The 72,089-nt window shown below is 39.1% G+C and overlaps 3 protein-coding genes and 1 pseudogene across 4 annotated transcripts; 2 read left to right on the top strand and 2 right to left on the bottom strand.

The window, feature by feature from the left end:
• Positions 1-4,897: 4,897 nt before the first annotated feature.
• On the bottom strand, positions 4,898-5,830 carry LOC308349996 (olfactory receptor 2D3-like; the record flags this gene model as incomplete). Its single annotated transcript, XM_080814997.1, has 1 exon — positions 4,898-5,830. One exon carries the CDS (start codon positions 5,828-5,830, stop codon positions 4,898-4,900), a length of 933 nt encoding a protein of 310 aa, XP_080671123.1.
• Positions 5,831-15,236: 9,406 nt separating this feature from the next.
• Positions 15,237-16,160, bottom strand: LOC308349998 (olfactory receptor 2D3-like; the record flags this gene model as incomplete). Its single annotated transcript, XM_080814999.1, has 1 exon — positions 15,237-16,160. One exon carries the CDS (start codon positions 16,158-16,160, stop codon positions 15,237-15,239), a length of 924 nt encoding a protein of 307 aa, XP_080671125.1.
• A 5,916-nt stretch (positions 16,161-22,076) lies between these two features.
• LOC308350824 (olfactory receptor 2D3-like) lies at positions 22,077-43,886 on the top strand (annotated as a pseudogene). The gene is made up of 3 exons: positions 22,077-22,090; positions 39,409-39,675; positions 43,148-43,886. The product of its transcript is annotated as an olfactory receptor 2D3-like (transcript).
• A 21,936-nt stretch (positions 43,887-65,822) lies between these two features.
• LOC308350001 (olfactory receptor 2AG1-like) lies at positions 65,823-66,758 on the top strand (the record flags this gene model as incomplete). Its single annotated transcript, XM_080815002.1, has 1 exon — positions 65,823-66,758. The coding sequence occupies exon 1, from the start codon at positions 65,826-65,828 to the stop codon at positions 66,756-66,758; it is 933 nt and encodes a 310-aa protein (XP_080671128.1). The 5' UTR covers positions 65,823-65,825.
• Positions 66,759-72,089: the final 5,331 nt, after the last annotated feature.

The following is a 72,089-nucleotide window of genomic DNA, read 5'->3' as shown; positions in this document are numbered from 1 at the left end:
AAAAAAAGATTTATTTGTTTATTTTAGAGAGTGAGAGAGTGCAAGTTGGGGGGGGGGAGGAGAAGAGGCAGGGGGAGATAACTTCAGGCAGACTCCCTACTGAGCACAGAACCCAACACACAGGGCTCAATCCCAGGACCCTGAGATCACAATCTGAGCTGAAATCAAGAGTGGGGGGCTTAACTGAATGAGCCACCCAGGCAAATCTAAAGTGGTTATTTCTATATCTTCCTCCTTGACCTTTCAGCAACTTAGACACAGTTGACTATTCCTTCTTCTTGAAACTGTTTCTTCTCTTGGCTTTAAGATTCCACACACACTTGGTTTTCCTCCTTCTTCCCTTAGTTCTCTGCACCTATTGAATTCCCTTGTCTTTCTGAATTTAGAACTTCCCCTTGGTAAAAACATGGACCTCTTTTTCTTCTCATTCAATAATCTTTTCCTGAGTAATTAATCTATTTGCATAGGTTTAAATACCATCTACACACTGTTGATGGCCAAAGACTTGACTACTTCCATAAACCACAGGCTCATATATCTAATTGCCCACTTGCCATGTCTAATAGAAATTTCAAACTTAATCTAAAACATAACTCTAGATACATTCTCCTGCCAGCCTGTTCTTCCTTCATTCTTTTTTATCTAAATCAATATGCACCACCCACACAGCTGATCAAACTAAAACTTTATATACATTGTTTTTGTTTTTGTTTTTTGCCTTACTGCCCTGATAGGTAAATGAATCCTCTTGGCTTCACCTATACAGTATATTCCAAATATACACACTTCTTTTAGTGCCCCCTACAAGTATCTTAGTCCAAGTCGACATAATCTGCGGCCTGTTGCTCTACAATAGCTTCCTAATAGGTCTTTCCCTTTTCACTTTTGTCCCACAATAGTCTGATTCTCCCCAATATATGGATTGACCTTCATAAATACAAATCAGTTTATGTCACATTTTTTAAAATTTAAATTCAATTAGCCAACATATAGGACATCATTAGTTTCAGATGTAGAGTTCAGTTATTCATCAGTTGCATATAACACCCAGTACTCATCACATCATGTGCTCTCCTTAATGCCCATCACCAAATTACCACATCCTCTCTCTCACCTCCCCTCTAGCAGCCCTCAGTTTGTTTCCTATAGTTAAGAGTCTCTCTTGGTTTGTCTCCCTCTCTAATGTCTTTCATTTTTTGTCACTTTTTGACGAGGGTGCACATGATCTTGGCCCTGCCTACCTTTCAGTCCGTACTTAAAACTGTGCTCTCTTATAGTCACTTTAATCTAACTCCATTGACCTCTTGCTTTCCATCACATGATTCAAAATTGTTTCTGCTTTAGGACAAATTAATATCTATTCTCCTTCCCTGTGATATTTTATCATCAAATCTTCTTGGCTTATTAAAGTCCCATTTTAAAAATGTTAACTTCTCAAAGAGATTAGCAATCTACATGGCATGTACTCAAATCAAAAGGCACTACCACACCCAGTTTTATTGTCTTCATTGCACTTATCATTATGTGAAACTTTCTTACTTACACTTTAGTTTACTTGTTACTCTCTCTCTCCACTTTTCAAAATGAAAACTTCATGAGAGCATGGACTATGCAGTGTGTGTGTGTCATAACTCTTTCTCCATAAAATCTAGTAATATATAAAATGCAATCTCTACAATGCAATATGAAAAAATATATGCATGTGTATATCTTTACTGAAGAACTGGAGGAATATGTCATGTTCCCAGATGAAAAGGCTTAACATTTTTGTTTAAATATGTTTTTTGCTAAATAATTTATGAATTTAGTGTAATAAGCATTAAACTTCTAATGGCATTTTAAAAAGTGGATTTTGGGCGCCTGGGTGGCTCAGTGGGTTAAGCCGCTGCCTTCGGCTCAGGTCATGATCTCAGAGTCCTGGGATCAAGTCCCGCATTGGGCTCTCTGCTCGGCAGGGAGCCTGCTTCCCTCTCTCTCTCTCTGCCTCTGCCTGCCTCTGTCTACTGGGATCTCTCTCTGTCAAATAAATAATAATAAATAAAATCTTTTTAAAAAAAAAGTGGATTTTGACAAGCTAAGAAGCAGAAAGTTCATGAACTATCACAAAATTGTGAAATAGCAGAAAAATAAGAGTTCTATATTGCAGCTAAATCTGTAGTAATTGAAATACAGCAAAACAAGTGCAGTAATTGACAAATATGCCAATATGCATATTGAAATTTAGTATATAATATGGCAGCATTTGAAATTAATGAGGGAAAGAGTGACTTACCATGGTATTAGAACAAATAGCTAAATATTTAGGAAAAAAGTACCATATTAACTCACATAAGTTCTCATAAAATAAATTCCAGATATTTTAAAGATCTAATGGTTAAAAACAAAATCCTGTGTCAGACTGCCCATTCCAGATTCATGTCCTACTTGTTTCCCAGCATTTATGTGGGGCCATATTAGTGAGTTTCAGTGAATGGAATGTGAGCAGATGTGCCATCCTCCTTCTAAGTTACAAAACTTACCGGTGAACAACTTTTTTATCTACGTCTTTATGGATAGTGACATGCAGGATGACCTAGAATGCCCCAGATTAAAGAGCTCTTTCAGCTTGGGTCCACACACCTGTCACTTCACCTCTCAATTAGAATTTATGCAAGTGACTTAAGTCAATCAGAGGAATACAGTTATCATATGGTTTTACTCATATGTGGAATATAAGAAATAGTGCAGAGGATCATAGGGGAAGGGAGGGAAAACTGAATGGAAGAAATAAGAGAGGGAGACAAACCATGAGAGACTCTTGACCCTGAGAAACAAATTGAGAGTTGCTGGAGGGGAGATGGGTAGGGGGATGGGGTAACTGGGTGATGGGCATTAAGGAGGGCACATGATGTGATAAGCACTGAGTGTTATGCAACTGATGAATTGTTGAAAACTACATCGGAAACTAATTGTATTTAAATTAAAAAAATTATGTAAGTGAGAAGTAAACTTCTACCCATTAAGCCACTGAAATTTGGTATTTATCTGTTAAAGCAGGGTTCAGCAAACATGTCTGTGGGGCAGTATCCAAACAGCCTGGTTTTACAAATAGAGTTTTATTGTAACACATTCATTTTTTGTATTAGCCATGACTGTTTTCCTGCTACAATGGTAGAGTTGAGTAGTTATGATAGGAACAGTATGGGCTATAAAACCTAAAGTACTTATTATCTGACCCTTTATAGAAAAAGTTTGCTGATCCTTATGTCAGAGTAACTAGTGTCACCTTACATAAAGGAGAACTAGAACTAGAGCATAACAAAGGAGACCTATTTTTATTACTTTAGGGATGAAGAAAGGCTCTCTTATAAAAACGGAAATCTATGTGCTCCTCTCCCTTATTCTTATTCGCTACCTTCTTACCTTTTACATCCTACCACAGATTTACCTGATTAACTCTTTCATCCTTCAGTTTTCAACTCAAAAATCACCTCTTCAGGAATTATTCTGTATGCTTTTTAAAAGTCTGTAACTATATGCCAATTCAATAACTTTTTATCAAAATATACAAGTCTGAGACATTTGAGAAATCTTTCCTGGAAGGCCTCTCCTCTTGCCCCCTCTGACAACACATTTATTTAGCTTCTCTTTCTATTTCTCTGATTCTTGATCCTCTGGACCTGATTTGCTACTCTTCATCCACCTTGAAACATTGATAACTCCAAGATTCCATCTTGGATTCTTTCCTGCTGTCTCTGACACCATGTCTCCTCCAGGACTGCACTTCAGAATTATCTTGGGATATTTTTGCAAGATGTAAGTATTGCTAAAACCCTTGGGTGTGTCAAAACTTGCATTTATATGAAGTAAATTTCTAAATCTATTTCTCCAGCCCATATCTCTCTCTCTATCTAAACTCCAACTTTATTAATTCATTTAAAATTATATTTCTTGAGTAATAGCAATGACTGGGCATTTTTCTACAAGTATAACACAGGATCAACAAATCAGTCACAGTCTTTATTGCCATGGAATTTACATGGTAATGGTGGAATCAGACATTAAGCAAAATAATCACGCAATTCTTTTAAATAAAAGCCATTCCATTGCCTAAAAAGCAGCATACAATTTTATTGTGCTGAAGAATCACATGGGGCTTGTTACAGATGGAGATTCCTGAGATTGACTAACCTACCCAATCCTATACTGAGAAATATTTTCAACTATCAACCCAGGGATGGCTTCAAATCATAATACAAAACAGTGGTCTATATTATAAATGCCCTACTAAGGCATAAAACAGGTGTTCCTGCCCTCCATTTCTTAACTTTTCCTCATTTTTCATTGCCGTCCCATAAATTCCCCAATCCTCATCATTCTAAGGATTACATATGGGGCAAATTCTTCAGTATTGAATTCAAAGCATTTCTCACTCTTTGGATTTGTAGCTCACTATTTTCTTAATATTGCACATACTCTTAGAAAAATTCTACTATTTGTTATTCCTTAAATGTACTTTCTTTTACATCTCAGAAATTATTAAATTTAGAATTTAAGGCCATGTTAGAACTAAACATCATAAAGACCTTACTTTTCATGTCTACAACCACAGCTTCCAGAAATGCTCCTGTTCAAAATATATTTGATGAATATGTTTATCAAACACCCGGTGCTTATCACAAATGCACTCCTTAATCCCCTAACCTATTTCACCACTGTCCTCCCCTTCTATACTCCTTGTCTGTGTCTATTAAGGTATCTTACATTGACTAGGCCCTTTACTAAATTTATTTTAGAAGAGACATAAGAAAACAGGAGAAGGAAAAGAAGTGGAGGAATGGGATGAAAATGGGAAGTTTTACAAGAAACTCCCTCCTCTCAACATGCCTAAAATTGTCATGATTAAAGATTCCCACCTTCAAAAAGATGATTTTGCAGTCACTCTTCTGAGAGCCCCTTTGACATCCTTGTTTCTCAGACTATAAATGATTGGATTCAGCATGGGTGTCACTGCTGAGTAGAACACAGAGATCATTTTATCCCTTTCATTCATTATCTTGGAGTTTGGCCTCATGTAGGCAAATATTGCTGAGCCATAGAAGAGTACAACAACAATGAGATGGGAGCCACAGGTAGAGAAAGCCTTGAACCTCCCCTCCCCAGAATGCATCTGGATCACTGTGGAGATAATATTCCAGTAGGAGACAAGGATCAGGCAGACAGGAGCTAAGAGGATGACCACGCCCATTGCAAAGATGGCCATTTCTGTGCTGTAGGTATTTGTTGAAGCCAGCTTCAGGAGGGCAGGAGGTTCGCAAAAAAAATGGTTGATAATATTGTTCCCTGTGTAGGGCAGACGCAGTGTGAATGTAGTGTCCACCAAAGACACAAACGCTCCGCTGACCCAGGACCCTGTGGCCAGCTGGACACATAACCAATGTGTCATGATGATGGAGTAGTGCAGGGGCTTGCAGACAGCCACATACCGGTCATAGGACATCACCGCCAGCAGTGCACACTCTGTACACCCAACCAGAAGTAAAACAAATATCTGTGTTGAGCATCCAGTGAAAGAAATGGTTTTCCTCTTTACCAGAAAGTGGACCAGCACCTGGGGCACTGTGGTGGTAGAAAAACAGAGATCAGCAAAGGACAAGTTTCTAAGGAAAAAGTACATGGGTGTGTGGAGTCTAGAGTCTATGTGAATGAGCAATATGATAAGCAGATTTCCCAGTACTGTCAGTAGGTAGATGATCAGAAAAAGGAAAAAGAGTAGGACTTGTGTCTGTGGATCTTGTGAGAGGCCCAGGAAGACAAATTCAGTCACATAGGTTTGGTTTTCTTCTCCCATGATATTTATTACTGTTTATATGTCAGCACCAAGAAAAGAAACACATATTGTTAAGTTATAAAAAATATATCTGAGTAACTTAGGTATTAATCAGAATCAGAACTGGACTATTGATTTCCATCTCCTAACAGATTTCCTGTCAGAAGAGAGAATTATCTTTTTACTCAATAGTTTTGACAGATGAAAGTCATTTTTGATTTGCTGTCCCTTTGAATCTTTTAGTAGCACCAGAGGGCCAGAAATCATCCTGAATATGCTACATGACCAAACTTCAGCAGGACTACATATAGTCATGATAAGACTATAGTGCTGCTCACAGTGCATCCTTCCTTTTATGTAGGTTTGGAAGCAAACAAATTGATGTTGCTTTAAACTAGTTAGGTTTTTATGCTGCAAACTATCTGATGAAACTATCTGATAACATTATAAAAGCTGATTTTTTTCATTATTTTTGCAAAATAATCCTAAAGAAGCACTCTAAGCAAGAACTAGTAAATTAAAGGATGATGTAGTAGTCTGTGATCCTGGTTCTTAAATAAATTCTTCCTTTATTTGTTTTTAGTGTGAAGAGGGTGTTAAGGAACATCAGTAAAAAAAAAAAAAAAAACAAAAAACAAAAAACAACGCTGCCTCATTGATTGTTGCACTCAGAAGCATCCTTTAAACATGCCTTAATCTGTCCTCCACAATTTATCTCTCTTTGCACAAGGTCCTTTGGCAATAATAATACTAATTTCCATGTGTTGGGCCCTGGTGCCAGTCATTGTTTGTGTTCACTTATTTTTAACTCTTATCTTAATTTGAGGTAGTTATTATCATCCCCAGTACATAGATGATGAAACAAAGGTTCAGAAAAAATTTTTAGTCTTCTCACTCTTTTTATATCCTGCAATTCTTTTTCTTTCTTACTCAAAAACTCATAGTAGAGAAAGTTAAACTTTCACTCAATTATATCTGTCTATTTCCCATATCCACTCTGTGAAGACAAATCCATCAACCTTCATTTTATGGGTTTTAAAACTAATCCACTGTGGCAGAGCTATCTTTAGGCACAAAAACAATCAGGCACATATGAACAGATATTTTAAAATGATTTTGGGTGGTCTTGGCCAACAGACATGTGAAAAAGTGCTCATTGGCATCAGGGAAATACAAGTCAAAACCACATTGAGATACCACTTCACACCAGTCAGAATGGCTAAAATTAACAAGTCAGGAAACAACAAATGTTGGCAAGGATGAGAGAAAGGGGAACCCTCTTGCACTGCTGGTGAGAATAAAATGTGGTACAGCCACTCTGCAAAACAGTATGGAATTTCCTCAAAAAGTTAAAAATAGAGCTACCCTATGACTCAGTAATTGCACTGTTGGGTATCTACCCAAAGGATTTAAACAGTGATTCAAAGGAACACTTGCACCCCAATGTTTATAGCAGCAATGGACACAATTGCCAAACTATGAAACAAGCTGAGATGTTCACCATCAGAAGAATGGATAAAGAAGATGTGAGATATATAGATATATAGATATATATATATATATTCATAATATACATAATGAAATATTGCTCAGCCATCAAAAAAATGAAATCTTACCATTTACAATGATGTGGTTAAAAATAGGGGGTATTATGCTAAGTGAAAGAAGTCAGTCAGAGGAAGACAATTTTATGATTTCATATATGTTTGGAATTTAAGAAATAAAACAGAGGATCATAGGGGGAAGGGAGGGAAAAATAAAATAAGATGAAAGAAGAGAGGGAGACAAACCATAAAAGACTCTTAACTATAGGAAATAAACTGAGGGTTTCTGGAGGGAAGGTGGGGGAGGGGGAAATGGGATAACTGGGTGATATACACATTTGATGAATCACTAAATTCTACCCCTGAAACTAATAATAAACTAATAACAGTGTATGTTAACTAAATTGAATTTAAATAAATTAAACAACCTAAGAGAAAGTAAGTACATGTTGGATGTAGAGATTATTTAAAAATGAAATCTTAAAGAAAAAGGTAAGTTGAATGGGTGAACAAAGTCATGCTGACACTCCACACCAACACATTTGCCATTAGCACACCAACATATTCCCTTTCTCAAGAGAAATGTCAGTTAGAAGAAGGGACTATGTTGACTGTTGAGATGTTGAATTCTGATCTGGGATTGGGACAATCTTGGTTTAGAAGATCCCAGGACTGATCACCTGGTTAAAGAGAGTGAATGAACTGACTGTTACCCCCACATCCAAACAAGGAAGGATGAGTTCAATATGAGAGGGGGCAAGATACCTGGATTTGTGTATACCTGCACATCCAAATTAGCATACTCACATAGTCTTTTGTTTCATCCAGGGATGTCTGGCCACAAGAAGATTCTGCCTGTGTGCCCTAGGACAGGTGGTCAAGGTTCCATCCTGGTCCTGCCTACTCACACTGTCCAAACCCAGTGGCTAAATGGAACAAGGATGGAATCCCTGAAAAGAGAATATTGAGACAACAAGAGGCCGAGGAGAATCTGACAGATAAGCTTTTGGAGCAAAAGGAGAGACAGTGGGTATTCACAACCCTTGCAGTCACTCAGGTATCGTGGATGAGTAGCTTAATCCTCTCCAGAGGAGTTGTAAAACAGGATGGATGAGGCTATCACTCAAGACAATCAGTAAAAAAGAAGAGCATGTATTCTCTGTCAAAGCCAGATAAAAAAGAGAGAGGGGAGTGAAAGGCAGAGTCCACCCCAATGACAGAATCAAAATTTCAGACTCTGTAAAAGGATCAATTCCCCCTACCTTATCTTCTCCCACCTGGTGGACTGAGACAAACACAGGACAATGGGGTCGGTGATGAAGAGAAAGTTAATCAATGAAGGAAGTTATGGTTTCTGTAGTCTGTTAATCCATAGCCTAATAGGCAACTTCCATTGTTTTTACCACATATCTTGAAGGTTGGGACATCGTCTTGTCTACAAGTCCCGTTATACCCCAAGCCAATGAGAATAATTTTATTAAAATCCCCAATTCACCAAGAAACATGCCTTAAGGATTTTCCTGGGATCTAGTCTTTAAGCCTGAGTTCCCAAGAGCTATTGTAAACAGGGCAGTCCCTGGAGCAATTTGTGCTATTAACTTTTTAAAACATTTCTACAATAAGAGATACCCTGGGGCATTTTCCATTATACTCATAAACTGAAATATCTGAATCTTATCTGATAATCAGGTACTACACTACTGTTTCTCAAACCAGTCTAAGGACCACTTGTGTCTCTAAATTGTCAGTATTTTTTAAATGTAGGTTTCAATAATGATGGTAACATAGAAGACAAAAGTACATTTTGCATCATTTGGATGATGACTACCAAAATTACTACTACCAAGGACTTCAAAACCCATGTGTGCAATTGTACTCAAAATGCTTTAATTAATATCTTCAGCTAATGGAAGTGGTAATGGTGGGGGGCAAAGCTCTAAACTACAGATGGGCGATGCAGCTTAAAATGTGAGGACTGTTTAAATGAAGGCTTTATTGTAGCTATTCAAATATAGAAAGGTGGTGTGAGAACAAAGTCAGCATATAACAAAGGGCCATGTAAAAAAATCCAGAAGAGAATTCTTGGTTTCCTCAACCTCCCTTTTCGAGTCTCTCCCATCATCTACAGCATTGATCAGGTCAAAGACATAGGAATATTTCATTACTCACTTTTTAAATCTGGTATAAACTATCTACTCAGATATCTTACCATCACCTCTGGCTCCCCATTGCTACAAGCCTAGTTAAGACCAGCATCTCTCTCCTGTGCTACTGCAATAAAACTCATTCTTATTGATTGTTTTTCTTTTTTCCATACTTGTCCACTTATAACCCACTCTCCATACAATACTCAAGGTGACCTTTTAGAAGTATAATATCAAGATGGCTTTCTGTGGAAAATAAAATAAAATCAATTGCCTTTTTAGAACTTCCAAGCTTGTAATGGGTTGAATTGTATCACCCCCAAAAATATGTCCAATTGGAAACTCACAACACGAACTTATTTGGTATAAAGATCTTTGCTACTGTAGTTATATTCAAGATGAAATCATCCTGGAGTAGGGTGAATCCTAACCAGTGACATATGTCTTTTTTTTTTTAATTTAGTTTAATTTAATTTAATACTTTTTTAAAAAATTTCTTTTCAGCGTAACAGTATTCATTGTTTTTGCACCACACGCAGTGCTCCATGCAATCCGTGCCCTCCCTAATACCCACCACCTGGTTCCCCCAACCTCCCACCCCTTCAAAACCCTCAGGTTCTTTTTCAGTGTCCATAGTCCCTCATGATTCACCGCCCCTTCCAATTTCCCTCAACTCCCTTCTCCTCTCCATCTACCCTTGTCCTCCATGTTATTTGTTATGCTCCACCAATAAGTGAAACCATATGATAATTGACTCTCTCTGCTTGACTTATTTCACTCAGCATAATCTCTTCCAGTCCTGTCCATGTTGCTACAAAAGTTGGGTATTCGTCCTTTCTGATGGAGGCATAATACTCCATAGTGTGTATGGACCACATCTTCCTTATCCATTCATCCGTTGAAGGGCATCTTGGTTCTTTCCACAGTTTGGCGACCGTGGCCATTGCTGCTATAAACATTGGGGTAGAGATGGCCCTTCTTTTCACTACATCTGTATCTTTGGGGTAAATACCCAGTAGTGCAATTGCAGGGTCCTAGGGAAGCTCTATTTTTACTTTCTTGAGGAATCTCCACACTGTTCTCCAAAGTGGCTGCACTAACTTGCATTCCCACCAACAGTGTAATAGGGTTCCCCTTTGTCCACATCCTCTCTAACACACATTGTTTCCGGTCTTGCTAATTTTGGCCATTCTAACTGGTGTAAGGTGGTGTCTCAATGTTGTGACATATGTCTTCTTAAGAAAAGGGGAAGAAGTGGCACCTGAGTGGCTCAGTGGGTTAAGGCTTCTGCCTTCAGCTCAGGTCATGATCCCAGGGTCCTGGGATCGAGCCCCGCATTGGGCTCTCTGCTCAGCGGGGAGCCTGCTTCCCCCCCTCTCTCTGCCTGCCTCTATGCCTAATTGTGATATCTGTCTGTCAAATAAATAAATAAAATCTTAAAAAAAAAAAAGAAAAGAAAAGGGGAATATAGGGGCACCTGGGTGGCTCAGTTATATGAGCATCTGACTCTTGGTTTCTGCCCAGGTCATGATCTCAGGGTCATGAAATTAAGCACTAAATTGGGCTCCATGCTCAACAGGGAGTATGCTTGAAATTCTCTCTCCCACCCTCCTTGCCCCTCCCTTTGCTTGTGTGTTCTCTCTCTCTCTCAAATAAATAAACAAAATCTTTAAAAAAAGAAGTGGGGCAGACACAGATGGAAAGAAGCCCATCTGAAGACAGAGGCAGAGCCTGGATTTATGCTGCCACAAACTAGGAAACACTTCAGTGCCAAAGCTTGAAGAAGCAAGGAAGGGTCTTCCTCCAGAGCCTTGGGAGGGAGCATAGTCTACAAGATGGAGCAAGATGCCTTGATTTCAGACTCCAGAACTATGAATTTCTGTTGTTTTAAGCTACAAAGTTTTTGATACTTTGTTATGGCAGCTCAAAGAAACTAATACAACAACCCTACCAATCTTGCCTCTGACTGTTACTGTGATCTCATTCATTGCCATTCTTCCTGTCACTTGTCAGTCTCCAATCACTCTGAATTCTGTGTTCTGATCTCAAAAAATCTTATTCCCAAGTCATTCAGATGCTCTGTTCTCTCTGACTGGACTCTCTTCTCCCAAAACAATGCCTTGGTTCTTTCTTCTCAACATTCTGGTGACAGCACAAATGTTAATTTCTCTAGGCTGTAAGGTGCCCTTTAACTAAAATGTCATCTTCTTAAGAAAGGCCTTTCCTGAACACCAGCTTAAAATTGCAACCAACTGTTCCTTGCTTTCATTCTCTCATAACAACTTGCTACCATCAGACATATGCTTTACTTATATTTTATCATCCTCTTCTAAAGTGTAAGTTCTATGAGAAGAGGAATTTTGAACTTCATTTATTCCTGTATATTAAGCACATAGAAGAGGTTGCAATAAATATTAAGTTAACAAATGAGTTAGTTGTTCATTGAATAAGGAAATACAAGCTGAGCTATTGAAATCAATGTTGTGTGAGTTGATTTAATACAGTAGTAACAATCATATAACATGGACATTAGGAGAAGGACATTAGGAGAAGGAAAGGAAAAGTGAAGAGGGGTAAATCGGAGGGGAAGAAAAACCACGAGAGACTATGGATTCTGAGAAACAAACTGAGGGTTTTAGAGGGGAGGGAAGTGGGAGGAATGGGTGATCCTGGTGGAGGGTATTAAGGAGGGCACGTATTGCATGGAGCATTGCGTGTTGTACATAAACAATGAATCTTGGAACACTCAGAAAAAACTAGTTATGTATTTATGGTGACTAACATAACACAATAAACGTTTAAAAAAAACCCTGAAAAACTATTTTCTCTAGGGGACAAGGGTAGTTCCCAGAATATGGTGACTTTAGTATCTTGTTCGTTTCTCTCATGTGCTATTGTTCACCTACCTGCTCCTGCATAGCCATTGGTAGTCTGGTATCCAGCCAGAGACTGATGTTTTCATTTAAAAATATATATCAGTATCTGTGTTTTCTTACCCTGTTGACTCCACCAGTTCCATAATGAGGTCAGTTACATACTTTTTACATAACTCAAAGTGATCCATGGCCACTTTTTCAATAACCATTCTGATTATGTGATATAACTTCCCTTTTACTTAATAACAAGTGAAACGGAAATGATAAAGTGAGCTTCTGAATGGCCATGAACCAGCAGGATATCTAAAAGTAGATGTCATTCAATTCCGCTTCTGGGTAGTTAAATGAAGAAAATAAAAACACTAATTTGGAAAGATATATGCACCCCTATGTTCATTGCAGCATTATTTAGTCAAAATATGGAAACAACCTAAGTGCCCATCAATAGGTGAATTGATAAAGAAGATGTAGTGTATGTATACAATGGAATATTACTCTGCCATAAAAAAGAATGGAATCTTGCCTTTTGCAATGACATGAATGGACCTACAGTATATTAATGCAAAGTAAAATAAGTGGGACAAAAAAAGACAAATACCATATGATTTTATTTATATGTGGAATTTAAGAAACAAAACAGACAGACAAAAAAGACAAACTCATAAATACAGAGAAAAAACTGGTAATTGCCAAATGGGAGGGGGTAAGGGAGATGAAATCAGTAAAAGGGATAAAGAGGTACAAACATTTGGTTATAAATAACTAAGTCACTAGGTGTGAAGTACAGCATAGGAATCTAGCCAACAATATTATAATAACTGTCAGGTGGCAGATGATATCTACATTTATTGTGGTGAGCATTATGTAATGTATATGATACATTTGATAATGTAATATCAAATCATTATGTTGTACACCTGAAACTAATATAATATTGTATGTCATCTATACTTCAATTAAAAAATATAAATGCTTTCATTTACATCATAGCTTCTCAAAGAATCTGTAGTACAAGACCATTTTTTTGTTACCTTGTATAAGATCATGCTGATACATATAATCTGAAAGTAATACAACTCACAACTGCCTAGTGAATCTATTATTGCATACATTTATTCTCCCATGCAGAGTCATTTTGCACACATTGCATTCAATTCAGCAGGGACATCATGACACATAATGACAAGCACTGGATACCCAGAACAAGCCAGGGACACTGAAGCTGGAGCAGCCAGACCTCAGTGTGGCAAGGTTGATTTTCATCAAGATCTTCTCATTTTCTCTGGCTCCTGCCATACTTCATCCATAATTACTTTGCTTATAGATGGTCATGAAGTGATAGCAGAACTCCAAGTTGAAATTTCTCTTGGTAAAAGATAAAATTTTCCATATCCTTCTTGCTGTGTGAAAGGACAGGTTGGCTATGATCAGCAGCACTCTTCTATATGACAAGAATCCCTACAAGAAGCTCCTTGGCAGATGGGGTGTGACAATCAGGGGATATTTGTAAGTCTGGGAAATGAAGTACAAATGGTACATGTTTGTGTCATAGGACTTATACCAGGAGAAAGAAACAATCATGGTGGTGAAATGGACAGAACTTTGATGGCCTCCAGCTATATTTTTACATGGATCACAGGCTCTGCAGCCAGGCATGGAAATTGGTAGTGTTTCTACATGCCAATGAAGAGTTAGGTCAATTCCACTTAATACTTGCAGGTAGAGCTTTAGCTGAGGGTAGAGGACAACAGCGGATTTTCTTCCAAGGGAGGGGCAGTGCACATGCTGAACATCAGTGAGTAGCCACAAGCATTACCAGTAGTACTTTTGCCAAAACTGAGGTTATAGCAGTTGTTAAAAAGGCTAAAGGGGCTATTTAATCCCACAGAACAAGTTACATCTTCTGGGATTGCTTCTCATATTTCATCCATCCTTTTCCACTTTCCAAAAGGGAGAACGTAATGGATATTGGCACAATCAAACCTGCAGAAGAAGGAAGAGCATGTCTGAGGAGGGAACAGCTGTGATGTATTAGTGTCACAGATGTTTCTGAATAGAGAGTTCTGATGTAGGCACGTTGCTTCTTAATTCTAGTTCCTTCAACCCAACAATTGTTCTTGGAGAGAAGGAGTGTATGATATGTGAAAATGTATGTTGGACTATGAGATCCCACACATTATTGTCTAAGCCAGTAGCTCCCCCATGTGTAGTTGAATTGACTATAGCAGTATTTTGGGACTCTACAGCAAAACAAAACAACCCCTCCCCAAACAAAACAAAACAAAACAAAACAAAACAACCCCTCCCCAAACAAAACAAAACAAAACAAAACAAAACAAAACAAAACAAGAAAGAGGGTTCCATATCAGAGTTTTAAGGTAAAAAAATAATTGATTTTTTTTTCACATTAAATTATAGAATTTAGCATATTGATCCAGCATCTGTGGATGACTGTAGATGTTAGCATGGGATGAGGCTGACAAGAAGCAATGGAGTTTAGAACCAAAAGTACTATCTCTGGGTGAAAATGAATTAGTGACTCAGTAATGCAGTATAAATGAAGTTACTGTTTAATGTATTAAAATATTCATATAATATGATATATAAGTATAACTTTTATTACATGTAATGCAGTAGCAAAAAAGCTGTTATGAGGCAAGCAAGCCATAACCACAGAGAAGAATCTTGAAAAAGATGCAGTTGACAAACTTAAAAACATCCTCGATGTACATGCATTACCCTTACGGATGTATCAGCCTAAGGATAGTTCAGAGAGAAAGCTGTTAAAAATGTTGAATCTGTTTGGAATGTCTTCATTCCCATACCTGTATATCAATACAAAGATTATTGCCTCTGAGAGGGTTTATCTTCCAAATAATTTCCTAAATGCCTCCTTCACATCCTTGTTTCTCAGGCTATAAATGAATGGGTTCATCATGGATGCTATGACTGAGTAGAACACAGAGATCACCTTATCACCTTCACTTATTTTCTTGGAATTTGGACTCATGTAGGTAAATATTATTGAGCCATAGAAGAAGACAACAACAATGAGATGAAAACCACAAGTAGAAAAGACCTTGAGCCTCCCCTCACCTGACTGTATCTGAATCACAGTGGAGATAATATTCCAGTAGGAGAAAAGGATGAGGGAAAGAGGACCAAGGAGAATTACCACACCCATTGTAAAGATGGCAATCTCAGCTTTGTAGGTTTCTTCTGAAGCCAACTTCAGGAGTGCAGGAGGTTCACAAAAATAATGATTAATTATGTTCTGTCCATGGTATGACAGACATAAAGCAAATGTTGTGTCTACCAGAGATACAAATGCTCCAGTGGCCCAGGACCCTATGGTCAGCTGTATACACACCCTCTGGGTCATGATCATGGAGTAGTGAAGGGGATTGTAGACAGCCACATAACGGTCATAGGGCATCACTGTTAGGAGGGAACTTTCTGTACACCCAGCTACTAGGAAAAGGATCATCTGAATTGAACACCCAGCAAAGGAAATGGTTTTTCTCATTACTAGCAAATGGAATAACATCTGGGGGATGACTGTTGTAGAGAAACAGAGATCAGTAAATGACAAGTTTTTAAGGAAGAAGTACATTGGTGTATGAAGTCGAGAGTCAATATGAATTAGCATTATGATGAGAAGATTTCCCAACAGAGTTATCAGGTAGATGATGAGAAACACCACAAACAGTAGGATCTGTATCTGCCGATCTGAAGAAAGGCCTAGCAAGATAAATTCAGTCACATAGGTTTGGTTTTCTGTGCCCATTGATGTTTATTTCTGCCTACACATTAGCATAACTAGGGCAATCAGAAGTTGACTATAATGGAAAACCAAATCCTGAAGGCAAAGATCTCATTGCAAGAACAAAAGTATTTGACTGAAAAAATTCTTGGAAGCATTTAAGACACTTGATTTTCTAAAAATTCCATACCTAATTCTTACTGAAACTATTCGAGAAAGGATGACAACATATTATCTGGATTTGAAAAAATATGACGAGTTCTGCCTTTAGTAGAAAGCCCAGGTTTTTCTTTTTTATAGATTACTTCTCAGTCAGCAGGTTTTGACTTTCATCAAGGAGCAGAAGCAATAATTATCTTTTTTTTTCTGTTTCCAAGGGATCCCTTGTCATCCTTCCTAGTAGGAAGGGAATTTTAAGAAACCATTTAGATCATGTTATAATCCACAGTCCTGGTTCTTTTCTAAATTCTTTACTGTGTCAGAGAATCAAGGCTTGATGGCAATGTGGAAGATTAAGGCATAATGGGCCCTCATCACTACTGAGCCAAGATGTTGGAGACAAGACCAGACTAAGGTAACACCACACACTATGGAACCAAGGACAACCCTTTGTGGAGACCAGATGGCACCACAATAGCTGTCTGCACAATGGCGGGGTCTTTTTTGGTGTGACTCGTGTTTGAGCTCATTCATGCTGCTGTTTGTTTCATAGTATCCAATGAGTTGTGTAGGTGCATCAGTAGGAAATCAGGCTCTGGTCCAATGCTTTGTAGTCAGGCAGAAATACTACTCAGTTTATATATTACTGTACATCAGGAACAAGCAAGGAATAACATGGATAGATATAAGCTAATAGAGAAGGAAATTAGAGAATGTAGCTGGGGACATGGGCAAATGGTTGGCACTTGGGGCTGGAGTCTTCTATCCCTGAGAAAGGTTATGGTCAAATAATCTTCGACAAAGCAGGAAAAAATATCTGGTGGAAAAAAGACAGTTTCTTCAATAAATGGTGCTGGGAACATTGGACAGCTATGTATAGAAGAATGAAACTCAACCATTCTCTCATACCATACATAGAGATAAACTCAAAATGGATGAAAGACCTCAATATGAGGCAGGGATCTATCAAAATCCTAGAGGAGAACATAAGCAGTAACCTCTTCGATATTGGCCACAGCAACTTCTTTCAAGACAGATCTCCAAAGGCAAAGGCAACAAGAGTGAAAATGAACTTTTGGGACTTCATCAAGATTAGAAGCTTCTGCACAGCAAAGGAAACAGTCAAAAAAACAAAGAGGAAACCCACGGAATGGGAGAGGATATTCACAAATGACACTACAGACAAAGGGCTGATATCCAAGATCTATAAAGAACTCGTCAAACTCAACACCCAAAAAACAGATAATCATGTCAAAAAAATGGGCAGAATACATGAACAGACACATGAAAAAATGTTCATCATCACTATCCATCAGTGAAATTCAAATCAAAACCATATTGATATACCACCTTACACCAGTTTGAATGGCCAAAATCAACAGGACAGTAAACAGCGAGTGTTGGAGAGGATGTGGAGGAAGGGGAACCCTCTTACACTGTCGGTGGGAATGCAATTTAGTGCAGCCATTTTGGGAAACAGTGTGGAGATTCCTCAAAAAACTAAAAAGAGAACTACCCTATGACTCTGCAATTGCACTACTGGATATTTGCCCCAAAGATACAGATGTAGTGAAAAAAAGGGCCATATATACCCCAATCTTCATAGCAGCAATGGTCACAATCACCAAACTGTGGCAAGAGCCAAGTTGCCCTTCAAAAGATGAATGAATAAAGAAGATGTGGTCCATATATATAATGGAATATTACACAGCCATCAGAAAGGATGAATACCCAACTTTTGTATCCACATGGACTGGACTGGAAGAGATTATGCTGAGTAAAATAAGTCACTTATTTGTGGAATATAACAAATAACATGGAGGACAAGGGGAGATGGAGAGGAGAAGGGAGTTGAGGGAAATTGGAAGGGGAGGTGAACCATGAGAGACTATGGACTCTGAAAAACAACCTGAGGGTTTTGAAGGGGCAGGGGGTGGGAGGTTGTGGGATCCAGGTGGTGGGTATTAGGGAGGGCACGGATTGCATGGAGCGCTGGGTGTGGTGCAAAAACAATGAATACTGTTACGCTGAAAAGAAATAAAAAATTAAAAAAAAAAAGAAGATGTGGTCCATATATATATAATGGAATATTACACAGCCATCATTAAGGATGAATACCCAACTTTTGTATCCACATGGACTGGACTGGAAAAGATTATGCTGAGTAAAATAAGTCAAAAAGAGAAAGTCAATTATCATAAAGTTTCACTTACTTGTGGATCATAAGGAATAACATGGATGACATTAGGAGAAGAAAGAAAAAGTAAATTAGGGGAAATTGGAGGGGGGAGACAAACCATGAGAAACTGTGGATTCTGAGAAACAAACTGAGGGTTATGGAGGGGAGGGAGGTGCGGAGATGGGTGAGCCTGGTCGTGGGTTTTAAGGAGGGGACATATAGCATGGAACACTGGGTGTGATGTATAAACAATGAATCTTGGAACATGAAAAAAATAAAATTACAATGTTAAAAAAAAAAGAAGGTTGAAGTACTAGTCTTAGAATTGACCATTAGAATGTGAGAACAGATAGCACATCTGGCTACCTGGCACAGCTATCTTGACATAGAAATCAAAGCCCACAAACATAGAAAGGTTTGTTTTCACACATTAAACTCTACATCTAGCTGGCAGTACAGGAAAAAATGTGGTCAGCTCAGTTGTGGCTGGACCACTGGCTTGTGTGCTGCCAAGTGCAACTTGATTGCAGGACCACAAGTTAATAGTTGGTTTCCTATTCATGAATTTTCATCCACATGTAAATGAAATGGGTCCAGCCTGAACCTATAGTAGAGTCTATTGGTCTTTAAGAAACCATGAAGACAGAGTCAGGGAATGATTTGAAGAATTGGCAAAATTAAATGAAAAATATCTTTTCTTTAGATACAGTGTAAAGAGAATATACAAGAGGATCACTGATAGTCTATAACTACAGTAGCCACAATGATACATACATAAGTCATTTTCCAATAATTTTTGATAAGTGCATTTTTTCAATCCTTCATCATGGTAAATATGCTTGCAATGAACTATGCATATTTCATGTGTACAATTTGGCGAATTTTGATATATGTATATAATAATACATATTTGATTTATTATAATAAATAGTATATTATTTATTTTTAATAAATAAAAAATATTTGCTACATTATAATACTATAGCAATAATAAAAGGTTTTTAATCAACTTATGCATGATTATTTATTTATAGTCCTGTCTTCTGACTGGGCTATAAGTTTCTTCAGGGTCAAAATTCTATCTCAACCCATATGTCTGCATTACTGGGCATATAGTAACTTTCCAAGAAATGTTCACTGAATGGATGAATGAATAACTGAATGCATGCAGCAATGAACAAACTCCTCCTTAACACAATCCCGTTCACACACACACACACAGGCATTAAAACACTCCAAAGTGCTAGTCGTCCTATCTAAGGCCTAGTATGAAATTCAGATGGCATAACTAATACTGTGGTCCAGCTTGGAATGGGGATATCCTGTGACCAATCAGAAGGAAAACACAAAGGATGATCACTTGGATCACTAGTATGGGTGAGAGTACATCAGTAGTGTACTCTCAATGGTGAAATAGATTCTCAATATGCAATCCTATTTTCTTTCTTCCTAGCACCTGAGAGGATATAAGCAATGTGATAACAACTTGAGTACTAGGGCACTGGGGCAGGGTGTGACCACACACCCAGTATAAGCACTCACTGAGCTCTGGATCCTTCTCACCTCCTAAAAAATGAGCAGCACATTGCAAGAAGCTGTGTCATGCACTCTAGGCAGTGCACTGTGAGTCCAGTGGGTATCACCCAGACAGTGTGGGAACACTGAAAGAGGAAAATAATATAATAACAAAGATAAAAGGTCAGAGTTAAGGAAGATTCTTGGAATTGAAAAGGGGTAGCTAGTTTAAGAGACAATGGATCTTTTGGTTCCTTGCACCACTCAGCATATAAACTGACCCCCTCAAAAACAGTCCAGTAGCAAGACTTCTAAGACTGAGGATTCTAGAGAAGAGAGAAAAAGAAAAATCTCTTCTCCCAAATAGGCTGAGGGTTATAAAAATAAGGATGCAACCCTTCTCCTAAGATAGACACAAAATTTCTGGTTCTGGAGAGACTTTATTCCTTCAGAATCTTCCTTCTTCTTACCTGGAGACATGGGATGAGTTTGTTTTGGAGATGCATAGAACTATATGGGAGAGTACCTCACACAGAGTACAGACGAATGAGATCCAGAGATCCAAGGTGCAGATCCAGAGTTGGGTATTGGATTCCAGTGATTCTCAGCCCTCTCTTCTAACAGCTGTATACATTGCAATGAATTTTTCAGTGGATTCCATTCCAAACTCAGGCTGTATTCTTGGATGAGTTAAATACTTTGGAGCACCAACAGTGAAATAAACCTTATTCTGAGAGGTTCTTGAAAGATGAGGCCCTGAGAACTGATGCACCTGAGATGATCCCTAGGGTTCTCCTTGGCCACAGCTGACTCTATTATCTCTACACATAATGAGATACCATGGGACTTTTTAAAAATTTTATTTATTTATTTATTTATTTTTATTTATTTATTTATGGTAGTCATATGGAATACTGTGACTCTCTTTTAATTCCAATCTTTCTCTAAGAGAAAAAGATTCATATATTATGGGCCTGAGGAGACTTCCAGAAACCAACTATACCCTTCCTATTTTCTTTTTGGGAAGCAGAATCTAGAGTGTAAAGTACATGCAAGCATATCTGCACATACTTTAATTTAAATCTGGAGAAAAGTGGAAATTTGTGCACACTGTTAGTATTTTTCTATTAAAATGAATTTAAAGTTATTGCTTATTTGAGGATCTGGTGGCCACTGTTAAGCAATTTTAGCTGGTCCTATAAAACAACAGGTTTGAAAAAATCTCTGTAAAAATCAAGTATTTGAGCCAATACACCAAATACAAGGACAGACCCATATTTTTCTGAGAGATTCTGGATTGAAATTGCTCAATGTTATATTTTCCTGTCAGTGTTTATTTCTTTTTATATGCAAAATATTGTAACTTTGTATATGCATAACTAAATTTCCCCCCATTTACTTCTTTAATGGCAGCACTAATATGATTATTTTATTGTTCAACAGTATTTATATATTTTATCACTCAAATATTTCCATATTTCCCATTGTGTTTTTTATTTACTCCAAATTTCATTATTTCCATTATATATGTTCTACAAAAATGTTCTCTTCTTTACTTTTGACAATATTTTTGATTCTGGCTTTTCTTTCTTAAATGATTATTTATTTATTAATTTTTGTTCTAGCACTTCATTCATTCATTCATTCATTTAATTGTTATGTTAGTCAACAAACAGTATGATCCTTGGCTTTTCAATCAAGTTTTTACTTACTCTGGTTTGTGGTATCTCATGATGATTTCATACATGTTTACAACTCTTCAGAAGAATGGGACTAATTTACCCTTTCAAATTCTCTCTACTTCACCCCTGTTGCTTTTTCTTTATTCAAATCAGTTGAGCATAAATATTTTTCAATCTCTCAGAATGTGGTAAGAAAATTTGATATTATACTTTTCATTTAATGGGACTCAAATGTTGTTAATTTCTAATTTTTTAACTCTTCAATCATTATTAGTCTTTTCTAGATAATTTATACAGTCTGGAAACTTGTCTAGTGAATGGGATGGGTGAGGAAAAAAAATCAAGATTTGAGATTTAGTTTAGAAGACTCTGTAAATGTTTGTGACATTTGTCCTGATAAACGGCATGTGGGAGAATTGGTATGACTAGCTATTATTACTGTTCTCATATTGCAGAAAAAGATTTTGAAAGTCATATAAATTAAATGACTAGTCTAAGGTCAATCACAGTTGAAATAAGCCAAGACTCTGATCTTTAACATTAAGACTAGTCTTAAAGCTATTTCTCTTACTTCATGCTGTACCATTTCCTAATATTTAATGCTCTTTAGCAAGCATAAAGTTCATACATTAGTTTTAAGCTGAATGTGTGTTATCTGAGTTATCTTAAACTTTGGGACAAGCATATGAAAGCATGTCTGCACAGAGATAGAGAACTGCCTGAGAGCTCTTGAGTCTGCTACCCAACAATGACATGGACCAAGACGAACAATCCATCCCTATGGCCAGGACCTCTGTATTTGCCATATGGACATAGGAAATGAAGAGAAGATATGGCCGACTTTCCCAGAAGGTTCAATGTCTTTTTATGTTACCATTCATGTTCAGTAGTGCAAGAAAAGATATGGAGTTTAAACTTGGCCCTCTCAGGACACAGGTACCCTGGTCAGCAAGAAATGCAGGCCCAAATTCATGTCTTGTATTATTGCCTCTATTACCATGTTATTTTCTTGTATAGAGGCTGGGAAATATGCTCAGAATAGTAAAAAATGAAAGTAGTTTTCCTCTTTTGCATAGGCAGAGGAAGAAATACAATGAGAGACATGAAATACGCTACCCTCCCCAACACTGCCCACCTGATGGTCTCAGACTACATAAAAGAGCAATGATAGCTAATGTGTCTGTGGCCTTGTAAACATAGAAGTAGAGTTTACCTGATCCGCTCTTCTTATCCCTCAAGAGGAAGAAACATACTTCTGTTTGACTCATGATAGTCTGTTAAATCCACTGGGGAAACAAGAAAAGTATGTGTGATAGATTATGGAACCTAAGAGTAAGGACTCTTGGACCATATCTCCTCATTTTTACTGGTGCAACTCAGAAAAAAGGGAGGCTGTTCATTGTCTCTCCTTCAGGGTAGTGGGTAGGACCTAGACATTGCTAGTTGCCTACTCATAATTCACATATATCACAAGTAATCATTATACCATTAAATTCTCTCTTTAAGTTATAACAAATCAGGCACCAAGTTCTATCATTTCTAATTTATAAATAACTCTGAAAAACATCCTTTTTTCTTTATTTCTTTAGACTATCTTAGTTCAGGTGGTTTTGACTATGATTTCATGACTGTATTGTTGTTATACCTTACTAAATCATCTTGCTGTCTTCTGTGTTAAGAATAATTGAGAGGTGGGTCAAAGAGACAAGATGGCGGGGAAGTAGGAGGAGGTGCCGTTTGAACCTGTACCCTAAAGTGAACTGATTACCTACTAAAGAATTCCAATCACCCATGAAATCAGCATGAGATCAGAATTATACACATCTAGATCTCTACAGGGGCAGAAGATGCCAGTGGGCAGGTAAAGTGGAGTGGCAACATCGGACTGATATCAGAAGATAAACAAAAGGGGGAAGGAGCCACCAGAGGTGACTGATTGGAAAGGAATACCCCAATACGAGAGTGCCCTGCATCTGGGGACCAGCATTAACTTGGAGTCTGGTTGAAAGCACTCAAAAAGAGCAAAGGATCGAAGGGGGAAATTGTGGGAATCGGGGCGGCTAGGGACAGGGGCTTAAGTCCCGGGACCCAGGACAGCCTCCCCTGGCACTGAGCCAGAGAGAGTGTAGCAGAGAAACCAGGTCTTGGTCCCTGAGCCGCCAGCGGGCCAGAGAACACATGGAGTCTGGCTCCCGTGAGGGGCTGGGAGCCACGCCAGATGGCAGAATGCGCACCGTGCTATCAGCCTGAGACGTGCATGCCCCACACCCTCCCCAGGGAGAGGTGCACCAAGGCCCAGCCTGGTGCTCTGGGACCCGCGCCTCGCTAAAGCCTGAGAGTCGCATGCCCCACACACTCCCCTGGGAGAGGTGGGTGCAAGCCCAGCACTCTTAGACCCAGAAAGACCAGGCACTCCCAGCCCCAGCCAGTGGGAAAATCTCACTGTGCGATCACTGCTTGGAACCTCTCTGGTGGTCTGGAGCTGCCCAGACAGCCACTGCTGCCATGGTTTTGTATACAAGCAAGAGATCCTGCATCTTCAGGGACTGCAACTAGGAACCTGCTCTGCCAGCGGCCAAGGGGGAATTTATATGGGCTCTGCAGCACCCTCAGGGGAGCAGACTGAGGCTTCTCTCTGCGAGGGAGGTTGGGGTGCAGTTTGCTTTCCTCTAAACCTCCAAAAACCATCAAAAGCTCTCAAGGCGAGAGAAAAGAAGTGAACAAACATAAAAACCTCCAGAGAACAAAAGCCTGAAAAAACCGGTTTCCTCAGAGCCCACCCCCTTGAGAGGGGCGGGAGGACTTAACTCAGGGAACATCATTGACTGAAAACCCACGTGGCAGTCCCCTCCCCCGGAAAACCAACCAGGAAAGAAGAAAAAAAAAAAAGACTACAAGAGAACAACCACCACTACTTCATAGATACAACTTTTATTTTTAACTCATTCCCACTATTCTGGTTCATTTTTTTTCTTTTTTTATATGGATAATTTTTTAACCTATTTACCATCACAGTGAGATGTCCAGTACATCAAATTCCATAATAAACTTCTAACCTGAACTTTTTGATACATACACCTGTGTTTTTCTTTTGCTTTTCTATTTTAAAAAAGTTTTTTTAAATTTTAGTTTAGTTTAGTCCAGTTTATTCCTTTTTTATTTTTATTTTCTAATATTCATATAGAGTTAAACTTCAAGGTAACCCCCTTTCTCCAATCAATGCTACCCCTATAGGTAAACCAATTTTTAATCCCCCTTTATCTTACGAAAGTTGAGTCCTTTAACAAAGATATCAAGATACATCCAGAAAAAATCAAAATAACTTTCCTCGCCCAAACTGAGAATCTATAACCACGCTCCCAACTTTTTCTTCCGCCAGTGTTTCTGTGTATTTGTGTTTGTCCTGATAGTATATAAATCTTATATTTGGGGTTCTTTTTGATGAGGTTCTTACTTTTTTTGCATATATATATATATATATATATATATATATATATATATATATTTTCTCTTGTCATATACTTTTATCAGTCTTTTTATTTGTCTGTTTTTGTTTGTATACTTCATAAATCTTACCTTGGTGCCCATTTGGGCTGAACCTTCTCTTTTATCTTCCATTGCTTTCCTGTCTATCTCTCTCTCTCTCATTTTTCTTTTTCTTTTCTTTTTTATCATTTGGGTGGGGAATCCCGAGTGCTCAGAAGCGTTCCAGGGTGCACCTTGACTGCACCACGGTCGATACATCCAGCTACATCTGTTCAGTCATCTCTCACCAAAATGACTAGGAGGAGGAATCCCCAACAGAAGAAAAATACAGAGGATGGGCCTTCTGCAACAGAGCTAATGGCTATCAACATAGACAATATGTCGGAAAGAGAATTCAGGCTAACAATTATCCAGGCAATAGCTAGGTTGGACAAAGCAATGGATGACCAAATGGAATTGATTAGGGCAGAATTGAAAGCCACCAGGGATGATGTTCGTAATGTTAGGGCAGAGCTGAAAGCCACCAGGGATGAGGTTCACAATGCTCTCAATGAGTTCCAATCCAATCTAAATTCTCTAAAAGCTAGGATAACTGAGACAGAAGACAGAATTAGTGATCTGGAGGACAAACAGATAGAGAGAAAGGATCACAAGGAAGCCTGGAACAAACAGCTTAGAATCCACGAAAACAGAATCAGGGAAATAAATGATGCCATGAAACTTTCCAAAGTCAGAATTATTGGAATCCCTGAAGGGGAGGAGAAAGAAAGAAGTCTAGAAGATATAGTGGAACAAGTTCTTCATGAAAATTTTCCCAATTTCGCGAATGGAACCAGCGTTCATGTACTAGAGGCAGAACGGTCTCCCCCCAAGATTATAGATTCCAAAAAAACATCCAGGCACCTGATAGTAAAATTGAGAAATCATAATTGTAGATACAATCTCTTGAAAGCCACTAGGACAAAGAAGCTCCTTACGTACAGAGGAAAGCCCATCAGAATAACGTCAGACCTGTCCACAGAGACCTGGCAAGCCAGAAAGGGCTGGCAAGATATATTCAGGGCACTCAATGAGAAGAACATGCAGCCAAGAATACTTTATCCAGCAAGGCTGACATTCAAAATGGATGGAGAGATAAAGAGTTTCCAAGACCGGCAAGGCTTAAAAGACTCTGAGACCACCAATCTGACACTGCAGGAAATATTAAGGGAGGTTCTATAAATGAGGAAAAATCCTAGGAATAGCATTGAACAGAAACATAGAGACAATCGACAGAAAGAAAGACTTCAAAGATAACACAATGTCAATAAAAACGTATCTCTCAATAATCACTCTCAATGTGAATGGCCTAAATGCGCCCATAAAACGACACAGGGTTGCAGATTGGATAAAACGACAGGACCCATCCATAAGTTGTCTATAAGAGACCCATTTTGCCATTGAGGATGATATTTGCTGTGGGTTTTTCATAGATAGATTTGATGAAGTTCAGGAATGTTCCCTCTATCCCTATACTTTGAAGCGTTTTAATCAGGAACGGATGCTGGATTTTGTCAAAAGCCTTTTCTGCATCAATTGAGAGGATCATGTGGTTCTTCTCTCTTCTCTTATTGATTTGTTCTATCACATTGATTGATTTGCAAATGTTGAACCATCCTTGTAACCCAGGGATGAATCCCACCTGGTCATGGTGGATAATCTTTTTAATGTGCTGTTGGATCCTGTTTGCTAGGATCTTGTTGAGAATCTTAGCATCCATATTCATCAGTGATATTGGTCTGAAATTCTCCTTTTTGGTAGGGTCTTTGCCTGGTTTGGGGATCAGGGTAATGCTGGCTTCATAAAAAGAGTCTGGAAGTTTTCCTTCTGCTTCAATTTTTTGAAACAGCTTCAGGAGAATAGGTATTATTTCTTCTTTGAAAGTTTGATAGAATTCCCCAGGGAATCCTTCATGTCCTGGGCTCTTGTTTTTTGGGAGGTTTTTGATCACTGCTTCAATCTCGTTACTAGATATCAATCTATTCAGATTGTCAATTTCTTCCCGGTTCAATTTTGGGAGTTTATAGTTTTCCAGGAATGCATCCATTTCATCTAGGTTGCTTAGCTTATTGGCATATAACTGTTGATAATAACTTCTGATGATTGTTTCTACTTCCTTGGTGTTAGTTGTGATCTCTCCCTTTTCATTCATAATTTTATTAATTTGGGCTTTCTCTCTTTTCTTTTGGATTAGTGTGGCCAATGGTTTATCGATCTTATTGATTCTTTCAAAAAACCAGCTTCTAGTTTCATTGATACGTTATACTGTATCTCTGGTTTCTATCTCATTGATCTCTGCTCTAATCTTGATTATTTCCCTTCTTACATGTGGAGTTGGTTTGATTTGTTGTTGATTCTCTAGTTCTTTAAGGTGTAGAGACAGCTGGTGTATTCTGGATTTTTCAATTTTTTTGAGGGAGGCTTGGATGGCTATGTATTTCCCCCTTTAGGACCGCCTTTGCTATATCCCATAGGTTTTGGACCGAAGTATCTTCATTCTCATTGGTTTCCATAAATTGTTTAAGTTCTTCTTTGATCTCCTGGTTGATCCAAGCATTCTTAAGCAGGGTGGTCTTTAGCTTCCAGGTGTTTGAGTTCCTTCTGAACTTTTCCTTGTGATCGACCTCCAGTTTCAAAGCATTGTGATCTGAGAATATGCAGGGAATAATCTCAGTCTTTTGGTATTGGTTGAGCCTTGATTTGTGACCCAGTATGTGGTCTAGTCTGGAGAAGGTTCCGTGTGCACTTTAGAAGAATGAGTATTCTGTTGTTTTAGGGTGGCATGTTCTGTATATATCTATGAGGTCCATCTGGTCCAATGGGTCATTCAATGCTCTTGTTTCTTTTTTTTTTATTAAATTTTTTATTTATTTTCAGCATAACAGTATTCATTGTTTTTTCACCACACCCAGTGTTCCATGCAATCTGTGCCCTCCCTAATACCCACCACCTGGTTCCCCCACCCTCCCACCCCGCCCCTTCAAAACCCTCAGGTTGTTTTTCAGAGTCCATAGTCTCTCATGGTTCACCTCCCCTTCCAATTTCCCTCAACTCCCTTCTCCTCTCCATCTACCCTTGTCCTCTATATTATTTGTTATGCTCCACCAATAAGTGAAACCATATGATACTTGACTTTCTCTGACTTATTTCACTCAGCATAATCTTTTCCACTCCTGTCCATGTTGCTACAAAAGTTGGGTATTCGTCCTTTCTGATGGAGGCATAATACTCCATAGTGTCTATGGACCACATCTTCCTTATCCATTCATCCGTTGAAGGGCATCTTGGTTCTTTCCACAGTTTGGCGACCATGGCCATTGCTGCTATAAACATTGGGGTACAGATGGCCCTTCTTTTCACTACATCTGTATCTTTAGGGTAAATACCCAGCAGTGCAATTGCAGGGTCATAGGGAAGCTCTATTTTTAATTTCCTGAGGAATCTCCATGCTGTTCTCCAAAGTGGCTGCATCAGTTTGCATTCCCACCAACAGTGTAAGAGGGTTCCCCTTTCTCCACATCCTCTCCAACACACGTTGTTTCCTGTCTTGCTAATTTTGGCCATTCTAACTGGTGTAAGGTGGTATCTGAATGTGGTTTTGATTTGAATCTCCCTGATGGCTAGTGATGATGAACATTTTTTCATATGTCTGGTAGCCATTTGTATGTCTTCATGGGAGAAGTGTCTGTTCATATCTTCTGCCCATTTTTTAATATGATCATCTGTTTTGTGTGTGTTGAGTTTGAGGAGTTCTTTATAGATCCTGGATATCAACCTTTTGTCTGTACTGCCATTTGCAAATATCTTCTCCCATTCCGTGGGCTGCCTCTTTGTTTTGTTGACTGTTTCTTTTGCTGTGCAGAAGCTTTTGATCTTGATGAAGTCCCAAAAGTTCATCTTTGCCTTTGTTTCCTTCCTTCGCCTTTGGAGACATATCTTGAAAGAAGTTGCTGTGGCTGATATCGAAGAGGTTACTGCCTACGTTCTCCTCGAGGATTCTGATGGATTCCTGTCTCACGTTGAGGTCTTTTATCCATTTTGAGTTTGTCTTTGTGTATGGTGTAAGAGAATGGTCGAGTTTCATTCTTCTACATATAGCTGTCCAGTTTTCCCAGCACCATTTATTGAAGAGACTGTCTTTTTTCCACTGGATGTTTTTTCCTGTTTTGTCGAAGATTATTTGACCATAGAGTTGAGGGTCCATATCTGGGCTCTCTACTCTGTTCCACTGGTCCATGTGTCTGTTTTTATGCCAGTACCATGCTGTCTTGGTGATCAGAGCTTTGTAGTAAAGCTTGAAATCAGGTAACGTGATGCCGCCAGTTTTGTTTTTGTTTTTCAACATTTCCTTAGTAATTTGGGGTCTCTTCTGATTCCATACAAATTTTAGGATTATTTGCTCCAGCTCTTTGAAAAATATTGATTTCTCCTTGGATGATCTGTCTATTACTGAGAGTGGCTTGTTCAGATCTCCTACTATTAATGTATTCATATCAATATGACTCTTTATCTTGATTAATAGTTTTCTTATGTAATTGGCTGCTCCCATATTGGGGGCATAGATATTTATGATTGTTGGATCATCTTGGTGGATAGTCCCTTTAAGAATTATGTAGTGTCGTTTTGTATCTCTGACTACAGTCTCTAATTTAAAATCTAATTTATCTGATATGAGAATCGCTACCCCGGCTTTCTTTTGAGGCCCATTGGCATGAAAGATGCTTCTCCATCCCTTCACTTTCAGTCTGGGTGTATCTTTAGGTTCAAAATGGGTCCCTTGTAGACAACATATGGATGGGTCCTGTTGTTTTATCCAATCTGCAACCCGTGTCATTTTATGGGCGCATTTAGGCCATTCACATTGAGAGTGATTATTGAGAGATACGTTTTTATTGACATTGTGTTATCTTTGAAGTCTTTCTTTCTGTCGATTGTCCTTATGTTTCTGTTCAATGCTATTCCTAGGATTTTTCCTCTTTTATAGAACCCCCCTTAATATTTCCTGCATTGTCGGCGTGGTGGTCGCAGAGTCTTTTAAGCCTTGCCGGTCTTGGAAACTCTTTATCTCTCCATCCATTTTGAATGTCAGCCTTGCTGGATAAAGTATTCTTGGCTGCATGTTCTTCTCATTGAGTGCCCTGAATATATCTTGCCAGCCCTTTCTGGCTTGCCAGGTCTCTGTGGACAGTTCTGATGTTATTCTGATGGGCTTTCCTCTCTATGTAAGGAGCTTCTTAGTCCTAGCTTCTTTCAAGAGGGTCAGCCTACAATTATAATTCTTCATTCTTACTATGAGGTGTCTCGAGGACTTTCGAGAATCTATAATCTTGGGGGGAGACCGTTCTGCCTCTAGTACATGAACGCTGTTTCCATTCGTGAAACTTGGAAAATTTTCATGAAGAACTTGTTCCACTATATCTTCTAGACTTCTTTCTTTCTCCTCCCCCTCAGGGATTCCAATAATTCTGACTTTGGAAAGTTTCATGGCATCATTTATTTCCCTGATTCTGTTTTTGTGGCTTCTAAGCTGTTAGTTCCAGGCTTCCTTCTGATCCTTTCTCTCTATCTGTTTGTCCTCCAGATCACTAATTCTATCTTCTGTCTCAGTTACCCTAGCTTTTAGAGAATTTAAATTAGATTGGAACTCAGTGAGAGCATTGTGAACATCATCCCTGGTGGCTTTCAGATCTTTCCTAATCAATTCCGTTTGGTCATCCATGGCTTTCTCCAACCTAGCTATTTCCTGGATAATTGTTAGCCTGAATTCCCTTCCCAATGTGCTGTCTATGTCAATAGCCATTAACTTTGTTGCAGAAGGCCCAGCCTCTGAATTTTTCTTCTGTTGGGCATTCCTCCTCCTAGTCATTTTGGTGAGAGATGACTGAACGGATGTAGCTGGATGTATTGACCGTGGTGCAGTCAGAGTGCACCCTGGAACACATCTGAGCAATCAGAATTCCCCACCTGAATGAGAGAAAAAAGAAAAGAAAAAGAAAAAAAAAAGAGAGAGTGAGAGAGAGACAGGAAAGAAATGGAAGATAAAAGAGAAGGCTCATCCCAAATTAGCCCCAAGGTAAGATTTATGAAGTATATAAACAAAAACAGACAAACAAAAAGACTGATAAAAGTATATGACAAGAGAAAATATATATATATATATATATATAATCAAAAAAAGGAAGAACCTCGTCAAAAAGAACCTCAAGTATAAGATTTATATACTATCAGGACAAACAGAAATACAGAGAAACACTTGGCGGAAGAAAAAGATGGGAGAGTGGTTATAAATTCTCAGTGTGGGCGAGGAAGGTTATTTTGATTCTTCCTGGACGTATCTTGATATCTTTGTTAAAGGACTCAACTTTCGTAAGATAAAGGGGGATTAAAAATTGGTTTACCTATAGGGGTAGCATTGATTGGGGAAAGGGGGTTACCTTGAAGTTTAACTCTATATGAATATTAGAAAATAAAAATAAAAAAGGAATAAACTACCTGAGGGTTTCGAAGGGGTGAGGGTGGGAGGTTGGGGGAACCAGGTGGTGGGTACTAGGGAGGGCATGGATTGAATGGAGGACTGGGTGTGGTGAAAAAACAATGAATACTGTTACGCTGAAAAGACATAAAACATTAAAAAAAAGGAATAAACTAGACTAAACTAAACTAAAATTTAAAAAAAAATTAAAAAATAGAAAAGTGAAAGAAAAACACAGGTGTATGTATCAAAAATTCAGGTTAGTAGGTTATTATGGAATTTGATATACTGGACATCTCACTGTGATGGTCAATAGGTTAAAAAATTATCTATATATAAAAATATACCAGAATAGTGGGAATGAGTTAAAAATAAAGGTTGTATCTATGAAATAGTGGTGGTTGTTCTCTTGTAGTCTTTTTTTTTTTTTTCTTTCCCGGTTAGTTTTCTGGGGGAAGGGCCTGCCACGTGGGTTTTCAGTCAATGATGTTCCCTGAGTTAAGTCCTCCTGCCACCCTCAAGGGGGTGGGCTCTGAGGAAACTGTTTTTTTCAGGCTTTTGTTCTCTGGAGGTTTTTGTTTGTTCACTTCTTTTCTCTCGCCTTGACAGCTTTTGATGGTTTTTGGAGGTTTAGAGGAAAGCAAACTGCATCCCGACCTCCCTCTCAGAGAGAAGACTCAGTCTGCCCCCTGTGGGTGCTGCAGAGCCCATATATATTCTCCCTTGGTTCTGGCAGAGCAGGTTCCTAGTTGTGGTCCCTGGGGATGCAGGATCTCTTGCTTGTACCCAAAACCATGGCAGCACTGGCTGTCTGGGCAGCTCCAGACCACCAAAGAGGTTCCAAGCAGTGATCGCACACTGAGGTTTTCCCGCTGGCCTGGGCTGGGAGTTCCTGGTCTTTTCGGGTCTAAGGGTGCCGGGCCTTCGTGCACCTCTCTCAGGGGGAGAGCGTGGGGCGCACGTGTCTCAGGCTCTGATAGCACGGCGTGGGTCTAAGAGCGCCGGGCTGGGCCTTCACGCACCTCTCTCTGGGGAGGGTGTGGGGCGCGCATCTCAGGCTCTGATAGTAGGGTGCAGTGTTCTGCCAGCTGGCTAGTCTCCCAGCCCCTCACAGGAGCCGGACCCAACGCGTCATCGGGCACGCTGGCAGCTCAGGGACCAAGACCTGGTTTCTTCCGATGCACTCTCTCTGGCTCAGTGCCAGGGGAGGCTGTCCTGGGTCCTGGGACTTAAGCCCCTGTCTCTAGCCACCCCCATTCCCACAATTTCCCTCCACGATACTTTGCTCTTTTTGAGTGTTTTCAACCAGACTCCAAGTTAATGCTGGTCCCCAGACACAGGGCACTCTCGTATTGGGGTATCACTTTCCATCGGTCGCCTTTGGTGGCTCCCTCCCCCTTTTGTTTATCTTCTGATATCAGTCCGATGTTCCCACTCTGCTTTACCTGCCCACTGGCGTCTTCTGCCCCTGTAGATATCCAGACGTGTATAATTCTGATCTCAGGTTGATTTCATGGGTGATCGGAGTTCTTTGGTAAGTAATCAGCTCAATTTAAGGTACAGGTTGAAATGGTGCCTCCTCCTACTTCCCTGCCATCTTGTCTCCCCCTCTCTTATAATTTCTAAGCCATTCTCTATCATACGACATATTTTTGTTATCTCTGTTTTTTGTTTTTGTTTTGTTTTTTACTTTACCAGGCTCTTAGAATCTAATATCAATGGTTCATTAACAACTTGATTTCACTGAAACAAAGACACATCTAATGAAGGAACAGAAAGGAGAGGGATGCCTGGGTGCCTCAGTCAGTTAAACATCTGCCTTCCACTCAAGTCATCCCAGGGTCCTGAGATCAAATCCTGCATGCCTAGTGGGGAGCCTGCTGCTCCCTCTTCTGGTACCCTTGCTCTCTCTTTGAACAATTAATAAATAAATTCTTAAAAAAAAAAGAAATAGGTAGGACAGTAGGGTAAACATGTGGTAGGCTTTAAATGCTCATCTAGAGAATTTGGAGTTTATTTAATTGGATATATGAAACCAATTTACATTGGAAGAATTATCAGTTAGTAGAGTACAAGATGTATTTGATTCTAGGGTATGAAAAAATTAAAAGGGTATTGTGATAATACAAGAAGAATTGAATGACATAGTAGACTAGCAAGAATGACAATGGCAGTGATATGTTAGAGATTTGAAAGACGATTGAAAAGGTGAACTTGATGAGTGAGCATCCTGAAGAAACAAGGAGGATAAAAGAAGTCAAAGCTGATTTTCTATTTTTAGGTCATGATGTTTAGTGAAAATGGCAGTGGTATTTCCAGGAATGGGGTCCCTAAAGTTAAAAATTATTTGTGGAGTAAAATGAACTTCTAAATTAGTTCATTTTGAGGCATAAGCTAAATGTTCTATCAAAAATATTGCAGTGACGTGGGTGGAGCCAGAGTGTATCGTGCTAAGCAAAATCAGTCAATCAGAGAAAGACGAATACTGTATGATTTCATTCATATGTGGAGTTTAAGAAACAAACAGATGAACATAGGGGAGGGGGAGAAAAAAGAGAGAGAGAAAAATAAGAGACTCTTAACTATAGAGAACAGAGAGTGGATGGAGGGAGGTAGGCAGGGGATGGGCTAAATGGGTGATGGGCATTAAGAAGGGTGTTTGTGATGAGCTCTGTGTGTTATATGTAAGTGATGAATCACTTAATTCTACACCTGAAGCCAATTTTACCATATATGTTAACTAACTAAAGTTTAAATAAAAGCTTGAAAAATAAATCCAGAAAAAAAATGAAAATGTAGGATTCGAGCTTAGAAATAGTGGTCAGTTGTCTGATAACTTTTTTTCCCCCTTTTAAAAAAACATTAACTACAATTGGCCAACACATAGTGCATCATTAGTTTCAGATATAAATGTTCAACCTTCAATTGCATATAAAACCTAGTGCTCATCACATCACTTGCCATCCTTACTGTCCATCACCTAGTTATCCCATCCCCCACCCACATCCTCTTCTAATGCAACCCTCAGTTTGTTTCCCATAGTTAAGAGTCTTTCATGGTTTTTTACCCTCTGATTTCTTCCCATTCAGTTTTCCCTCCCTTCCTTTATGGTCCTCAGCACTGTTTCTTTATTCTACATATGAGTGAAACTGTATGATAATTGTCTTTCTCTGCTTGACTTACTTCACTTAGTGTCATCCCCTCTAGTTCCATCCATGTCAATGCATATGGGAAACTGAGTAATATTCCATTGTATATAGGGACCACATCTTCTTTATCCATTCATATGCTGAAGGACATCATGGCTCCTTCAACAGTTTGGCTATTGTGGACATTGTTGTTATGAACATTGGGGTGCATGTGCCCCATCATTTCACTACATCTGTATCTTGGGGTAAATACCCAGTAGCGCAATTGCTGGGTCATGGGGTAGTTCTAGTTTTAACTTCTTGAGGAACCTCTGTACTGTTTTCCAGAGTGGCTGTACCAGCTTGCATTCCCACCAACAGTGTAAGAGGGTTAGTCTTGGCTAATTCTTTTTTCCACATCCTTGACACCATTTTTTGTTTCCTGTCTTATTAATTTTAGCCATTCTGGCTGGTGTAAGGTGGTATCTCATTGATGTTTTGATTTGTATTTCCCTGATGACACATGATGTTGAGCATTTTTTCATGTGTCTGTTTTCTATTTGTATGTCTTCTTTGGAGAAGTATCTGTTCACATCTTCTGCCCATTTCTTGACTGGATTATTTGCTTTTTGGGTGTTGAGTTCCATATGTTCTTTATGTATCTTGGATACTAGTCCTTTATCAGATATGGTATTTGCAAATGTCTTTTCCCATTCTGTAGGTCACCTTTTAGTTTAGTTGTCAGATAACTTTCAAGGTAGTCTAGATATAACTGATAGTTTGGCCAAGGGACTTAAATGAGATCCCTAAATAATAATACATAAATAAAGAAGGAAGAACAACAAACCAACTTTGAGGAATATTAAGATGTTGCAGATATTTGCATTGATACTGCTTAACCACCTGTCCCTTGATTCCACACTACAGAAAGATAGCATATTTATTTTCTGTGTAATACCATGAGCATTTGCCTTACATTAAAAATCCTAATTCTCTATTTCATTCCATTTATGTCTTCTTCTGTGGACTTAGAATCTGGTTCCAGAATGTCTCTCTAAAAATAGAATCTGTACTCCTATTCAGTAGGACAATATCAGCTTTGGGCTCTAGAATCAGATGACCTGGGACTAAATCCTGGTTCAATAATTTACTAGCTCTTTAGCCCTGAAAGTATTTTTTTTAATTTTTTTATTTCTTTTCAGCATAACTGTATTCATTGTTTTTTCACCACACTCAGTGCTCCATGCAATCAGTGCCCTCCCTAATACCCACCACCTGCTTCCCCCAACCTCCCACCCCCCACCCTTTCACTCCCTGAACTTTAGAACTCCCATTTATAAAATGGGAATATAGTAGTCTACCTCTTTGAGACTCTTCTGAAGATTAAATAAGTTAATAAATATTAAATGCCTATACGGGTACTGGGAACATGTTAAGTGCCATGAAAGGTCAGTTTTTTAGTCTGTGTTGTTGTTACTATTATGATTAGAATGTTAGTAGTAGTAGTAATAGTAGTAGTAGCATGCCCTGCTACACAGTGTACAGGATCCTATACATAATACTTAGATTCCTTTACCTCTTACTAAATATGCTACACTATAAATATAATCTAATAATTGGACTTTAATGATAAATTTATGATAACCATATAGTCAGCAGTAGCACCAGAAACAAATTGACCTTTGCACCATGTTCGCCCCTCCTAGGAGGTCTGCCATATACCCCTTAAATCTGATTGTTCTACTTGGATCTTGAATCCTCTCTTTAATTACAAATATCCTCCCTAAACTTGAAAAGTTTTACTGGAACCTTACTACAAGGCTTAGTTCTTTTCAGTTTATTTTCTAATTGACAACAATGTGAAAACCTTAACTTTAGCCGACTTTAGGAGCCAAGCTATTTATGAACATGTTTGAGACTGAGGATAATTTCTTGGTCTCTTGAGGATTGCTTGAATTTCTCTGTGCCAGGTCCGTCTACATGATTGGATTTTTCAGAATAGCTTCTGAAGTTAGAATTGTAACTGAAATAAGAGTGAAGTTTTAAAACCTCACGTGCTAGGACAAGACTCTGGGGCTTTAGATTCCAATTCTGACAATTGGTCTCAGTGACTAGTAGGTTAGCATTTCTACCCTTTAATTTCTCCAGCTGTAAAATAGAGATTGGAAATACTTCCTCATAGGGTTATTGTGAAGATTAAATAAGTTAAAACATATGAAGTACTTAGAACTGTGCCAGACACAGAGTAACCACTCAGTAAGTGCTAGTCATCACCATCAGACAGAGGTGGGACTCCCTGTTTGAAAAAGGAAGACTTGACATATTGCCTTAATTTAGTCTCTATCTCAGGAGACTTTTCTCTTTTAGCATATGTCCCTGAAAGCAGAGCCCAAGAAAAGAACTTTGGTGCAGATAGCTTTTTTTTTTTTTAAGATTTTATTTATTTATTTGACAGACATCACAAGTAGGCAGAGAGGCAGGCAGAGAGAGAGGAGAAAGCAGGCTCTCCACGGAGCGGAGAGCCGGATGCGGGGCTCGATCCCAGGATCCTGGGATCATGACCTGAGCCGAAGGCAGAGGCTTTAACCCACTGAGCCACCCAGGCGCCCCGCAGATAGCTTTTTTGACAAGTGATTCCAGAAAGTGGTGTAAGGAAGCAGTAAGAGTTAAAGCAAGATGCAACTAAACACCAACGAAGTTTGGATTATTAAAATTGTTACTCTAGGCCATACATTCTCTACGGGGGCCATGTAGATGCCAAAGTTCTTAGAAGAAGAAAGATATCTTAAATATTGCAATGGTTTGTTGGCCCTCTAGAGGGCTGCAGTATATAAACAGATGTACGGTATATCTGTGCTGTTAAACTTTCAGGGGAATTGATGATTAAGAAAAAAATTCTGGAAGAGCTCCTTAGGGGATATAATAATAATAGTAATAGTAATAATAAAAGCATGACATAGTCAATGGGGGACTTAACTCCCATAAGAAGCATACTGAGTGCGTTCCAGAAATATCTGGTGCCTTTATTCATCAATTTCCATTGTCCTCTGGTTAAAGACTGCCTCTGGGGCATCAACTTGCCCATACTTCCAACATATTAGGTAGAATGCCAATAGACAAGGCAGGAGGTCCTTAAAGTAGAATGTCAGCAGAGCCAAGCAAGTCAAAATTGTCCACTACTGCTGAAGCAGAGGTCAGAAGTGAGCTGAGATTGGATGTTATGGAACTATAAAATTCACTAATATCTAGTTCAGAAGGTCAAGCTCTCGCTTACTACCAACTTTTTGCTGTTGTTGTTCTTGATGTAGAACAGGACCCTAGACACTCAAGTATCATTAAGTTACATTTTTGAATGCCACATTTTTTCATGATACTTTTCCTCTTTGTCATGTGAAATATTTCTTCCAGGCCCAGGGTTACGATCCATCAGGGAGATTCAAATTAAAACCACATTGAGATACCACCTTACACCAGTTAGAATGGCCAAAATTAGATCCATGGATATAAATTTTTCTTTTCTTCCCTTACCCTGTTTGGACTGCTACTTAAGAAGCCTCTTTAAAAAATGCTATGGAAAAAAGCAAGACCTAATAGCTACAATTTACCTGTTGATTCTCTAAACCGTATTTGAACTTCCTACTCTATTATAAACAAATTTGTCATTCACCTCTGTGTTTTGGTTTTCAATTATAAAAACATAAGTGTTTTTTTTTAAATTTTTATTTATTTTCAGCGTAACAGTATTCATTGTTTTTTCACCACACCCAGTGCTCCATGCAATCCGTGCCCTTCATAATACCCACCACCAACTTCCCACCCCCCTCCCCTTCAAAACCCTCAGGTTGTTTTTCAGAGTCCATACTCTCTCATGGTTCACCTCCCCTTCCAATTTCCCTCAAATCCCTTCTCCTCTCCATCTACCCTTGTCCTCCATATTATTTGTTATGCTCCACAAATAAGTGAAACCATATGATACTTGACTCTCTCTGCTTGACTTATTTCACTTATTTCACTCAGCATAATCTCTTCCAGTCCCATCCATGTTGCTACAAAAGTTGGGTATTCGTCCTTTCTGATGGAGGCATAATACTCCATAGTGTCTATGGACCACATCTTCCTTATCCATTCATCCGTTGAAGGGCATCTTGGTTCTTTTCCACAGTTTGGCGACCATGGCCATTGCTGCTATAAACATTGGGGTAGAGATGACCCTTCCTTTCACTACATCTGTATCTTTGTAGAAGAATGAAACTCGACCATAAGTGTTTTTTTTAATTGACTAAACAAGTTCATCTCATTCTCAGACTGCTAATCCAGAATATTTATTTTTATATATTTATTATATTAAAAATATTTACTGAAATGAAAAAAATTAAATTGAATCAAAGACAATTCCTCTGATAAAACTTCATAGTAATTTAGCAATATGTTCACCTCAGGATTATTTGAGAAGCCATATTGAGTGCAATACTCAGCCTACCAAATGGATCAAGGAAAGAAAAATGTGCATAAAAACTATGCATCCTAATGTTAACTGGCACACATACTAGGAAGCATCTGAAGCCAATAGTCCAACAAGGTATTCTCGTTCTCATGGTGCTTGTTTATAAAGCTTGAGAAAATTGAACATTCAGAATGCATGTGTTTTCTTTCTGATGACAGGTAAACAGCAATAAACATCAATGGAAGAATGAAACCAAACTTCTGTGGCTGAATTTATCTTGCTGGGACTTTCACAGGATCCAAAGATCCAGATCTTGCTGTTCTGTGTTTTCCTGACCATTTGCCTTCTGTCTATGTTTGGAAATCTGCTCATAATAATCCTTATTCAGACTGACTCTTGACTTCACACTCCCATGTACTTCTTCCTCAAAAACTTGTCCTTTTTTTTTCCCCAGTACCATTTATTGAAGAGACTGTCTTTTTTCCACTGGATATTTTTTCCTGCTTTGTTGAAGATTATTTGACCACAGAGTTGAGGGTCCATATCTGGGCTCTCTACTCTGTTCCACTGGTCTATGTGTCTGTTTTTATGCCAGTACCATGCTGTCTTGGTGATCACAGCTTTGTAGTAAAGCTTGAAATCAGGAAACATGATGCCCCCAGTTTTGTTTTTCTTTTTCAACATTTCCTTAGCAATTCGGGGTCTCTTCTGATTCCATACAAATTTTAGGATTATTTGCTCCAGCTCTTTGAAAAATACCGGTGGAATTTTGATCAGAATGGCATTAAAAGTATAGATTGCTCTAGGCAGTATAGACATTTTAACAATGTTTTTTATTCCAATCCAAGAGCATGGAATGGTCTTCCATCTTTTTGTGTCTTCTTCAATTTCTTTTAGGAGTGTTCTGTAGTTCCTCGAGTACAGATCCTTTACCTCTTTGGTTAGGTTTATTCCCAGTTATCTTATGGTTCTTGGTGCTATAGTAAATGGAATTGATTCTCTAATTTCCCTTTCTGTATTTTCATTGTTAGTGTGTAAGAAAGCCACTGATTTATGTACATTGACTTTGTATCCAGCCATATTACTGAATTGCTGTATGAGTTCTAGTAGTTTGGGGGTGGAGTCTTTTGGGTTTTCCATATAAAGAATCATGTCATCTGCGAAGAGAGAGAGTTTGACTTCTTCCTTGCCAATTTGGATACCTTTTATTTCTCTTTGTTGTCTGATTGCTGTTGTTAGGACTTCTAATACTATGTTAAACAAGAGTGGTGAGAGTGGGCATCCTTGTCGTGTTCCTGATCTCAACAGGAAGGCTGTCAGCTTTTTCCCATTGAGGATGATATTTGCTGTGGGTTTTTCATAGATAGATTTTATGAATTTCAGGAATGATCCCTCTATCCCTGTACTTTGAAGCGTTTTAATCAGGAATGGATGCTGGATTTTGTCAAATGCTTTTTCTGCATCAATTGAGAGGACCGTGTGGTTCTTCTCTCTTCTCTTATTGATTTGTTCTATCACATTGATTGATTTGCGAATGTTGAACCATCCTTGTAACCCAGGGATGAATCCCACCTGGTCATGGTGGATAATCTTTTTAATGTGCTGTTGGATCCTATTTGCTAGGATCTTGTTGAGAATCTTAGCATCCATATTCATCAGTGATATTGGTCTGAAATTCTCCTTTTTGGTGTGGTCTTTGCCCGGTTTGGGGATTGGGGTAATGCTGGCTTCATAAAGAGTCTGGAAGTTTTCCTTCTGCTTCAATTTTTTGAAATAGCTTCAGGAGAATAGGTGTTATTTCTCCCTTGAAAGTTTTGTAGAATTTCCCAGGGAATCCATCAGGTCCTGGACCTTGTTGGACAGCTATATGTAGAAGAATGAACCTCGACCATTCTCTTACACCATACACAAAGATAAACTCGAAATGGATAAAAGACCTCAACTTGGTATCTCAATGTGGACCACCTTACACCAGTTAGAATGGCCAAAATTAGCAAGACAGGAAACAACGTGTGTTGGAGAGGATGTGGAGAAAGGGGAACCCTCTTACACTGTTGGTGGGAATGCAAACTGGTGCAGCCACTTTGGAGAACAGTGTGGAGATTCCTCAAGAAATTAAAAATAGAGCTTCCCTAGGACCCTGCAATTGCACTGCTGGGTATTTACCTCAAAGATACAGAGGTAGTGAAAAGGAGGGTCATCTGTACCCCAATGTTTATAGCAGCAATGGCCATGGTCGCCAAACTGTGGAAAGAACCAAGATGCCCTTCAACAGACGAATGGATAAGGAAGATGTGGTCCATATACACTATGGAGTATTATGCCTCCATCAGAAAGGATGAATACCCAACTTTTGTAGCAACATGGACGGGACTGGAAGAGATTATGCTGAGTGAAATAAGTCAAGCCAAGAGATCCAATTATCATATCGTTTCACTTATTTGTGGAGTGTAATAAATAACGTGGAGGACATGGGGAGATGGAGAGGAGAAGGGATTTGAGGGAAATTGGAAGGGGAGGTGAACCATGAGAGAGTATGGACTCTGAAAAACAATCTGAGTGTTTTGAAGGGGCGGGGTGTGGGTGGTGGGGGAACCAGGTGGTGGGTATTATGGAGGGCACGTATTGCATGGAGCACTGGGTGTGGTGCATAAACAATGAATTCTGTTACGCTGAAAAGAAGTAAAAAAAATAAAAAATAAACTATTGGGACTACACCAAAATAAAAAGCTTTTTCACAATGAAGGAAACCGTCAGTGAAACAAAAAAACAACCTACTTTGAATGGGAGAAGGCATTTGCAAATGATATATACAATAAGGAGTTAGTACCCAAAATACATGAAGAACTTATACGACTCAACACTAAATAAATAATCCAGTAAAAAAAAAAAAACGCAGCCAGAAGGCATAAACCAACATTTCTACAAAAACATCCAGATGGCGGGGGTGGGAGGTTGGGGGAACCAGGTGGTGGGTCCTAGGGAGGGCACGGATTGTGGGTGTGGTGAAAAAACAATGAATACTGTTATGCTGAAAAGAAATAAAACATTAAAAAAAAATCCAGATGGCCTACAGACACATGAAACGATTCTCCACATCACTCATTATCAGGGAAATGCAAATTAAAATTACAGTGAGATATCACCTCATACCTGTTGGAATGGTTAAAATCAACAATACAAGAAACAACAAGTGTTGGTGAAGATGTGGAGACAGGGGAACCCTCTTGCACTGTTGGTAGGAATGCAAACTGGTGCAGCCACTAAGGAAAACAGTATGGAGGTTCCTCAAAAATTAAAAAAAGAATTACAATATGATCCAGAAATTCCACTACTTGGCATTTACCCAAAGAATATGAAAACTCTAATTCAGAAAGATATATGAACCCCTATGTTCACTGCAGCATTATTTATAATAGTCAAATTATGGAAGCAGCCTAAGTATCCATCACTAAATGAATGGACAAAGAATATGTGCCATATAGGTGTGTATATATATATTATCAGCCATAAAAAAGAATGAAATCTTTCCACTTGCAACAACATGGATGAATCTAGAGAGTATAATAGTAAATGAAATAAGTCAGTCGGAGAAAGACAAATACCATATGATTTCACTCATATGCGAAATTTAAGAAACAAAACAAATGAACAAAGAAAAATAGAGACAAACCAAAAAAAGACTCTTAACTATAGAGAATAAAATGATGGCTATCAGGGGGCAGGGTGAAATAGATGATGGGGATTTAGGAGTGTATTTGTTGTGATGAGCACTGAGTAATGTATAGAATTGTTGAATTGCTATGTTTGCTGTATACCTGAAATTGATGTAACATTGTGTGCCATACAATTATATGCCAATACCTTTAAATAAATACCTTTAAATAAATAAATAAATTCAAAAAAGAAAAAAAAACGTGTCTTTTGCTGAGCTCTGTTTCTCTACAAGCATTGTTACTCAGATATTGGTCCACCTCCTTGTAAAAAGGAAAACCATTTCCTTTGCTGGATGCTCACTACAGATAATTGTCTTCCTTCTCGCAGGGTGTACAGAATGTGCACTTCTGGCAGTGATGTCTTATGACTGCTATGTGGCTGTCTGCAAGCCCCTGCATTATTCCACTGTCATGACCCAGAGGGTTTGTGTCCAGTTGGTCATAGTGTCTTGGATCAGTGGAGCATTTGTATGTTCAGTGGATAGTGCATTTACACTGTGTCTTCCCTACCAGGGACAGAATATAATTAATCATTATTTTTGTGAACCTCCTGCACTCCTGAAGCTGTCTTCAGCAGACACATACAAGGCTGAGATGGCCCTCTTTTCAATGGGTGTGATTATCCTGTTAGCACCTCTCTCCCTCATCCTTGTCTCCTACTGGCATATTATCTCCACAGTGATTCAGATGCAGTCAGGGGAAGGGAAGCTCAAGGTCTTCTCTACCTGTGGCTCCCATCTCACTGTTGTGGTTCTCTACTATGGCTCTGGAATATTTGCCTACATGAGACCCAATTCCAAGACAATGAGTAAAAAGGATCAGGTCATCTCTGTGTTCTATTCAGTTATGACTTCCATGTTGAACCCCATCGTTTACAGCCTGAGGAACGAGGATGTGAAGGGAGCCCTCAGGAACCTGGTTAGAAGATAATCTACCTTCAGAGGTAGTCATTTCTGACGTTTTTCTTAAGCACTTGGAAGATTGTGATCGACAACAATACCTCTACTTTTCTCATTCTCTTTCCCTAACTTTATATGCCTCAGTTGATTTTCTTCTCCACAAATATTCATTAAATGCCTATTTTTTGCAAGTGCTGTGTCCAGGACATCACAATATAAGTGAACCATCATGCCTTCCTTAGAAGGTTTCATTACCTCTGGTATGAGAGCCATGCTCTGTCCTGAGGGGAGTTGCACCTTTTTGTTGTCTTATGCTCTCTTTCTGCAGTTTTTCTGTGAGGGAAATATGTCAAGGGAGAGTAAACTCACCCTTGAAATGTTGGACCAAGAAAAAATTTTTGATTAACCTTCCTGAATATATTGCTAGCGTCCTTCACCCACTAAATGAGGTAGGACCCCCAAGTTGTTATACAGTCACCTGTGAGCTTACTGTGGTTCTCTTTCCATATTCCTGAATAAGTCAACAGTAACTGGTTAAAAAGCCAGCATTTAGTTCAGACATAAGGGGGTCTTCTGGGATTTATGGAACTCTACCCATAGATGCACTACCTCCAGTTACCTTATTTCCATTTAAAAGTGATGGAACACTAGAGTGTTTCTGTAACTTTTAAGCCCTCACTGCAATGAATTTAACTCCACTGCATCATGACCCCTCCTTTTTCTTTCTCTTTTCTCTCTCCTCCATTTTTTGGTGAATGATTTTATGCATAGCACTGGCAGGTATGAAAGAGTATGTAAATATGTACAGTTGTCTGTGTGTGTATGTGTGTCTATTGTCTTTGACAAATAAGCTTGACCATGTAGAATTCTCTACCAATAGTATTGACTCTGATTCCTTCTCCCCTCTTTATTAAGTACTGCTTTATCCCAGGCCAATTTCATGTGCCACATAGTTGCTTTCCATACCCTCCTCATTTTTTTTTTTAGATTTTTTATAATTAACACATAATGTATTATTTGATTGAAGGGTACAGGTCTGTGTTTCATCAGTCTTACACAACACATAGTGCTCACCACGACATATACCCTCCCACAATGTCCATCACCCAGCCACCCCATCCCTCTACCCCACTCTTCCCCAGCAACCCTCAGTTTGTTTCCTGAGATTAAGAATCTCTTATGGTTTGTCTCCCTCTGCGGTTTCATCTTGTTTCATTTTTTCCTCTCCTCCCCTATGATTCTCTGCCTTGTTTCTTAAATTCCACATACCAGTGAGATCATACAATAATTATCTCTTTCTTTTTGACTTATTTTACTTAGCATAATACCCTCTAGTTCCATCCACGTTGCTGCAAAGGGCAAGATTTCATTTTTTGATGACTGCATAATATTCCATTACACACACACACACACACTCACACTCACACTCACACACACGCATACCACATTTTCTTTATCCATTCATCTGCTGATGGACGTCTGAGCTCTTTCCATAGTTTGGCTATTGTGGACATTTCTGCCATAAACATTGGGGTGCAGGTGCCCCTTCAGATCACTACACATACCCTCCTCATCTTTGTAGCTGTCTGCAATCCCTCATACCAATAAATGTGAGAGTGCTTTCACATTTATCATTCTTTGTTTTGGAGGGAGTAGAGAGGACAGATGAATTAAATGTTTCCTTTTCTGATTGTGGAAGGAATAATGTGAGAAGTGTTAAAAAATTATAAAATCATGGATGATTCCCTCTCCAGGAATAAGTCCTACCAAAATTTCAATTTTATTTGTTCAGAATTCTCCCTCCCTCTTACCCATCCTCCCTCCCTTTTCTTCCTTCCTTCCTTTCCTTTTCTTTCCCTCCCTCTCCCCCTCTCTCTCTCTCTCTCTCTATTTCTATCTTCTTTCTCAAGAGAGCATGCAGTGGTGGTGAGGTAATAAAAATTAAAATTGCTTCACATACACGAAGAACGTGAATAAGTCTCAGTGTTTTGAATGGGGTTTCTTTTTCTTTATACATTTCACCAAACCCCAGTGAAAAGAATGTGAATACAATTGCTGCTAATCTTCTTCGTAATGGACATGGAGCTTTAGAGAGCTGTCAGCCCAAGAAGGTTTGGGGACAATAGCATAATATCTTAACCAATTATAGAAACTTTTGAGTTTGTTGATAGGGACAAGAACTCAAAATGTTATTTTAAGATTTGGTACTGAAAGTGGCTGGTGTGAACAATGAGCAGAAATAATTTGGATAGGAAAAATTAATCACTGAATTGGGATGAGACTGGAAAATGGGGGCTGGTTTGAAAGAAGGAAAAGAGAAAGAAAAGAGAGAAAAGAGAAAGTAAAAGATATACGTCCAAGATCAAGATATGTGCAGGATTGGTTTCTCTTGAGTCATCTCTACTTGGTTTGCATATGGCCGCCTTCTTTCTGTGTCCTCAAAGGAATTTCTCCCTGTGCATGTATCCCATATATATCTTTGTGTGTCTTTCATTTCCATTTCTTATAAGGACACAACTCAGATTAGACTAGGGACCACCATAATGACCAATATAACTTAATCACCTCTTTAAAGGCCCTAGCTCTTTTAGCTGGTTACATGTGACTCCCCCTTAATAGTTTACCCCTCTCATAGGTCACCTAAACCTACCAGGTGGTTCTATTGGCCTGAGTCACCTTTACAAAGAGTCTTGGCTAATTCTTTTCCATAGGATTCACGTATGACTAATTGGAGACATGCTTGATCCTATTTTGTTCAATTCTTGGATGTGAAATGCTGTGTCTTCTCTTCAACTAGGAAGATTATGCGAGTCCATAATTGACCTTTAGATTTTTTTATTTGTGAAGAAGGTGCTTGTTCTAACATTCATCAAATTCCAGATAAGGCACATGAAGTTTTCCTGGAGTACCTTTGAAACTGTTTTCACTTAAGGTAAGGGGAAGCACCTTATTTTCTCATGGAAGAAGGAGTAAATGACTACCTTGAAACGTATCTTCAGGGTATTCCTCTCCACCACCTTTTGACTATCTCTCTTTAATACTCTAAAAGGGTTTGGGGTTTAATGCCTATAAATTCTCTTTTGATCACCTCCATGTATGTCCTCTCTCATGTTTAGAATTTGGAGGTACATGGCAAATACCGTCTTATCTTTGGATTTCAAATAATATTTCTATTCCACTACATTAGTGTAGATGCAATATTTACCTGAAATTCTAGGAAATTCAGTCAAGTAGTACAATTTAAAAATAATATACTGGAGAAGGTTCCATGTGCACTTGAGAAGAATGAGTATTCTTTTGTTTTAGGGTGGAATGTTCTGTATATATCTATGAAGTCCATCTGGTCCAATGTGTCATTCAATGCTCTTATTTCTTTATTGATTTTCTGCTTCGATGATCTGTCTATTTCTGAGAGAGGCATGTTAAGATCTCCTACTATTAATGTATTCATATGAATATGACTCTTTATCTTGATTAATAGTTTTCTTATGTAATTGGCTGCTCCCATATTGGGGGCATAGATATTTACAATTGTTAGATTATCTTGGTGGATAGTCCCTTTAAGAATGATCTTATCCCTGACTACCGTCTTTAGTTTAAAATCTAATTTATCTGATATGAGAATCGCTACCCCGGCCTTCTTTTGAGGCCCATTGGCATGAAAGATGCTTCTCCATCCCTTCACTTTCAGTCTGGGTGTATCTTTAGGTTCAAAATGGGTCTCTTGTAGACAACATATGGATGGGTCCTGTCGTTTTATCCAATCTGCAACCCTGTGTCGTTTTATGGGTGCATTTAGGCCATTCACATTGAGAGTGATTATTGAGAGATACGTTTTTATTGACATTGTGTTATCTTTGAAGTCTTTCTTTCTGTCGATTGTCTCTATATTTCTGTTCAATGCTATTCTTAGGATTTTTCCTCTTTTATAGAACCCCCCTTAATATTTTCTGCAGTGTCAGATTGGTGGTTGCATAGTCTTTCAAGCCTTGCCGGTCTTGGAAACTCTTTATCTCTCCATCCATTTTGAATGTCAGTCTTGCTGGATAAAGTATTCTTGGCTGCATGTTCTTCTCATTTAGTGCCCTGAATATATCTTGCCAGCCCTTTCTGGCTTGCCAGGTCTCTGTGGACAGGTCTGACGTTATTCTGATGGGCTTTCCTCTGTATGTAAGGAGGTTCTTTGTCCTAGCGGCTTTCAAGAGATTGTATCTACAATTATGATTCCTCAATTTTACTATGAGGTGCCTGGATGTTTTTTTTGAATTTATAATCTTGGGGGGGGACCTTTCTACTTCTAGTACATGAACACTTGTTCCATTCGCAAGATTGGGAAAATTTTCATGAAAAATTTGTTCCACTATATCTTCTAGACTTCTTTCTTTCTCCTCCCCTTCAGGGATTCCAATAATTCTGACTTTGGAACGTTTCATGGCATCATTTATTTTCCTGATTCTGTTTTCGTGGCTTCTAAGCTGTTTGTTCCAGGCTTCCTCCTGATCCTTTCTCTCTATTTGTTTGTCCTCCAGATCACTAATTCTATCTTCTGTCTCAGTTACCCTAGCTTTTAGAGAATTTAGATTAGATTGGAACTCATTGAGAGCATTGTGAACCTCATCCCTGGTGGCCTTCAGCTCTGCCCTAACATTATGAACCTCCTCTCTGGTCGCTTTCAATTCTGTCCTAATCAATTCTGTTTGGTCATCCATGGCTTTCTCCAACCTAGCTATTGCCTGGATAATTGTTAGCCACACGTAAGAAGGGAAATAATCAAGATTAGAGCAGAGATCAACGAGGTAGAAACCAGAGATACAGTATAACGTATCAACGAAACTAGAAGCTGGTTTTTTGAAAGAATCAATAAGATCGATAAACCATTGGCCACACTAATCCAAAAGAAAAGAGAGAAAGCCCAAATTAATAAAATTATGAATGAAAAGGGAGAGATCACAACTAACACCAAGAAAGTAGAAACAATCATCAGAAGCTATTATCAACAGTTATATGCCAATAAGCTAAGCAATCTAGACGAAATGGATGCATTCCTGGAAAACTATAAACTCCCAAAATTGAACCAGGAAGAAATTGACAACCTGAATAGACCGATATCTAGTAACGAGATTGAAGCAGTGATCAAAAACCTCCCAAAAAACAAGAGCCCAGGACCTGACCGATTCCCTGGGGAATTCTATCAAACTTTCAAAGAAGAAATAATACCTATTCTCCTGAAGCTGTTTCAAAAAATTGAAGCAGAAGGAAAACTTCCAGACTCTTTTTATGAAGCCAGCATCACCCTGATCCCCAAACCAGGCAAAGACCCTACCAAAAAGGAGAATTTCAGACCGATATCACTGATGAATATGGATGCTAAGATTCTCAACAAGATCCTAGCAAACAGGATCCAACAGCACATTAAAAAGATTATCCACCATGACCAGGTAGGATTCATCCCTGGGTTACAAGGATGGTTCAACATTCGCAAATCAATCAATGTGATAGAACAAATCAATAAGACAAGAGAGAAGAACCACATGATCCTCTCCATTGATGCAGAAAAAGCTTTTGACAAAATCCAGCATCCGTTCCTGATTAAAACGCTTCAAAGTATAGGGATAGAGGGAACATTCCTGAACTTCATCAAATCTATCTATGAAAAACCCACAGCAAATATCATCCTCAATGGGAAAAAGCTTGCAGCCTTCCCATTGAGATCAGGAACACGACAAGGATGCCCACTCTCACCACTCTTGTTCAACATAGTATTAGAAGTCCTAGCAACAGCAATCAGACAACAAAGAGAAATAAAAGGTATCCAAATTGGCAAGGAAGAAGTCAAACTCTCTCTCTTCGCAGATGACATGATTCTTTATATGGAAAACCCAAAAGACTCCACCTCCAAACTACTAGAACTCATACAGCAATTCAGTAATGTAGCAGGATACAAAGTCAATGTCCAGAAATCAGTGGCTTTCTTATACACTAACAATGAAAATACAGAAAGGCAAATTAGAGAATCGATTCCATTTACTATAGCACCAAAAACCATAAGATACCTCGGAATAAACCTAACCAAAGAGGTTAAAGATCTGTACTCGAGGAACTACAGAACACTCCTAAAAGAAATTGAAGAAGACACAAAAAGATGGAAGACCATTCCATGCTCTTGGATCGGAAGACTAAACATCGTTAAAATGTCTATACTGCCCAGAGCAATCTATACTTTTAATGCCATTCCAATCAAAATTCCACCAGTATTTTTCAAAGAGCTGGAGCAAATAATACTAAAATTTGTATGGAATCAGAAGAGACCCCGAATTGCTAAGGAAATGTTGAAAAACAAAAATAAAACTGGTGGCATCACGTTACCTGATTTCAAGCTTTACTACAAAGCTGTGATCACCAAGACAGCATGGTACTGGCATAAAAACAGACACATGGACCAGTGGAACAGAGTAGAGAGCCCAGATATGGACCCTCAACTCTATGGTCAAATAATCTTTGACAAAACAGGAAAAAATATCCAGTGGAAAAAAGACAGTCTCTTCAATAAATGGTGCTGGGAAAACTGGACAGCTATATATAGAAGAATGAAACTTGACCATTCTCTTACACCGTACACAAAGATAAACTCGAAATGGATAAAAGACCTCAACGTGGAGCATAACAAATAATATAGAGGACAAGGGTAGATGGAGAGGAGAAGAGAGTTGAGGGAAATTGGAAGGGGAGGTGAACCATGAGAGACTATGGACTCTGAAAAACAACCTGAGGGTTTTGAAGGGGCGGGGTGGGAGGGTGGGGGAACCAGGTGGTGGGTATTAGGGAGGGCACAGATTGCATGGAGCACTGGGTGTGGTGAAAAAACAATGAATACTGTTACGCTGAAAATAAATAAAAAATTAAAAAAAAAAAAAAAAGAAGAAGAAACTCCAAAAAAAAAAAAAAAAAAAAGACCTCAACGTGAGACAGGAATCCATCAGAATCCTCGAGGAGAACATAGGCAGTAACCTCTTTGATATCAGCCACAGCAACTTCTTTCAAGATATGTCTCCAAAGGTGAAGGAAACAAAGGCAAAGATGAACTTCTGGGACTTCATCAAGATAAAAAGCTTCTGCACAGCAAAAGAAACAGTCATCAAAACAAAGAGGCAACCCACGGAATGGGAGAAGATATTTGCAAATGACAGTACAGATAAAAGGTTGATATCCAGGATCTATAAAGAGCTCCTCAAACTCAACACACACAAAACAGATAATCATATTAAAAAATGGGCAGAAGATATGAACAGACACTTCTCCAAGGAAGACATACAAATGGCTACCAGACACATGAAAAAATGTTCATCATCACTAGCCATCAGGGAGATTCAAATCAAAACCACATTGAGATACCACCTTACACCAGTTAGAATGGCCAAAATTAGCAAGACAGGAAACAACGTGTGTTGGAGAGGATGTGGAGAAAGGGGAACCCCCTTACACTGTTGGTGGGAATGCAAACTGGTGCAGCCACTTTGGAGAACAGTGTGGAGATTCCTCAGGAAATTAAAAATTGATCTTCCCTATGACCCTGCAATTGCACTGCTGGGTATTTACCCCAAAGATACAGATGTAGTGAAAAGAAGGGCCATCTGTACCCCAATGTTTATAGCAGCAATGGCCACGGTCGCCAAACTGTGGAAAGAACCAAGATGCCCTTCAACGGATGAATGGATAAGGAAGATGTGGTCCATATACACTATGGAGTATTATGCCTCCATCAGAAAGGACGAATACCCAACTTTTGTAGCAACATGGACAGGACTGGAAGAGATTATGCTGAGTGAAATAAGTCAAACAGAGAAAGTCAAGTATCATATGGTTTCACTTATTGGTGGAGCATAGCAAATAATATAGAGGACAAGGGTAGATGGAGAGGAGAAGGGAGTTGAGGGAAATTGGAAGGGGAGGTGAACCATGAGAGACTATGGACTCTGAAAAACAACCTGAGGGTTTTGAAGGGGCGGGGTGGGAGGGTGGGGGAACCAGGTGGTGGGTATTAGGGAGGGCACAGATTGCATGGAGCACTGGGTGTGGTGAAAAAACAATGAATACTGTTACGCTGAAAATAAATAAAAAATTAAAAAAAAATAAAAATAATATACTATGTTATATTTATTTATTCTCCTTTAGAGTCATCATCCAACCATTTTAAAAATCTCCTCATCATTTTGTACATTCTAGTAAATTTATAACTATACCTCTGAGCACTCCTTTATCTTTTTTTTTAATTGTTTAACAACATATAATGTATTATTAGCCCCAGGGGTACAGGTCTGTGAATTGCCAGGTTTACACACTTCATAGCACTCACCATAGCACATACCTTCCCCAATGTCCATAACCCAACCACCCTCTCCCCACCCCCCTACCCCCCAGCAACCCTCAGTTTGTTTTGTGAGATTAAGAGTCTCTTATGGTTTGTCTCCCTCCCGATTCCATCTTATTTCATTTTTTCCTTCCCTACCCCCTAAAACCCCCACTTTGCCTCTCAACTTCCTCATATCATGAGCACTCCTTTATCTTAAATATTACTTTCTTATAATATAACACTTAGGGCAATGTCCTCCACATAGTCTTTTGACCCATATCATTTCAGGGCAGCTTGACTTCCAAGAACCACTATCCACATATTTTGCATCCAGACTTTCTTTGCCTGATATGATCAGTTTTGCTCACATGCCCAGAAGGTCAGAATGGCCCAGGGAATTAATGCCCCTACAGTAACCAGAACTTAATTGATGACTGATGAGAGCTGGTGTACAAATACCCCAGGTCCCTCACACCCTAGGTGTGATAGGTCTCTGAGATACGTGTTCTATTCTCTTTCTCAGAGTTGCCCAGGAGGATTAAAATCCAGTCGCTCACAGTAACTTGCTTAATGATACAACCTTTATTTGCTCTTTTACTTTTCTGTTCCTCCTCCCCATCCTACTAATTTTTGCTGAAATAACTCCCTATATAAACTCTTTCAAGTCCTTGCTCAGGGTCAACTTCTGAGGGACTCTAAACCAAGACACACTCATTGTTTCTAATTACGTTTCTCTTGCTACAAATTATCTCAGATGCATGCTATGTGCCCAGTTCTTTGATGTTAATTGAAAACTGTGTCCTCTGTATCTGAGTGAAGGAGGTAGAAGAGGAGGTAAAAACTGGGGAAAGCTCTGACTTGGACTGGCTTCTGTACCACTGGATAATATTTTTCTATTTTCTGGTCTGGAGAGTCTCTTTATTCCGTAATTAGACATAAATACAACTCAGTATAAATTCTTTGGGTATGTCAAATTTTAAATTTGCAGATTTGAAGTAAAACTTATATATATATATATATATATACACATATATATATATATATATTTGTTTTTTTTTTTTTTTTTTTTTTTTTTTTTTTATTTTTTATTTATTTTCAGCGTAACAGTATTCATTGTTTTTTCACCACACCCAGTGCTCCATGCAATCTGTGCCCTCCCTAATACCCACCACCTGGTTCCCCCACCCTCCCACCTCGCCCCTTCAAAACCCTCAGGTTGTTTTTCAGAGTCCATAGTCTCTCATGGTTCACCTCCCCTTCCAATTTCCCTCAACTCCCTTCTCCTCTCCATCTACCCTTGTCCTCTATATTATTTGATATGCTCCACCAATAAGTGAAACCATATGATACTTGACTTTCTCTGTTTGACTTATTTCACTCAGCATAATCTCTTCCAGTCCTGTCCATGTTGCTACAAAAGTTGGGTATTCGTCCTTTCTGATGGAGGCATAATACTCCATAGTGTATATGGACCACATCTTCCTTATCCATTCATCCGTTGAAGGGCATCTTGGTTCTTTCCACAGTTTGGCGACCGTGGCCATTGCTGCTATAAACATTGGGGTACAGATGGCCCTTCTTTTCACTACATCTGTATCTTTGGGGTAAATACCCAGCAGTGCAATTGCAGGGTCATAGGGAAGCTCTATTTTTAATTTCCTGAGGAATCTCCACACTGTTCTCCAAAGTGGCTGCACCAGTTTGCATTCCCACCAACAGTGTAAGAGGGTTCCCCTTTCTCCACATCCTCTCCAACACACGTTGTTTCCTGTCTTGCTAATTTTGGCCATTCTAACTGGTGTAAGGTGGTATCTCAATGTGGTTTTGATTTGAATCTCCCTGATGGCTAGTGATGATGAACATTTTTTCATGTGTCTGGTAGCCATTTGTATGTCTTCATTGGAGAAGTGTCTGTTCATATCTTCTGCCCATTTTTTAATATGATTATCTGTTTTGTGTGTGTTGAGTTTGAGGAGTTCTTTATAGATCCTGGATATCAACCTTTTATCTGTACTGTCATTTGCAAATATCTTCTCCCATTCCGTGGGTTGCCTCTTTGTTTTGATGACTGTTTCTTTTGCTGTGCAGAAGCTTTTTATCTTGATGAAGTCCCAGAAGTTCATCTTTGCCTTTATTTCCTTCACCTTTGGAGACATATCTTGAAAGAAGTTGCTATGGCTGATATCAAAGAGGTTACTCCCTATGTTCTCCTCGAGGATTCTGATGGATTCCTGTCTCACGTTGAGGTCTTTTATCCATTTCGAGTTTATCTTTGTGTACGGTGTAAGAGAATGGTCAAGTTTCATTCTTCTACATATAGCTGTCCAGTTTTCCCAGCACCATTTATTGAAGAGACTGTCTTTTTTCCACTGGATATTTTTTCCTGTTTTGTCAAAGATTATTTGACCATAGAGTTGAGGGTCCATATCTGGGCTCTCTACTCTGTTCCACTGGTCCATGTGTCTGTTTTTATGCCAGTACCATGCTGTCTTGGTGATCACAGCTTTGTAGTAAAGCTTGAAATCAGGTAATGTGATGCCACCAGTTTTATTTTTGTTTTTCAACATTTCCTTAGCAATTCGGGGTCTCTTCTGATTCCATACAAATTTTAGTATTATTTGCTCCAGCTCTTTGAAAAATACTGGTGGAATTTTGATTGGAATGGCATTAAAAGTATAGATTGCTCTGGGCAGTATAGACATTTTAACGATGTTTATTCTTCCCATCCAAGAGCATGGAATGGTCTTCCATCTTTTTGTGTCTTCTTCAATTTCTTTTAGGAGTGTTCTGTAGTTCCTCGAGTACAGATCTTTAACCTCTTTGGTTAGGTTTATTCCGAGGTATCTTATGGTTTTTGGTGCTATAGTAAATGGAATCGATTCTCTAATTTGCCTTTCTGAATTTTCATTGTTAGTGTATAAGAAAGCCACTGATTTCTGGACATTGACTTTGTATCCTGCTACATTACTGAATTGCTGTATGAGTTCTAGTAGTTTGGAGGTGGAGTCTTTTGGGTTTTCCATATAAAGAATCATGTCATCTGCGAAGAGAGAGAGTTTGACTTCTTCCTTGCCAATTTGGATACCTTTTATTTCTCTTTGTTGTCTGATTGCTGTTGCTAGGACTTCTAATACTATGTTGAACAAGAGTGGTGAGAGTGGGCATCCTTGTCGTGTTCCTGATCTCAATGGGAAGGCTGCAAGCTTTTTCCCATTGAGGATGATATTTGCTGTGGGTTTTTCATAGATAGATTTGATGAAGTTCAGGAATGTTCCCTCTATCCCTATACTTTGAAGCGTTTTAATCAGGAACGGATGCTGGATTTTGTCAAAAGCTTTTTCTGCATCAATGGAGAGGATCATGTGGTTCTTCTCTCTTCTCTTATTGATTTGTTCTATCACATTGATTGATTTGCGAATGTTGAACCATCCTTGTAACCCAGGGATGAATCCTACCTGGTCATGGTGGATAATCTTTTTAATGTGCTGTTGGATCCTGTTTGCTAGGATCTTGTTGAGAATCTTAGCATCCATATTCATCAGTGATATCGGTCTGAAATTCTCCTTTTTGGTAGGGTCTTTGCCTGGTTTGGGGATCAGGGTGATGGTGGCTTCATAAAAAGAGTCTGGAAGTTTTCCTTCTGCTTCAATTTTTTGAAACAGCTTCAGGAGAATAGGTATTATTTCTTCTTTGAAAGTTTGATAGAATTCCCCAGGGAATCCGTCAGGTCCTGGGCTCTTGTTTTTTGGGAGGTTTTTGATCACTGCTTCAATCTCGTTACTAGATATCGGTCTATTCAGGTTGTCAATTTCTTCCTGGTTCAATTTTGGGAGTTTATAGTTTTCCAGGAATGCATCCATTTCATCTAGGTTGCTTAGCTTATTGGCATATAACTGTTGATAATAGCTTCTGATGATTGTTTCTACTTCCTTGGTGTTAGTTGTGATCTCTCCCTTTTCATTCATAATTTTATTAATTTGGGCTTTCTCTCTTTTCTTTTGGATTAGTGTGGCCAATGGTTTATCGATCTTATTGATTCTTTCAAAAAACCAGCTTCTAGTTTCGTTGATACGTTCTACTGTATCTCTGGTTTCTACCTCGTTGATCTCTGCTCTAATCTTGATTATTTCCCTTCTTACGTGTGGAGTTGGTTTGATTTGTTGTTGATTCTCCAGTTCTTTAAGGTGTAGAGACAGCTGGTGTATTCTGGATTTTTCAATTTTTTTGAGGGAGGCTTGGATGGCTATGAATTTCCCCCTTAGGACCGCCTTTGCTGTATCCCATAGGTTTTGGAGTGAAGTGTCTTCGTTCTCATTGGTTTCCATAAATTGTTTAAGTTCTTCTTTGATCTCCTGGTTGATCCAAGCATTCTTAAGCAAGGTGGTCTTTAGCTTCCAGGTATTTGAGTTCCTTCTGAACTTTTCCTTGTGATTGAGCTCCAGTTTCAAAGCATTGTGATCTGAGAATATGCAGGGAATCATCTCAGTCTTTTGGTATCGGTTGAGCCCTGATTTGTGACCCAGTATGTGGTCTATTCTGGAGAAGGTTCCATGTGCACTTGAGAAGAATGAGTATTCTGTTGTTTTAGGGTGGAATGTTCTGTATATATCTATGAGGTCCATCTGGTCCAATGTGTCATTCAATGCTCTTATTTCTTTATTGATTTTCTGCTTCGATGATCTGTCTATTTCTGAGAGAGGCGTGTTAAGATCTCCTACTATTAATGTATTCATATCAATATGACTCTTTATCTTGATTAATAGTTTTCTTATGTAATTGGCTGCTCCCATATTGGGGGCATAGATATTTACAATTGTTAGATCATCTTGGTGGATAGTCCCTTTAAGAATGATGTAGTGTCCTTCTGTATCCCTGACTACCGTCTTTAGTTTAAAATCTAATTTATCTGATATGAGAATCGCTACCCCGGCCTTCTTTTGAGGCCCATTGGCGTGAAAGATGCTTCTCCATCCCTTCACTTTCAGTCTAGGTGTATCTTTAGGTTCAAAATGGGTCTCTTGTAGACAACATATGGATGGGTCCTGTCGTTTTATCCAATCTGCAACCCTGTGTCGTTTTATGGGTGCATTTAGGCCATTCACATTGAGAGTGATTATTGAGAGATACGTTTTTATTGACATTGTGTTATCTTTGAAGTCTTTCTTTCTGTCGATTGTCTCTATATTTCTGTTCAATGCTATTCTTAGGATTTTTCCTCTTTTATAGAACCCCCTTTAATATTTCCTGCAGTGTCGGCTTGGTGGTTGCATAGTCTTTCAAGCCTTGCCGGTCTTGGAAACTCTTTATCTCTCCATCCATTTTGAATGTCAGTCTTGCTGGATAAAGTATTCTTGGCTGCATGTTCTTCTCATTTAGTGCCCTGAATATATCTTGCCAGCCCTTTCTGGCTTGCCAGGTCTCTGTGGACAGGTCTGACGTTATTCTGATGGGCTTTCCTCTGTATGTAAGGAGGTTCTTTGTCCTAGCGGCTTTCAAGAGATTGTATCTACAATTATGATTCCTCAATTTTACTATGAGGTGCCTGGATGTTTTTTTTGAATTTATAATCTTGGGGGGGGACCTTTCTACTTCTAGTACATGAACACTTGTTCCATTCGCAAGGTTGGGAAAATTTTCATGAAAAATTTGTTCCACTATATCTTCTAGACTTCTTTCTTTCTCCTCCCCTTCAGGGATTCCAATAATTCTGACGTTGGAACGTTTCATGGCATCATTTATTTCCCTGATTCTGTTTTCGTGGCTTCTAAGCTGTTTGTTCCAGGCTTCCTCCTGATCCTTTCTCTCTATTTGTTTGTCCTCCAGATCACTAATTCTATCTTCTGTCTCAGTTACCCTAGCTTTTAGAGAATTTAGATTAGATTGGAACTCATTGAGAGCGTTGTGAACCTCATCCCTGGTGGCCTTCAGCTCTGCCCTAACATTATGAACCTCCTCTCTGGTCGCTTTCAATTCTGCCCTAATCAATTCTGTTTGGTCATCCATAGCTTTCTCCAACCTAGCTATTGCCTGGATAATTGTTAGCCTGAATTCTCTTTCTGACATATTGTCTATGTTGATAGCCGTTAGCTCTGTTGCAGAAGGCCCATCCTCTGTATTTTTCTTCTGTTGGGGATTCCTCCTCCTAGTCATTTTGGTGAGAGATGACTGGACAGATGTAGCTGGGTGTATTGACCGTGGTGCAGTCAAGGTGCACCCTGGAACGCTTCTGAGCACTCAGGATTCCCCACCCAAATGAGAGAAAAAAGAAAAGAAAAAGAAAAAAGAGGGAGAGAGAGAGACAGGAAAAAAAGGGAAGATAAAAGTGAAGGTTCAGCCCAAATGGGCCCCAGGGTAAGGTTTATGACGTATACAAACAAAAACAGACAAACAAAAAGACTGATAAAAGTATATGACGAGAGAAAATATATATATATATAAGCAAAAAAAAGGAGGAGCCTCGTCAAGAAGAACCCCAAGTATAAGATTTATATACTATCCAGACAAACATAAATACACAGAGACACTGGCTGAAGAAAAAGATGGGAGCATGGTTATAGATTCTCGGTGTGGGCGAGGAAGGTTATTTTGATTCTTCCTGGATGTATCTTGATATCTTTGTTAAAGGACTCAACTTTCCTAAGAAAAAGGGGGATTAAAAATTGGTTCACCTATAGGGGTAGCATTGCTTGGAGAAAGGGGGTTACCTTGAAGTTTAACTCTATATGACTATTAGAAAATAAAAATAAAAAAGGAATAAACTGGACTAAACTAAATTAAAAAATTTTTTAAAAATTAAGAAAATAGAAAAGCAAAAGAAAAACACATGTGTATGTATCAAAAAAATTCAGGTTAGAAGTTTATCATGGAATTTGATGTACTGGACATCTCACTGTGATGGTAAATAGGTTAAAAAATTATCTATATAAAAAAAGAAAAAAAAATGAACCAGAATAGTGGGAAAGAATTAAAAATAAAAGTTGTATCTATGAAGTAGTGGTGGTTGTTCTCTTGTAGTCTTTTTTTTTTTTTTTTCCTGATTTGTTTTCTGGGGGAGGGGGCTGCCACGTGGGTTTTCAGTCAATGATGTTCCCTGAGTTAAGTCCTCCCGACCCCCTCAAGGGGGTGGGCTCTGAGAAAAACGTTTTTTTCAGGTTTTTGTTCTCTGGAGGTTTTTATGTTTGTTCACTTCTTTTCTCTCGCCTTGACAGCTTTTGATGGTTTTGGGAGGTTTAGAGGAAAGAAAACTGCACCCCAACCTCCCTCTCAGAGAGAAGCCTCAGTCTGCTCCCCTGCAGGTGCTGCAGCCGCTGGGCCGCTGGCAGAGCAGGTTCTGAGTCGCGGTCCCTGGGGACGCAGGATCTCCTGCTTGTACGCAAAACCAAGGCAGCTGTGGCTGTCTGGGCAGCTCCAGACCGCCAGAGAGGTTCCAAGCAGCAATCGCACACTGAGATTTTCCCGCTGGCTGGGGCTGAGAGCTCAGGGCTTGCGCGCACCTCTCCCAGGGGATTTTTTGGGGCGCAGCGCCTCCAGCTCTATCGGCTCTATCGCCGCGTGGGTCTATCACCGCGTGGGTCCCAGAACACCAGGCTGGGCGTTCGTGCACCTCTCTCAGGGGAGGTTGAGGCACGCACGCATCTCCAGTAAGGTGCGCGTTCTGCCGTCTGGTGTGGCTCCCAGCCCCTCACGGGAGCCGGACTCCACCCGTTCTCAGGGGCACTGGCGGCTCCGGGACAAAGACCAGGTTTCTCCGCCGCACTCTCCGGCTCAGCGCCAGGGGATGCTGCCCTGGGTCTGGGGACTTAAGCCCCTATCCCTATCCGCCCCGATTCCCACAATTTCCCCGCGCGAGTCTTTGCTCTTTTGAGTGCTTTCAACAAGACTCCAAGTTAATGCTGGTCCCCAGATGCCGGGCACTCTCGTATTGGGGTATTATTTTCCAGTCGGTCGCCTCTGGTGGCTCCCTCCCCCTTTTGTTTATCTTCCGATATCAGTCCGACGTTCCCACTCCACTTTACCTGCCCACTGGCGTCTTCTGGCCCCCGTAGAGATCCAGACGTGTATAATTCTGATCTCAGGCTGATTTCATGGGTGATCGGAGTTCTTTGGTAGGTAATCAGCTCACTTTAGGGTGCAGGTTGAAAAGGCGCCTCCTCCTACTTCCCCGCCATCTTGTCTCTCTCCCATATATATTTGTTAAATTGTAGGGTTGGTGGACATTTTGTCTAAACCTTGACCTATAACTTTTCTTATCTCTAGTTTACTGACCCAAAGTCAGTTTATAAAATACTTTTATCCTCATGGATATTTTATTTTTTATTTGTTTACTGACTTACTGATTTCCAGACCAAATATTTAATCTAACAACAATTACAGAAGGTAAAGTTACTATGTAGAGATTGTGAAATTGGATTATAGATAATTGTTACTATTTATTGTTATTTTAAAATTTTTTAATGTTTATTGTTCATGTATAGTTGACATTCAATGTTATATTAGTTTTGAGTATAAGCATAGGATCACAATGCTTATACTCAGTTCTGAGCTTATACTCAGTACATTATTCAGTACTCACCACAATAAATATAGTCACCATCCATTACCATACAATGTTACTAAAATATTATTGATTATGTCTCCTATGCCATACTTTCCATCTCCCTGACTTGTTTATTTTACAAAGGAAAGTTTGTACTTCTTAATCCCCTTCACTTATTTTCCCATCCCCCAACTCCCTTCTCCTTTGGCAATCATCAAGTTTGTTTTCTGTATTTATGGGTCTATTTTTTAGTTTGTTTGTTCATCTGTTTTGCTTTTTAGATTCCACAAACAAGTGAAATCATACAGTATTTGTCTTTCTCTGTCTGACATATTTCACTTAACACCATACCCTTTAGGTCCATCCATTTTGTTGGAAATGACAAGATACCATTCTTTTTTATGGCATGTATACATGCCAAATCATTTTTATCCATTCATCTATGGATGGACACTTGGGTTGCTTTCATTATCTTAGCTCTTGTAAATAATGTTTTAATAAACGATGGAACATACATGTCTTTCCAAGTTAGTGTTTTCATTTATTTGGGTAAATACCCCTACTGGAAATACTGGATCATGGGGTATTTCTATTTTTAGTTTTTTGAGAAAACTCCATATCTTTTTCCATAGTGGTTGCACCCATTTACATTCCCGCCAATAGTGTATGAGGGTTCCCTTTTCTCCACATCCTCACGAACACTTGTTATTTCTTATTGTCTTGATACTAGTCATTCTGAGTAGTGTGAGGTGATATCTTTTTGCGGTTTTGATTTGCATTTCTCTGATAATTTGTGATATTGACCATCTTTTCATGTGTCTGTTGGCTCTATGTCTTCTTTGGAAAAATGTCAGGCAATGCTGGCTTTATCACAATCCTAGGTTTCAAGATATACTGCAAAGTCATAGTAGCATCAGCTGTATGGCTTTGGCACAAAAATAGACATAGGTCAATGACAGAATAGAGAGCCCAGAAATAAACTCACCTGATTAATCTATGACGAAAGAGGCATGAACATACAATGGGGAAAAGACAGTCTTTTCATTTAATGGTGGTGGGAGAACTGGACAGCTAGATGCAAAAGAATGAAACCAGACCACTTTCTTACACTGAACACAGAAATACACTCAAATGGATAGGGAACTAAATGTGAGACCTGACCACAAAACTCCTAAAAGAAACATCAGCCTTAGAAATATACTTATGAATATGTCTCCTCAGGGAAGGGAAACAAAAGCAAAAATAATCTACTGGGATTACACCAAAATAAAAAGCTTCTTTACCATGGCAGAAACCATCAACAAAACAAAAGGCAGCCTAGTGAATGGGAGAAGATACCTGCAAATGATATATTCAACAGGGGGGTTAATATCAAAAATATATAAGGAATTTATACAGCTCAATACAAAAAACAAAAAAAACAAAAAACAAAACAACCTTTGGTTAAAAAATAGGCAGAGAACCTGAAAAGACAGTTTCTCATATATATTCTAGTTGGGATTTGAGAGCAGCTGCGGTGGACACTTCCATTCATATTTAGCAAACATTGATTGGGTACCAATCCCCTGCAGTTACCATGCTAGAAGCAAGAAATGTGATTGGGAACAAAACTGGTCTAGTTCCTGCCATTCTGGACTTATATGTTACTGTAGTATGCTACCAGATTAATCCAGAGATAAGAAGAAAAAAGAAATTATTCTTGTTAATATGGAACAGATAAAGCTTAGAAGGAGGAATATGGGAATTTAGTGAGTTTAAAACAAACCGAGTACCATGATATAATAAGTACTATTGGATTTTGCAAAGAGGACGTTGGTGATTTTGAGACAAAGAATGTCAGTTCAGCTCAGGTAGGGTACTTGGCAGGAGGTGATGTAAATGTGCTGAGGAATGTAATGAAGAAGTGAAGTGTGCCACAAAGTGTGCCATGAAGTGAAGTCTGAGGCATATAAACACCCACACTTAGTGGAGTAGGATATCTTTCCTTTCAGATTACCCAGAATGGAAAGGATTTTTGTCAACCTGCGTATCACCTATTGGAAATGTTGACTCGCTCCACCAATGGAAACACTCTAGGTCTCCATACCACCCACACACACAGAACAGTTAAGGACAACTCCCTAAAGAAGAAATGTGCACTAAACTGTTAATAAGTGAGAAATACAATTTTATTGGGTTATGCCATTATTATTTCTGGGTACTCTGATTAGGTTATGATACTGTTATTTCTGGGTTCTCTAATGTAGCAGGTGGCAAGTGTTATCTTCATGTATAATGAATGAGCAGTTGAGAGTAGAAGACCCAGTTATTATAAATGCTTTTTGAAAAAGTTTATGGCAAAAGTGGAGGGGATTTTGAGATATAGTCCATAAAGAAAAGCAAAACCAAATTACTGTTTGTTTGTTTGTTTGTTTGTTTGAACAGGGAAATCTTTATCATATTTGGAAGCTGAATGAAGTTGGAGGGAGAGCTTATAACACAAGAAAACCATGTAAATGACAGAACAAGCAGGACAGGGAATGAACCTGAGGATTTGGAATCTTGGTAATAACTACAAGGCCAACTCCTCCACAGAATACACTCTGGGAATGTTCTACAGCTGACACAAAACTCACCTTAAGATCTGGGGCAGAGCCTTCACCATGAAACGGACCCTTGCTTCCTGGTCTATCCAGTCAGCAATTTAGAAATGGACCATTAGTGCCTCCTGAGGGTAGGATAGACCCCTGGAGCATCTGAGCTCATTTAGTGAGAGAACAGAGCAGAGATGCCAGGCCAGGAAACATACCCAACAGGACTCATTAACATCCTGTTTCCTGGACCAGCATTTCCAGGGGAGGCCCTTTCAGCTGAGGTGAGAAGTCCCTGGGAATGTTAGGCATGGAATAAAGTAGAGAGGGTGGGGTCATGGGATAAGGAGCCAGAACAGCCTCCCCAAGGACAGGGCCCTGGTTCACTGTTCTCCCCAGGGACAGTGAGGCTAGGCATGGCAGGGCTTCCCTTGGGCATCTCTTCCAATATCTACTTCCCCCAGATTCCTGCTGCTTTCCTCTTTGCTCCCAGACCTTAGCAAGAGTAAATGATAGTCTGAGCATCTGGACCCAAGAACTCAGTCTGTCAACTTCTCCAGAGCTCATGCTGGATGGGTTCTTGACCTGGGGACCTGAGTGATAGAAGTGGTGTCTCCTAATTCTCCACAGGTGTCAGAACAGGAAATCTATCTCTGAAGTAAGAGCTTCACAGAAACTACCCAAGACTGTATTAGCTCTCTGTCTCTATTACAACTCCATGGCAGACCTGTGGAGTATTGAAGGACCAGAAGAAGTGGCCCTGACATCAGACTCCTCAAACTCTTAACCCAACTTGGCAAAATTGAAACCAGCCAGACACTCTTGGAAAAGCTTACTCTTTCTGCATTTCTACAGGAAAATCCTTGACTCTCAAACAACCCCCGAGGCAGGTTGCATGGTTTGGCAGCTTGTCTTCTCACTATCTGAGGTAAAGCCTTTATCTCTCTTTCAGGGAAGTGTGCAGCCTCTAGATATGTTGAGTTGAGAAACAGAGCCCAAAGCAGACCCTAAGAGCTTAAGCTACCTTGTCTAACAGATTCTCTAGTGCTTTGGGCTCTGTCCCCCATCCTAATGACCTCTATTCCTGGTTTCCTAAACATGAAAAATCCATGAAAATGAAGAGAGAGTCTGTGCCACATCCCAGGTCTGAGTGACCGCTTCCTGGTAGAAGTATCAGTACCTGTTCTTAGAGCCCAGGCTTTGCTGGCCTCTGATATGGGATTTTTGCACCTATCTGGTAATAAATGCCTCCAAATCAAAGGATCATCTAAGAGCCAATGATATGCCTGTCATATTCTCTAAGGCTTTCCAGAACAGGAATTCATCCTGTCTATCCTGTGGCCATTCAATCCAATGTAGACACTCTGGTCCTGCAGGAGGGAGAGTGGGGATCTCAGTCAGGTGTAATAGAGGGCAGATGGGATTATTGAGCCTGATTACAGCATACAACACATGCTCTTTTGTTGCCAGCACCTTTCACCCTTTCTCCTAAACACAAGCACTCTGATCTTCCTGGGCAGGGCCTCATTAGTTATCAGATCTTTGAGTTCTCCCAGGCTCCCATGTTTGCATAACCTGTAAAGAGACACCTATGTTGTCATTGATCTTAAAGGTTTAGCTCCTAAAAGCAATACCATGTCAAACACTCCAACCCCTAGTCTCAGAGAGCATGGAATCCCTTCTCCCTCAAACACATGGAGTGTATGGAGCTGGTCCAGGGAAGTGACTAAGGTGGATGTATTTTAGCTCTTCCTATGAGACTTATATCTATAGCCTTGAATGCTACAAACAAACATGGACATAAGTTATATGGAAAATGCAGGGCAAGTGCTTGTTGATATCACACTTCCGTAACGGCTTTAGAACTTTATATTCAGAACAGGTTGTTAGGACACTAAGTGGGTATTTAAATCATTAGACAAACAGTTTACTTAAAACATAGGTACAGGGGCACCTGTGTGGCTCAGTGGGTTAAAGCCTCTGCCTTCGGCTCAGGTCATGATCCCAGGGTCCTGGGATCGAGCCCCGCATCGGGCTGTCCGCTCAGCGGGGAGCCTGCTTCCTCTTCTCTCTCACTCTGCCTGCCTCTCTGCCTACTTGTGATCGCTATCTGATAAATAAATAAAATCTTTAAAAAAAAAAAACCATAGGTACAAAAAGAACCAACGGCTTGGGTTCTAGGATATTGATTTCTAGAGAGATGATTTAATCATTGTGGAAAGATACATGTCAAAGTTTGATGTCATGAATAACATTTTTGTGTAGTGATGTCTTAATATTTAGCTACTGTGATGTCTGCTCTCCATTCAGATGGATATTTCATCAAGGTACAATTAAAAGTGTCAGAAACTCAGAGGTTAAGAGGTAAAGTCCATTTCTAGTAGGAAAGACATTGCCTCATTAGACTCATGTTGGCCATGATCAGGAGCCTGAGATGTTACAAACTAGGGACCACCTTAGCAAAAACTCACTGAGAATGTATTTGATTCTAGGAAACTAAAGAAACAACACAGAATGGAGTACTGGAACTCCACCTTGGGCAGTGGCTTTATATTGATGGGGATTCTGAATGACAGTGGGTCTCCTGAACTGCTCTGTGCCACAATCACAGTCCTGTACATGTTGGCCCTGACCAGCAATGGCCTGCTGCTCTTGGTCATTACAGTAGATTCCCGGCTCCACGTGCCCATGTACTTCCTGCTCAGGCAGCTCTCACTCATGGATCTCCTCTTTACATCTGTTGTCACTCCCAAGGCTGTCATGGATTTTCTGCTCAATGAAAACACCATCTCCTTTGGGGGCTGTGCCCTTCAGATGTTTCTGGCATTGATGCTGGGTGGTGCAGAGGATCTGCTACTGGCCTTCATGGCCTATGACAGATATGTGGCCATTTGTCATCCTCTGAACTACATGGTCTTCATGAGGCCAAAGGTCTGCTGGTTCATAGTGGCTGCAGCCTGGGTATTGGCATCCCTAAGTGCCTTTGTTTATACTGTGTATACCATGCACTATCCCTTCTGCATGTCCCGGAAGATCAGGCACCTGCTCTGTGAGATCCCACCTTTGCTGAAGTTGGCCTGTGCAGATACCTCTAGATATGAACTGTTTGTGTATGTGATGGGTGTAACCTTCCTGATACCCCCTCTTTTTACTATCATTTCCTCTTATGCACTAATCCTGTGTACTGTGTTTCGGATGCCTTCAAGTGAGGGTAAGCAAAAAGCCCTAGTCACCTGCTCTTCCCATCTGATGGTGGTTGGGATGTTCTATGGAGCTGCCACATTTATGTATGTCCTGCCCAGTTCACTCCATAACCCCAAGCAAGACAACATCATCTCTCTTTTCTACACGGTTGTCACTCCAGCCCTGAACCCCCTTATCTACAGCCTGAGGAATAAGGAGGTTATGGGAGCCTTGAAAAGAGTCCTGGGAAAATACATGCTGTGATATACTCCAGCATCTAGGGAGAGCTTATGGCTGTCCCTCAGAGTCCATTTCTCTTCAAAGATTTCTGCTAATGCCCGTGGCGAAAACACCATAATGCAAAGGGTATCTTCTAATAGTAAAATGAAGGAATATAATTTGATTTGTCAAAAGAATTCATGTGTCTGTACTTTTATCATTTTATTTTATTTTTTGAAGTACAGTTGACAGAGAATCTTACATTAGTGTCAGGTATGCAGCATAGTGAGTTGACTAGGTCTGTATTTTATGGGATGGTCACCACAAAATGTAGCTACCATTTGTTATTGTACAACACTATTACAGTGTTATGGACTACATGCCCTTTATCCCCACTGTACCTTTTATCCTGGTGACTTATTTATTCTATAACTGAAGCCTGTATCTCTCATTGCTCTTCAACCATTTTCACCATCCTTCAACCACCCCCTCCCTCAATGCTTTGGCAACCACCAGTTTATTCTCTGTATTTATGGTTTGTTTTTGTTGTTTCTTTATTCTTTTATTTTGTTTAAAATTCCACATATAGGTGAAATCATATGGCATTTGTCTTTCTCTGACTTATTTCACTTAGCATTATACCCTCAAGGTCCATCCATATTGCCATAAATGGCAAGATTTTATTCCTTTTTATGGCTTATTAATATTCCACTGTATATATATTCACACACCACAATCAACAGGTACTTGGGTTGCTTTCATTATCTTGGCTATTGTAAATAATGCAGGAATAAACACGGGTACATTTATATCTATGAATTAGTGTTTTCGTTTTCTTTGGGTAAGTAACCATTAGTGGAACTACTGAATCATATATTATTTCCGTTTCAATTTTTTGAGGAATCTCCATATTGTTTCCACAGTGGCTGCACCAATTTACATTCCCACCAACATTGCACAATGTTTTCTTTTTCTCCACATCCGCACCAACACTTATTTCTTGTCTTTCTGATCCTAGCCATTCTGATGTGTTTAAGGTGATATTTCATTGTCAAATGTTTTTAAATCTTTTTTCCATCAGGTAACTTATTAAAAAAAATTAGTCACAGTCTATTTAAAAGTTGCTGTCTGTTTTCCCACGTAGCTAATGAGTTAAATGAGCCCAGGTACTTTTACCAGCTTTGGACTGACAGACCTCTGATTGGGGAGTCCATACTAGACCAACATATGAACCAAAGAAAAGAAAGTTTCAAGTGGGAACCCTTAGGAAGCTCCACATCAGAGGAGCAGACCTTGAGATTTGCACAAATTTTAGACCAACTGACCTTGTTAAATGATCATGTAGGCAGGCTAATTAACTACTAGTAGTTTATATGCATCTCTGTCATGTTCTCTCCTTTTTCCAAACAGCCTTTATAGAAAACACCTGGATTCTCTGACAGGTGTTATAGTTTGTCTTTTTTTTTTCAATTAATTAATTAATTAATTAATAGTTGATTGATTTAATTAATTTTTTAAATATAATATATTCTTTGTTCTGGGGGTACAAGTCTGTGATTCATCAGTCTTACACAATTCACAGCATACACCAGGCATGTACCCTCCTCAATGTCCATCACCCAGCCACCCCACCCTATCACCCCCCTCTCCTCCAGCAAACCTCCATTTGTTTCCTGAGATTAAGAGTCTCTTATGGTTTGTCTCTTTCTCTGCTTTCCTTTTGTTTCATTTTTCCCTCCATTCCCCTATGATCCTCTGTCTTCTTTCTCAAATTCCTCACATCAGTGAGATCATATGATAATTCTCCCTCTCTGATTGACTTATTTCACTTAGCACAATACCCTCTAGTTCCATCCACATCATTGCAAATGGCAAGATTTATTTTGCTTGATGGCTGTGTAATATTCCATTGTATATACCACATCTTCTTTATCCATTCATCTGTTGATGGACATCTAGGCTCTTTCCATAGTTTAGCTATTGTGAACATTGCTGCTATAAATATTCTGGTGAAGTGCCCCTTCAGATCACTACATTCAAATCTTTATAGTAAATACCCAGTCATTCCATTGCTGCATTATAGGGTAGCTCCATTTTCAACTTTTAAAGGAACCTCCATACTGTCTTCCAGAGCGGCTGCACCAGCTTGCATTCCCACCAACAGTGTAGGAGGGTTCCCCTTTCTTTGATCCTTGACAACTCCTGTCATTTCCTGACTTGTTAATTTTAGCCATTCTGACCGGTGTGAGGTGGTATCTTTCTGGGTTTTGATTTGTATTTCTCTGATGCCGAGCCATGTGGAACACTTTTTCATGTGTCTGTTGGCCATCTGGATGTCTTCTTTGCAGAAATGTCTGTTCATGTCTTCTACCCATTTCTACCCATTTCTTGATTGGGTTAATTGGCCTTTGGGTGTTGAGTTTGATCAGTTCTTTATAGATTTTGGACACTAGCCCTTTATCTGATATGTCATTTGCAAATATCTTCTCCCATTCTGTCAGTTGTCTTTTGTTTTCATTGACTGTTTCCTTTGCTGTGCAAAAGCTTTTGATCTTGATGAAATCCCAATAGTTCATTTGCCTTTGGCGATGTTTCTAGGAAGAAGTTGCTGCAGCTGAGGTCAAAGAGGTTGCTGTCTGTGTTCTCCTCAAGGATTTCGATGGATTCCTGTGTCACATTGAGGTCTTTCATCCATTTTGCGTCTATTTTTGTGTGTGGTAAAAGGAAATGGTCCAGTTTCATTTTTCTGCATGTGGCTCTCCAATCTTCCCAACACCATTTGTTGAAGAGACTGTCTTTTTTCCATTGGACATGTGTTCCTGTTTCATTGAAGATTAGTTGATCATAGAGTTGAGGGTCCATTTCTGGGCTCTCTATTCTGTTCCATTGATCTATATGTCTGTTTCTGTGCCAGTACCATACGGTCTTATTGATGACAGCTTTGTAATAGAGCTTGAAGTCTGGAATTGTGATGCCGCCAACTTTGGCTTTCTTTTTCAACATTCCTCCTCAAGGATTCTGATGGATTCCTGTCTCACATTGATGTCTTTTATCCATTTTAAGTTTATCTTTGTGTATGGTGTCAGAGAATGGTTGAGTTTCATTCTTCTACATACAGCTGTCCAGTTTTCCCAGCACCATTTATTGAAGAGACTGTCTTTTTTCCACTGGATATTTTTTCCTGTTTTGTCCAAGATTATTTGACCATAGAGTTGAGGGTCCATATCTGGGCTCTCTACTCTATTCCACTGGTCTATGTGCCTGTTTTTATGCCAGTACCATGCTGTCTTGGTGATCACAGCTTTGTAGTAAAGCTTGACATTCCTCTGGCTATTCGGGGTCTTTTCTGGTTCCATATAAATTTTAGGACCATTTGTTCCATTTCATTGAAAAAAGTTGATGGTATTTTGATAGGGATTGCATTAAATGTGTAGATTGCTCTAGTTAGCTTAGACTTTTTCACAATATTTGTTCTTCTGATCCATGAGCACGGAATGTTTTTCCATTTCTTTGTGTCTTCCTCAATTTTGTTCATGAGTACTCTATAGTTTTCTGTGTACAGATTTTTTCCTGTTTGGTTAGATTTATTCCTAGGTATCTTATGATTTTGGGTGCAATTGTTAATAGCATTGACTCCTTAATTAGTCTTTCTTCTGTCTTGTTGTTGGTGTATAGAAATGCAACTGATTTCTGCATTGATTTTATATCCTGACAATTTATTGAATTCCTGTATGAGTTCTAGCAGTTTTGGAGTTCTAGCAGTCTTTTGGGTTTTCGACCTAAACTATCATGTCATCTGCAAAGAGTGAGAGTTTGACTTCTTTGCCAGTTCGGATGGCAGGCATGCATTTTATAGAGTTGATATGTGCACATAAAATAGAGCTTTTTTTCACTTATTAATACGTAGTGAATTTTCCCCCTACATTATATGGCAACTATATAGGGCAGTGACAAAGAGAGTCTGGGGTCACTTGTCAGAGTACCGAGGTTTGAACTCAATACATCCCCACTTACTTATATAACTTTGAGCATGTTTCATTTTTTAATTTTTTTAATTTTTATTAACATGTAATGTATTATTAGCCCCAGGGGTACAGGTCTGTGAATCACTAGGCTTACACAGTTCACAGCACTCACCATAGCACACACCCTCCCCAAAGTCCATAACCCAACCACCCTCTCCCTACCCCCTTACCCCCAGCAACCCTCAGTTTGTTTTGTGAGATTAAGAGTCTCTTACGGTTTGTCTCTCCCCGGTCCCATCTTGTTTCATTTTTTCCTTCCCTACCCCACAAGCCCCCCACTTTGCCTCTCAAATTCCTCATATCAGGGAGATCATATGATAATTGTCTTTCTCTTATTGACTTATTTCATTGAGCATGATTCTTAACCTCTCTGTACCTGTCTGCACATCTCTAAACTGTAAACTGGCAATAATAGTTAGATTACTCCATAGTCTTTGTGAGGATTAAATAAATTAGCAAATATAAATGTAAGGCATTTAGAATAGCACCTGACATTTAATGAGTATTTAATAAATCTTAATTCTTATGTAAATAAATAGCCTTGAAGACATAATGTTATATCGTATGGATGCTTTGTAATAGATTATACATTTTGTGTGTGTGTGTGTGTGTGTGTGTGTTTCCAAAAAGAACTATGTTGGGGCTCCCAGGTGGCTTAGTCACTAGGCATCTGCCTTCAGCTCAGGGCATGATTCCAGGTTTCTGGGACTGAGCCCCAAGTCAGCTCCCTGCTCAGCGGGAAGCCTGCTTCTCCCTCTCCCACTCCCCAGCTTGTATTCCCTCTCTCTCTCTCTCTCTCTCTCTCTCCCTAATAAATAAACAAAATCCTTAAAAAAATAAAATACATAAAATAAAATAAAATAAAAATAGCAATGCTGACCTCTGGGTATATGACTGATTTTTTTCCTTTAGAATAAATTCTTGTGAGTGGAACTACTAAAACCAGTCAAAAACCCATTTAAAGTTCTTGATATAAAAAGATGAACTGATTTTTATGTGTTAAACATTTCGCATTTTACCAGCAACATATAAATGTACTCAATCCATTACATTTTTTTGCATATTAAGTTTAATATATAAACAGGTTTTACTAATTTATTAAGTATAACATTTCAATATATTTAATTTGCATAATTAATTTATATTTTTCTTTTTGAGTTGTTGTAATTCTTTACAGATTAGGAACACTGATACTTTGTTATACTTGTGCTAATAACTTCATGAATTTTTATTTTTTAGTATCTCCATTCCAAAGTCCATGGTAAGGATTTTTAGACAGAGAAGTACTGAAAATATTTATGTACTGAAATCTACCCATCTTTTCTTTTCTGTTTTCTTTCAATGATTTTAC

The sequence above is a fragment of the Martes martes genome (assembly GCF_963455335.1).
Source record: "Martes martes genome assembly, chromosome: 10".
Taxonomy (NCBI): domain Eukaryota; kingdom Metazoa; phylum Chordata; class Mammalia; order Carnivora; family Mustelidae; genus Martes; species Martes martes.
Note: the sequence above shows the minus strand (reverse complement) of the source record. Positions and strands in the feature narration are given on the sequence as shown.